This window comes from Rosa rugosa, chromosome 5, assembly GCF_958449725.1.
Source record: "Rosa rugosa chromosome 5, drRosRugo1.1, whole genome shotgun sequence".
NCBI lineage: Eukaryota > Viridiplantae > Streptophyta > Magnoliopsida > Rosales > Rosaceae > Rosa > Rosa rugosa.
The window spans coordinates 15,591,193-15,659,287 of NC_084824.1; the positions used below are offsets into that span (position 1 = coordinate 15,591,193).

Consider the following 68,095-nt stretch of genomic DNA (forward strand, 5'->3'; position numbering starts at 1 on the left):
AGGCCAGAGCAGAATAATACAACAAAGAGTACGAATATAAAGAAGGCAAAACTTAGGTGACACAATACCAATGTGGCAGAGCTTAGCTGAACAAATGGTGAAATACACATCAGATTAATAATCAATTAACTCCATACTTATTTGTCTTATAACCGAACACAGTTTGATCCGGCCACACTATGATTTGTGAATTCATCCCATGAGTTCTCATGTGCAATATGATTCACAATGAGTACGTGTTTGATTGTTAGGTTTCGAACTCACCATAGCTTCAAGAGATTTTCTGTTGTTATCCCCTGCAAAGAACATAAACAACCACTTAGCTAGAAAGGCACCCTAAATATCAAATATAACCAATTGATGTCTGGCCACTCTTAATTATTCATCCATTAGAAAAATGACTCGGATTAAAACCAAGCACTAGTTCGAATCAAGACTTGGAGTTGAAGATAAAATAAAGAAGCATGCATGACAGAAGAGATCGAGAAAGGTACCTCTGAGGTTTGGGAAGCGATTCTTTTTGTGGCCTGAAATTTCCGGCGGAATTCCACTAGTTGAATCAAGTCCTGAAGCTAGATAACAAATATTCAACACACGGTTCAACGATCAAGGTGGTAATGCAGAATGACAAGAATTAATGATGAAAAGGGAATTAAGCAGGAAGTTAATCCGGAGGAGAAGAAGAGGCTAGCTAGCTAGGATTGCATATACCTTCAGTGGCAGTGAAATAAGCCTCACGTGAGACAGCCTGAATAGCTCCGATCCCAGCGGCTTTGACAAAGCTCTCGGCGATGCGGTTGAGGAGAGGGTGGCCGAGGTCGAACATGCCACCCTTGTCGAATCCAGGGAACTCGAACGACGACGGCTTTGATGAAGCCTCGATATGAGTGTTGACGCTACCCAACATCTTCGATCCTTACTGGCCTCTCTGATGAGATGAACAACGTTCAAGTAACAGATATGAGATAGAGAAAGGAATAGAGCTAGCTAGTTATGATTTATGAAAGATGAAGAAGAGGGTGAGTGAGTGTGAGCCTTGGAGCAAGTCAGCGTGGACACGTATCTTACCTACTACCTCTACGTGTCCTTTTTCCAGCTTAACCGCACTGCGCCATTCGTGGCGACTCTTCCGAACTGCTTCTACTGCCACCTGTCTGGTCTGTCTTCTCGGCTTTCAAACCGATCGAACCGCACCGTATCCACAAACTGATTTTCGAACAAAAAAAAACAGAGAGAGAGAGAGAGTTGGTGCAGGTTAATGAAACTGTACAATATAAGAAGATCAAGAGAATATCCAGCAATATATCAGAAATTTTCACAAAATCTATGTATTCTAACATGTATCAATTAGCAAAGAATATATGATTGGTTACTCCGTATTATTGTTCATGAAAAGAACAATTTCTTTCTTTTTTGAGTTGCATTTTAGTAACTTCATAGAGATCATCCCGATCAAGGAAGGGACGTGTTTGGAATTGTCTGGGAGGGAGGGACATAAGCGTTATATCTACAAATATGCAGCTATTCCAGGAAGGAGCCTTTTGCAACTGCAAAGTATAGAACCAACAGGGTGCAATGCAGCTATTCCATCAAAGAACTTTTACCATGATTTAAGAGATTTCAAGCTTCGTATGTGACTGGCACTTCAAATATAATTCTATGAAGTTGAGAAGTCCCTATTAGCTCCCACCTTCAAAGATTATCCTATAGGCTATAGCGCCAACATTAGCTACTACCGTCGAGTATCAAGATTCTAGGATATACTAAAGAGTGGACAAGAACTGTGCAATGTAACCTGAATCATGGATAGTAACATTGGTTATCAATTGATTCCATTCTGTACTTCTCATGCTCATTCAAAAACCAAACACGGCAGGCGACACAAAATTTCAATTCCAAAGAGTACCCAAGTGGAAGAAATCAAATACAAGTTACAATTACTGCACCTGTTTTGGGCTTCAATACACTTGAGGGATACATCCTTCCAAAAGGCTTTTTCCCATAATTATATGGTCAATAACTAATGTACATTAATCTACAAAATGAACTTCACTCCTACATTTCGGAATATTGGCCTCTAACCACTCGCTAACCCCCCCTTCCATCTCTATAGTAACCACAACCACCAAAAACACAACTTGTCAAAGGGGCGAGCACTACATGGTGCACATATTTGTGCCCTTTCTATCACAAAGCCAAAAATGAGCAAAATCAAGCGAGCAACTTGTGAAGAAAAGCAAAGAGAAAATTGGATATAGAAAGTCAATGCTGATGATATGTTTTACATAAGCAAATACTGCAAGCCTCAAAAGGCCAAGTGAAGAGTAGATATGGCCCACATTGTGAGTATGATTTTCTTTTCATCTTTCCGCCCCTGCGATGGCACTATACAGTATTTGCTCCTACCATCGCGATGGAAGCCATAGACCAAATTCATCCTCTTCTGTCAGTTCACTCCTTCTCTTCCAACGTATGTTTGCCTGGGACCACTTTCTAGAGCCAAGCACATTCGCAAGTTGAATAAAGAGCACAAACAAATAACCTCAACGGCTATTATAGTTCCGAAAAATAACTTACGACCCATTTACAGCCATTTCCGGTGAGGATTTCGGTGGTATCAACGGGCAGTCCTCTGCGCCCAACTGTCTATTCTCCAAAGTGCCATGCAAGCAATCAGAGGAGCCTCTAGAACTAGCAGGCTCATTCTCCTTACGATCCTCCTCATCTGAACTGTTGTTATTGGAACAGCTTCTAGAAGCAGCACTATCATTCTCTTGATGCTTCTCATCATCTGAGTTCTTAACCCCATCAGCTGTTCGACTAGAATGCATACTGATTGCAGCTTTCTTATTTGGTAGCCCCGACTGGCTTAGAGTTGTACAAAAAGCAGCAAAAACACTTTCTTTTGGCTTTGGGTTTTTACCCAACCGTTGCCTCTTTGTTAGCTCAGGCTCCCTATCCTTAGAAGCCAATTTCCTCTTCAACTTAAGGGACTCCATTGTTCCTTCATCCTCCTCAGAAGTATCAGGCTGCTTCTTGGGCGGTGGCTTGTAGTCTTCGTCATCCTCATCGTCATCATAGTCTACCAGCCCAACAGACCTTGGACACAAAAATCAACGTGAACATGTGGCCCGTATACAAAAAGTATTCTAAAAATGCAATCCTTCCATCCTCTACACTAGAGCAGGCAATACCTGGATGGAGGTTGGCTTGCAGCAACTCCATTGGATAAAACAGCTTGAGGTTGTGTCTGTACTTTTTGGGTATTTGACATGGATGCAGATGCTGTGTCTTCTTCATCACTAGTAAAAGCTCCACATTTAGCTCTGTTAGTGAAATTTTAGCAGCAAAAACCAGTGTCAATACTCATACAGAAGTTCAACACAAAAGACATACCTGTCCTCATTAAAATAGTCTTCTTCTTCTTTCTCCAAAGCACGCTCATCACCTCGTTTTCTATTGTCCGACACATTAACGGTTCCTTTCGTTCCAAAACTTTCTAGGAACTGCAAAAATAGTCAGATACGACATCTTACAAGTTACAATATATGTTGGAGAAAATCCAGAAGGAGCATAGTACCTGCTCATGTTTAACTTTTAGAGAGTGAACGGACGACAAATACTCAAATTTGACCAACTGAATCCAGAATGAATCAACCAAGTATTTAACCAAAGATTTCAGATTTTCCTGCAGAAAAAGAAAAATACATTTATATGAACCAACACAACGGAATACACATTGAAGTTCCAAAATACTAAGGTCTGAAAAAAATTGGCACCTTCCGGATGTACTCAAAAAGTTCCAAAACAGCTGAGTTTAGCAGGTTATATCGATTGCCATTACCAACAAATGCATCGATAATTGGTTTGAGAAGGTTGTTCCTCACGATATGATTTATCAGATGTTCATCCTGCAGTTCAGAACATTATTATTGTAAATGTTGATCAATAACTCGAGCAAGAGAAAAGATAATGAGTATCCAAGGCAGTAGAGAGGGAGAGAGAGAGAGAGAGTGCAACAATGCTAAAACAAAATTAAACTCACATGACGGGAAAGTATGGTGCGAACAAATCTAACTGCAGCAACAACTAGATATTTTTCCCTTCTTTGTGTAAGCAGCAAAACTTTATCTATAACATTATTTAGAAGAAAGTTACACCTGCAATGACAAAAGCCAAACATTCCACGTTATAAGTCAGCAGTGGACATCAATTCTGAAGTTTGCAGAGAGTCCAAAATATTACTTTATTCTGTATGGATGGTGTAGAACACAAAAGCAAAGCAATTCGCATATGTTTGACAGTACTTCAGGCTTCGCGACAGTCGGAGGTTCTACTCTTTCACCAGAGCATGAAGACGACTGAGCATTCCCTTCAGAAGGACATGACGCTGTTATAACATCAATCAACTGACCCAGATGCTTCTCATAGAAAATCTCGATGATTGTATCCCTCTGTGTACAAAAGTAAGACAAGATAAGACAAACTCAATAACCAAGTGATCCAGGTATAGGCAAAAATAAGAAGCATCGAAAAGAAATTATTCCTTACGTGCAAGTTTTACTGACAAGATTTTTCCAACAATTCAGCAGAAATATAATAAACTACAAATCAACATTCACAATGTTACACCTGCAAAATAAACTTGGGATGTATTGTAGACTCTAAAAAGAAAGTTCCCCTACATAAGCAAACATATAAAGCTTCTACAATTCTGCCACTGAAGTCATCAAAGTAAAATAACCAAAATAGACCCAGAACCAATTGAGTCAGGAAAAGTAACAACCAACATAGATTTGAATGTGGTGAATTTGATTAATGAAATAAACAATTAAAGCACTCCTCCACTGAAAAGTGAAGCAAAATCATTACCCAAAAAGAAAAAACGATGGGTACAGCTATCCAGAAGTTAAGGTTCACAACAAAAAAAATATATTTGATTAATGCAATAACTAGAAACTAGAAAAAGGTTATTTCCCCTAAAATGACTCAAAACCGAAGGCAGAAAGCCTCTAAAATGACTCAAAACCCAAGTCAGAAAGCCTCTCATATACTTCTAATATCACTCATAATGTCTCTGATGGCAATCTTACTTGGGAGGTAAGAATCCATCAAATGGTAAAACAGACAACTATCATTGCAAAATGTCGACAACGAGAATTAAAAAAATGTCTGGAAAAGAGATAAATATACACATGCACATACAATGTATGTCAAGCTCCAACCCACATGAACCTAGAAGTCAATGACGGTAGGATGAATCTTAATCACAAGGGAGCAGTTTGGCATTGGACTAAAGAATGTTTATATAAATAAGAACAAATGAGGAGAAGAATGATGAATCCACAGCATTAGATTGCAAGTTGACTGCAGATGAGGTCACCTAAAGAGTGATTGCCATATAGTGCAGTTCGGTGATGACTCAACTGACCATGCACAATTCATGCATACACACACGAATAAGCAGAACTGTAACTACATATTTCTTGCCCTACTTATGTATATAGTTAAACATTCAAACACAAAAGTACAATAAAACTTTACCTGTGCTCCTGACAATGTGTATGAATCTAGTAGACTACGAAGAATTTCAAGGAACTGGCAGTGCATGTTGTCTCCGAAATCTGTAATCATTCCTTTAACCTGCAAGTAGAAAATTAAATATTAAATTGACAGGGGAACAGAAACATGCTTACTAAAAAAATAATACATATATACAATGTACCATTGATCTTAATATGACTTGTCATGCCATAAAACATCCCATCTATTTAAAATCCACCTTTAAATCATTTGCTAGGTGTGGTAAGGAGTGATACACACATGTTTGTAGTTTTAATGCACAACATTGCATATGACAAATCATTAATTAACAGGTACATACCAAGAGACCTAAAAGTGGAATTCCTTCCTGGCGAACAACATAGGTACGCAGAAGGTTTGGGTCCTGGTTCATGAAAAGATTGAGAATATCTGTCCTGCATCCATCATAATCACTTGTTGTGAGGAAGGCATACAAGGATAAATGAACGGAGAGCAAGAAGAGGCAGACTTATGAAGAAGACAAATACTTAATATCATGATTTACCCAGTTAATACAAGCTTTTTGTCTTGACTCTGCAAAGCATCACTCACAATGTCAAAGATTCCTTCATTCATAAGATCCCTACAAAAAATTTGTGCTTCAACTGTTAGAAACAAAAACATTCCTCGAGCAAATCTTTATATTTTGCTAGACATCGAAAAGATTAACAGCCAAACAAAAGGCAGGGCTATGAAAGATAATGACAGGTCAATAAATACGATTTCAGAACTGCGAACCTAAATAGCCGAAGCTGCTGAACCATCTGCAGGCTCTTGCTTAGACTACAAAACTCATGCAAGAAATATACCTGCATTGTAAAAGAGAAGAAAACACGAGACTTGGTCAGGTACAGATAAGCAATGAACTACAGCCACAGACTCCAAAGCTACTAAACTCAAATGTCAAATGTCATCACCACAATTACGTTGACCACATCAAAATCCTGCCTACTAAATTCGGTAAATTATAATGATATCAAAACAGTAACTACACAAATAGTTTATTGACAAGACAATTAACTATAATTTGATTTCATTCTATGAACATATTGAAAGTTTCATAGAACCAAATGAAAGAGTACTAACAGAATAAAGGATTACCAAATTCTTCTTCGATTCTGCGGAGGTGGATGGTGACCTTAACCTAGCAAACAATTCCTGAATAAAGGTACTGTCGTCCTTTAGCAGAGAAACAACCTATAACAGAACAAGAAAATTAGGCATAACATCACATAGAGATTGATATGTTTAAAGGATGAGTAGTAAACTCTTACGATAGCATTATTTCCATGAATTATTGAATTGAGATTTGCAACTGTGCCCTCATCCAACACTCTAGCCAAGACAACATCCTAGAAGAAGTAGTGCAGGGTAAATATTTCCACCAAAGCCAAAAAAAAAAAAATAATAAACAGAGATAGACAGGATACACATAAAACATCCAAACCTTTAAATAACCAACTTTGTATGTCTGGTGTATCTTTGACAGAACCAAGGAATCTTTAATCGGTATGGCCTACACAAAGTGGGTTAACAAATAGCATTACATATAGGGAAAAGGAAAACCAACTGTCATGTATGTCAAAATGCCTCCAACCACCCCTGCCCTTGCCATCAAATCCCAATAACATGACGGAAGCAAATTTTTACCTCTTTGAAAACAACATGCTCTTTTAGAAAGTTACGGTAATGTTGGACTTGAGGTACTTCAGGATCATCTGCAACCAAAATTTCAAGTAATTCAGCATCATCATTCAAATAGAAGTGAAACCTAATGAACTAAGAACCAATCAACCAACCACGCTACCACTAATTTTCAAAAGGGAAGCTTGTGATAAGAGAACATAAACCAACAACGAAACTCACACTCAAGGGAACCAATTATGTCCATGATTAAATCATCACCAAATATTTTCTCAAAGATCTGAGGACTATTCAGCAGAACTGCAGGTAGAAAACACATCATTAGTAAAAAATAACATAAGAAATTCTTCTATTTAAGTGCAATATTCTGTGGATAAAATTGAGTAAAAAGAATACTTACTGATCCCCCTTACTATTTTGTATAGCATGTGAAGACCATCAACATTTTCCAAGTCTTCACAGATTCTAAACAGGCCCATAAGCTTACGGAAAAAATCTTGCTGGTGCAAATAAAATAAAATAAAACCATCACGAAAAAAAAAAAAAAACGCGGTAAAAACTAAAAAGCAACATTCTAATTATAATATGACTAACAAGCTGTAGTGGAAAGTTACAAAGACACAAATTATACGAATAAAGATGAGTACAGTAGACCTATTTTAACAATTGCTTTCTTAATGAAATGAGAAACCTACAAAGTCATTTGAAGCTTACATCACTTAATATCAGTTCTGTCAGTCGCATCTGATCAGCAATGCCACTCTCAGCCACAGTCTGCAAGACAAAACCAAATGCGTTGTCATCTTTCCCATGTATGATGAAACATAAGAAAGTTTTTAGGGTAAATGAACATCATCTAGTGAGCTATAGAAAATTAATCAAAAATATAAAAACAGCAAAGATAGAAAACAATAATTTAATATACAAAAGAACTGAATAACACCTTAAGGATTAAAGGAAGTGTAGATAGCTCAACTGCAGGCAGTTCCCTCAACTCACTGTTTGCATTGTGAAATGTCTCATCTATAAATACCAATAAAGTTAGAAAATAATCTCCAAATCAATTCTTGTGTGGCATTAAAAGGTGCCATCATGAAAAAAATCCACATTCAATTTTAGTCAGAATAGATGACAGCACAGCAAGTGGTAGACAATGGAAAAGAGGTCAAATAAAATCAAGCAGTGCACACTCTAAAAATGCTACAGCATTTATCCTTCCCGTAACCAATAACAGCATCTTATACATAAAAGCCTATTCAAATAATTTAAAAGCACTGCTTAATAGATACAATCATTCATTCCAAAAGCCACGAACGTCGGTAGCGTTAAAACTTTTACTATCAATTATGGCCAGGCTAGCAAATAGTAGTCCCTTCCTGGCCAAACACAATAGTATTAGTATTAATTAAGCCAATCAGGCTTAGGGTTAAATTTTTGCAAAATCCCAAATTTTGCTCTTCGTTGATTAAATGTTCCAACAATGAAAATACAAATGTTATGGGTATAACATTTATTATACTATTTTAAGTATCCCAAACCAGTATCCACAACTCCTCCATGTTAGAGAAAGCTGAAAGATAACCCACCCTAAAAGTAGGTGAGGAAAACATTCAGTTAAAATAATCAATTTTTGCCAAAAAAAAAAAAACAAAAAATTGACGCACGCGTAAGGCAGGTGACATTGATTCAAACCAAAATTGATGATTATAAATTCATGATTAGCAAGATTATATTCATAAATCATAAGAGGATAAACATCTAGATAGATGCATCTCTTTTGAAGTGATTTTGCATCGCACTTTAACAACTAACCAGTATTTAGCTCTCATCTGACAACATTACGCAATTAATACTGATAAAGCTTTACACAATCACTAAAAGTTTTAAGCATCAGAAAACTTCCATACACAATATTCCTTCCGCAGGCAGCCAAAATGTGATCAATCTATTCTAACCAAAAAAAGAGTAAATGAATCTGGTGTATAACTTTTAGCTCCAAACTTTCATGGACAATAAATTGTGACACGCTTCTGATCTGCTACTAGAATTTGTCAAAAAGAAATTGTGGAACTCTTCTAGAAGTTGCGAAAAAATCTTGCCAGACGCAGTAATGACCAGGAACTTCAATCCCTGTAATTCCTGTATTCCACTAGTGACACTCACTGATCTAAGTACATATCCTCACATTACAAATATGAAATACGAGGTATTCTTTTAAATACACGATTCACATCCAAAAGGGGGCTGGGAATGTGCTCCAAAGCAGAATAAGAGAATATGAATTGCTTGGAGAAGTTTTTATATAGTCAATGAACAAAGCTGCCCGATACCCAATGTCAATGCCAGACAAGAAACAGCTTTAAGACATGATTCACATCCAATAGGGGAAGAGTAATGTGCTCCAAAGCAGAATACAAGAATCTAAATTGCTTAGAGAAGTTTTATATAGTTAATTAACAAAGCTGCCCGAAACTGCATAAAGACCTAGCTGAGGTTAGGTTTTTCAAATGCAAACAACAGCAACAAGGGCAATACATGTTTGAGCAAAATTTATTAGAAAAATACATCCAGTGGAAGATCAGAAGTGTGACACAATCTAGCTGATACTTACTATTGAGAGAATTAAAATGTAGACTCCTTTGCACACTGCATATGTTGTCCCTGAATGGAAAAGCAAATAATTAGAGGTTTCAGAAGATGCAAGACTCAGTACCTGGTTTATTATAAGGAAGAACAAGGGAAAAATAATTCAGATGTTACCATATGTAAGAGCAGCCAGTAGATTCCTGGAAGCTGAGTGCTAATTCCGTAGAATACTCAGGATCCCTCCATGAGATAATTGTATCTGCAAAGAAGATAGTCCAAATTGAAGAATTCAGCATCTATCCTGACCACTTGAGGACACCTTATAATAGGAAAAAAAAATTATAACAAAAAATACCTTCTTGCTTTCTGTAAATATCATCTGAGCTGATACGATGAACAAGTAATGTCTCATTATCGTCTTCATCAATAACAAACAAACCCAGTTCTTCAGACCTCTGTGTTACAACAATTTTGAATTTAATCAAAATGTAAAGCAGTTTCATTCAATCATTTTCATAAATTCATTCATCTCTATAGATTAACACAGACCAAAATCAATCAGATTAACAAACCTCCATATAGTCAATAGTGACATGCCCAGTTCCCTGATCATCCCATTTTCCATCTTCATTCAGACGGTAGACCTTAACACGCTGAGAATTGCAAAACAAAAGAATTAGACAAACATGACACACTACATTAAATTTAAACAAAAAACACCTTGAACAACATTATTTGATTAGCTTGAGTTATACACATTAGCTCTTTGACACTACCCTACAAAGGAAGAACGCTTTCACAATCAAAATTACAGTTGAAGAGGGGACAAAAGACAGCAAATGCAGTGAAATGTTATACCAATAGGATGTGCATAAAATATATATGCTATGAAACAAACGCATATGTGTGTCAAACGCAGAGGTCCTCATAATAGCTATCCAGTTGAGACAAAGTGGATGTGATAAGGAGTGACATAAATACTACAATTCAGGAGGGTACATAACAGGTAGTATAAACTGCATCCTTGTGTCCATATGTTCAATCAAACACATTTACAAAGCTGATTGTCATGGGCATGAACATAACACTGGCAATGAACAATGCCTAAAATTTTTTCTTCATCAAAAATGACTGAAATGATGACATCAACAATGAAAATTTGGAAGCATCTATCCAGAGGAGTTCCTTCTTCTTCTGGGAGAACCCTTTTTGTATTTTGAAATTTAGATTTGGATCAAGTCAGATATACTGTTGTGTAAGGTATGCTAAAGGACATTGTTTGCCACGTAATTTTAGGAGAACATACCACAACTAATTATTTATGCATCACATATGGAACTAAATGTAAAACCATAAAAAAAAAATTTGATCTGTACAGGAGTCTGCATTATCATGTCATAATTATTCCGAGGTTTTCCAAGCCGAAATGTCCATAACATGTTCGTGCCTCAATAAATTCATTAATTCCATAATCATGGAATCTTTATAACCATAAATGAGGTAATTACCAAAACCATTGGATGATATTAGTAGTCAAAATTTTAAAAGCTCACAATCCATATAGAAATATAAAGGCCTGGACAAAATAGAAATTAAATTTAGAAGAAATGACGGAAAAATTACCATAAGACAACTTCAAATTAATTCTATTACTTTCCATCTAATAAACATGATAAATACAATTAGTCGCATTATATTTCAGCAATGCACAGGATGTCACACTAGTTCAAATGGTTATTAGGATTTTCACATTAGCCTCCGACAATAGGTCATCATTACAAGAAATTATAACCGTCCAAAAGCTAGTTTTCTAGCACAGTGAAATACATAGAAAATTTGTACAATCGCGCGTCAGCAACTTGTCGCTTAATGAAGTAATTTGCTATAGAAGACCAATAACTCCACACGAACAAAACGACAACTAAAACAGCATTCTTCCAAATCTTATGGTTGCAGGATAAAGACACCACCAATAACCAAAAACTACCATAAAACTAAACTGCAAGCCACCTTCCACAGGTTAACCAAACCAAAACTAGGCCAGAGCATAGGTATGGATATTGGCATGAAGCTCAAAATGCTCATTAATGAAGGATGTCAAACATAGAGCTCGGGAACTCCCACAAACGGCTACCACTGAAGGACACCTTTCAGTGTCCAATAACATCAAGATTTATATGCAGCTCAGACAAGCTGTGCACACCAAAAGATTTGTGCTCAGGCAATCCCACAAATGACTACCGCTGAAATCGTCCCCTGGGAAAACTGGACAAATATTGTTCTCCTTCAACTTATAAAGGAATATAAACCAATAAACCACTGAGACCCCTCAAGATTTCACTATTTCTAATTACACGAGCAAACCTTTGCCCCTTAGCAGTACCTTTGACAATAGTTTGACTGCAAATCATCCCTCAAAAAGTCAAGTAGCTACATCTACTTATGAAACTCCTACCTCATTACAGATACGACATTTAAAGACTTACGGTCACCTTTTCAATGAACAACATTAAAAGAGCTTTAAAAGTAAACCAAAGTGCGTTAAAAAAAATAAAATAAAAAATATTATATATATTGTTTCAAACTCTCCAATGGAAATGCGCCAGACACTTCACTGCAACACTCTTAGAGCTCCAACCAACTAATACGATTTGTACACCACTTCAAAAACAGTTTGCAGAGCACAGCAAAGATTCCACAGCACATTAGGAACGAAGCAACTTTTCGCACCGAAGGCCTAATGGATTTGAACTCAAAACGCTAACACGCCCCAAATAAAGTTTTGCCAGCTCTGCCCCCAATTTGAAACAGACCACTAGTCCAGTGCACAAAGTTATGCAGAAAGAAAAGAAAAGAAAAAGAAAAAATCTACAATTGAAAACTGAAACGAACCAAGCTCGAGCTCAAAAACAAGCTAATAACAAAAACACCTAATTGAGTGCGATTCTAGGTCAAATTGCTAAGCTTCCTAATTCGCAGAAAGCAAACTCACCTGCATCGAATTGGCGTTGGCCTGTGATTTTTCCGGAGCGCCCATGGTAGCTCCTCCCTATGCGATTCGAATTTGGAGCCAAAATTGGGTGAGAGACTGAATCGGAGCTGAGGATTCGAACCAACAAAAACGTTGAATTAGGGTTTTGAGTTGGGGGCAAAGGAGAAGAGGAAGGGTGATTAGGGTTCCCGGGGATCAGTAGAAAACCCTAACCGCCATTAACGTAGCAGTGCGAACCTTCGAGTTTTCTCTCTCTCTCTGGGTCTCTCAGTCTCTCTCTCTCTCTCTCTCTCTCTCTCTCTCTCTCCGCTTTTTATTCTTCTCTGCGCAAGTGTCTATGCCCCGACCTTCGATAAGAGAGAAGAAAAGTGGGAATACAATTACGCATGTTGGAAAATTGCTCTCTGCCCGTTATGTCCCTGGTTTTCGCGTCGAATTGCGACTCTGCCATTCCACCCCGCACTCACGCGCTTTCCTTTCGCGATCAACTCGCGGGAGAGTACTCACCAACTATTTCTGCCAGCGGGGTCGGTCACCTGCCTGTTACCGAAAGTCCCCGCGCGGTTGGTTCTGATTGGTTGGTTTTAGTAACCCGGCTGTGACGGTATCGCGCCTCTCAGTCTTAGATCATTTTTGGTTGGGATAATTTAGTTGAGATGTGAGGTGGCGCGCTACGATTAGAGAGCCAGAGGGGTTACAATCATAAAATGAGTGAACCTAGAGCTTGCTTTTTATAGAAACAGTTTTTGTTTTAAATTCCATCCCTCCTGTGCTGGGAGATTCTAGGCTTTGAAAGGATTTGAGGTTCGAACTTGGGGAACTGGCAAACTCTTTGAAGCTGAAATTTGGGACTCACTTGACTTTTAGCAAGGATTAATGGTGATTATAATAAAGCCACAGCTGTAGTTATCAACAGAATTCAACATGTGACGATCAACAAGTTGAAAAATTTAATATGATCAAAGCATTTCTAGTGTGATTTGAACAAACACCCCAAATGAATACAATTTCTGTTGACTACTAGAACGAAAATTGAAGAGTCAATTTATGAGCTATATATGAAGAGTCAATATGAGCTATTATGTGTTTGAAAATTAGGGCATAACCACAGTATGTGGTTCAGGGGATGCAATGAATTACCCCATGATAATATTCAAGATGTGGAACTCACACGTCTTGCGTTTGAACACTGAGTTGGTTTAGTGTTATTCATTAAATTATAAACGTGGCCAAGAGAGGGGCTAATGCCCTGTTGGCCATCCGAACCCCTTAGCGGATTAATCTCTGGGTCTAGGAAGCCTTTGAAATACCACGAACAATCCGAAAAGATGCTGTAAAAAAAAAAAAATGGATGTGTTAATGAGATTTCACTACCCACACAATTATCATTAATTTTCTGGTAATGGGTTATAGATAGGCGAATGAAATTCACACTCCTCATTTTACAATCTACACTCCATGTTTCTATTTTAGTATATTAAATTTTGTCTTTTTGCAGTATGGATTGTAAAACATGTGATGTTAAGATACTAAAAAAGAAAACATGGAGTGTGGATTGTAAACTAGAGAGAGTGAATTTCACTCCCCTATTAGATAATGTGATCTTATGACTGGTATGTGCTATATAGCATGTACAGTGAAGGGTTTTTGATTCCAAATTCTTGTTTGTGGTACCTTAGATTTAGGGATTATCATGACTTATGAAGATATTTTGAATTCAATTAAATTCTTCTCAGAACAAGTGTTTAAACCGACCTTAGACTACTATCAAAATTGAACTATTATTTAACTAATCGTGGTGCGGTGGTGCATCAATTTAGTTGAGGGAGATAATACGGTGCTATATATCCTACAGATATAGAAAGCGTTAGTTGTCACCTCATCATGCATATCTAATACATATAATAATGTAATTAGTGCAACTGTTGCTAATCTTTAATGCTTGTAGCCTAGTTAGATTAGTGTAAAAGAAAGAGGAATAAATGAGACGGAGATGTAGATGCTCACTTCCTTTGGTGCAGATGCCCTCAAGTCTTCATTAATGAAACTGTTGAATACAAAGGGGGGATGTAAAGCCTAAACCCCGAACAATTAGCAAAGAGAGAACATCCTGAATAATAACAGGAGCTCCCACTAATCATATGTATTCAAACATGCACCAACTATCAATGGTTGACTGTGATGCCCCGGAAATTTGTTATTATTTTTCGAGAATTTTTCCGAAATTTATTCAATGGTTGTGGGACGATTTCGTGGGTTGTAGATGGAGCGGAAGTGTTTCGGACGAATAATTACTTGAAACGCTTTATTTTCGAGGGATCAAGGAGTTGACTTTTTATTTGTTAAGTTTCTCCGAAAACTTTCTTCACGAAAGTTGTAGAGCACGTCGATACGAGTTTGTGGACATGTGGCTCGTGTAAATCGGACTTCATAGGAGAAAGTTATGGTCAGCGAAAGTTATTTCTATTTTCAGAAATTTAGTATAAATAGGGAATTTCCGGAAATATTTCACAAAAATCGAAAGTTTCCAAATCGGGAAGGATTCCAGAAATTTTCAGAAACCATTCTCTCCCTAGCTTCCGGCAGACCCAACCCAAACCGGAAAACAGACTCGGTCACCGTTTCCTTTTCCGGCGACCCCAAGCCACTGCACCGACCCAGTTCTGTTCGCCTCCTCCTTCTGGTCCTCCCTACGGTGGTCTCCAGCGGCGAATCACACCGAGCACGACTGATCGAGGCTGTGAAGTTTGACGTTTACTGACTCGATCGGTTCTCCGATCTCCGACAACTGCGGGGCTTGAAGCTGGTCTTGTTTTTCTCCTAGCAGCGTTCTCTTTCGATCCTTGAAGGTTTGGTTGATCGATTTCCACTAAATGAGCATCAACTCACGGTAAACAGTGGTTTTTGGCTTGCAGCGGCGATCTGGGCCGAGTTAGGCTTTGCTCCAGGTATTAAAGTTGATCCTTGTTGTGTAAACTCCATTTTGGACAGTTGGATCTTGCTAATTTTGAGTTTGGCACGGCGGCACGTGGGATGCACGTGGAGCCGTCTGTGACGGCGTGTGGTAGAGCATCTGGTGATGTTTGGGGCAGTTTCTTTCACCAATTTTCATCTACTTGTCAATACGAGCGTTTTGATATATGGTTCGTGGCATTTGGAGATAGTATAAGCATGTTAGGGTTTTTTAGCGATTTCGATTCGCTCGGTTTTCGATCCGTGAGGATCTGACTGTTGGATCGACTTGTTGTCTTGACATATTGATCATAAGAGTGTTCTGGATACTTTGGGTGGTTTCGAATGTTTAATCGCTTTGTGTTTCGTGTACTGAGATGAGACAGTATGTGATTAGGTACTTGACCAAGTTGTCTTGGACGAATATTTTGTGATTGTGTTATCTCGGTTCTGTAAGAAGACGCAGTGAAATTCAGAGGCGAGTAATCTCACAATGTTCATTTACGAACGGAATTACCTTATCGTTTTAGGAGTTATTTATTTAACTGCAAACTATAGTTAGTATTAGTGACATTCATGAGTGAATGACTACGTGTGTGTGTGTGTCATATATATATATATATATATATATATATATATATATATATATATATATATATATATATATATATATATATATATATATATATATATATACGTGAAATATATGTGTATCGGTGATTTTGTTGTGATACAAGCAATATGTGTGAGTCGGTTCATTTATTGTTTTAGGGTATAACTTTCGGGAAACAATATATTGTGAAAAGGACTAAATACTGTTTAGTCCTTGAGCTTTTGACTAAAAAACACTTCAGTCCCTGGTCTTTTAATTTCACACGTTTAGTCCTTGTACTTCTCAATTTTGGACCAATAGGTCCTTTCCGTCCAAAACCTCCGTTAAGTAGCTGACGTGGCAACGTTTTCTCTCTAAAATGTCTATTCTACCCTCACTTCCTTTTTTTTATAATTATATATATTTTTTTATTTTTTATTTTTTCCTTCTTCCTCTCTCTCCTCCTTCACCTACTCAATCTTCCTCCCTTCCTCCTCTCTCTTCTTCTTGTCCTCTATACCCACATCGAAGGGACTGATTCATATACAACATATATGTTAGCATAATTGAGAACGATAAGGACATCATATTAATGCAATCTCATCAATAACAACACCATTCACCATTACAAAACCCCCAAAAGCAATCGAAATCGAAAACAACAGACACAAAATACAGTTCAAAGCCTAATTCAATCACAAATTTGAACAACAATACCATTTACCATCATAAAACTCAAATCAGCAACAAGGTTAGATTATCATAAATAAATTTTTGGGTGGATGAGTGCTCTACGGTGGAGCAGCTGTTTTGAGCTCAATTCGAACTGGAAATTGAGGCCGAGAGAGAAGATGATCCATCTGGGGTGAAGATGATCCGATCTGGGGTTTTTTTTTTTTTTGGTCAATCTATTTATCTCTTCTTCTTCCTTCTTCCTTCTTCCTTCTTCCAGCTCCACCCCCCACGCCGTCCTCTGCTCCACCCCCTACGACCTCATCTGTAGCGTTTCCAACACCGGCCTCGTCTTAGATGAGAACACCATATACCCAAATCACAGAGTCTTGGATGAAGACCCATATACCCAAATCACAGAGTTTTAGAAAACAGAGAATCAAAGGCAAGCCATATACCCAAAACATAAACACCATTACCCCACTCTCAAATCGAGACCCAATCCAAAACAACCCAAGTTAAAACCCTTAATCCCTAAATCAACCACAAAAGAATCAAACCTCGAGGGCGTCGTCCTCGTCTTGGATGAGGACACTGGAGAGGTGCAGGTCCTCGGAGGCATCGTCTTGCGTGCGCTGTGGAGTTGGCTTCACGATCCAGTAGGGTGTGGAGGAGAACGAGCGAATCGAGGAGTGGGTGGTTGAGAAGGGACTACGGTTTGAGGTTCGGGTGAGAAGGATTCGGTTGATTACGGTTTAGGGTGAGCGAGATGGTTAGCGTTTTGAAGGAGAAGGGGAAGGTTGCAGCTCTGTCTCGTGTTGAGGGTTCTGGAGAAGAGATAGCTGGAAGAGGGAAGAAGAAGAAGAAGAAGAAGAGATGAACCGATTGACAAAAAACGAAAAAAGAAGAAAAGAAACATAAAAGAGATAAACAGAAGGAAAAAAAAAAGATAAGTGAGGGTAGAATAGACATTTTAGAGGGAAAACGTTGCCACGTCAGCTATTTAACGGAGGTTTTGGACGGAGAGTGACAGAAATGACCTATTGGTCCAAAATTGAGAAGTACAAGGACTAAACGTGTGAAATTAAAATGCCAGGGACTGAAGTGTTTTTTGGTCAAAAGCTCAAGGACTAAACAGTATTTAGTCCTTGTGGAAAATGATATTTTCTATTGTTTTGAAACATGTTTGAGGATTTGGGAGTCACAGGTTGTGATTTCTCTTTTGAGTTTTGGGTAATAATTTCAGGTTCGATGTGACCATTTTAAATGTTTTGATTTGACGACCGGTGGTCTGAGGATTTGGAAGTCATAGGTTGTGATTTCTTCTTTTGAGATTTGGGTAACATTTTGGGTCCAATGTGACTCGTTTGATGTTTTGATCTAAGGGTCAGGTTGGCCTAAGGATTCGGGGTTGCAGGTTGTGACCTCATGCAATATATTGGGAATCACGCCTTTGGCCAGGTAAGTGGTTACAATCAGTTAGAGCTCTAGTCTGTCTGCCATAGTATCTCATGGATCTAAGTAGGTTACTTACAACTCCTGGGTACATATTTTTGTCCAGGTTGGACCAAAGTATCATAGGTTCATTTTATATGATTTTGTCACAGGGTAACTTGTTGTATTGTCATTTTGGGAAAATGTGTTAAGTTTTAGAAGGATTCATTGCGTGAGTTGCTTATTTGAGTTTTATTGTCCAGGTTGGACCGGATTTTCATATTGATTTGTTAGGTTAACATTTTATATGATTTTGTCAAAGTGTGACTTGTATTGTTTCTTTTGGAAAAAGAATATTGGGTTTTTAAGGAATCATGGTGTGTGTTTCTTTTCCTTGAGTTGAAAGGTTTTCTTCGGGATTGGTGTGTGTTGCTTCCTTAAATTGAATCTGTTTGGACCCAAAATGAGCATTTTGGCCTGACAAGGCACGTCTTGGAGAAATTGAGCCAATGTCAGTGGCTCAAGCTATATATTGTCGACAAGTTCGAAATATATATTTAGAGGCTAAATAAAGCCTACTATGGAAGCATGAAAAGTCAACTTTAGCACATTTTCCTACTTCGGCTAGGAGAAACCGAGCTAAACAAGGAAGGAGGGGTGGCAGACTGACCAAATGAACTCGAAATGAGCTGAAACTCTGCAGATCCATTCTAGACAGCCCAAGAATCATTTCTTATGAAGAGTGACAAAGCCCGTTCGGAGTGGAAAACCTTCAAACAAACAGTCCAATTTTCTGCAGAAGCAAAACTTGGAAACTGGACCTGTAAGAGGTCCAACAGCATTTCCGGCCCAACCACATGGAAATAAATTCTCTAATTTTACCACAATAATCTACATTCATGGTGGATCATTTCATATGAAGAAATAGAAGGTTGAATCTGAGTTCTTAGTGGAGATAAAAATTGAGGGATAAGGGAGCAGAAAATGACTTAAACCTAACAAATTTCATTAAGTGTTTAAGTATTCAAAACCTAACATTCCATTAATGTTTAAGTGCTAAAACCTAACCCATTATGAGTTGTTTAAGGCCAAATAGTGTTGCTTGGTAGCCTATAAATAGAGGCTACAACATAGAACAATTCACTCATTCATACATCAAAACATCTCTAAGATGATCTAAGTTCTCTCTAGAGCAAACCTCTCTAAGAGCAACTCCTTTCCTTCTCTTTCTCTTATCGGTGATCACACTCTAAGTTCTAGTCTCCTCAAGAGCTGACTATCAGTGCCACCAAACCCTCTGTCAACGTACTTCGGTCCTAGTCTCCTCAGGAGCCGATTGTAGTACCGCGACCACAACGGTTACGGAACTAGCCAAGCAAGGGTAACGCCCTCGCAACCCAGTGAAGCTAAAGTCACGCTTTAGAAAGTTCTCCCCACTTCCCGGTGATTTTCGCTCTGCTCGATCTACGACGTCGAGTATCGATTTGGTGACGCAGAAGATTAGCAAAAGTCCTCACCACGAGGCATAAAGAATCCCACGACGAGGTTGGTGCTCTCCTCGTCCACAGTCGTTTGAAAGAAGTCAGGTCAAGGGACACCCCCGACGACCGCACCCGACGGTGCTGGCACGCCCGCGCAGAAAAGAGACTGTTGACCAGCTGCAACAAAATTGGAGCCAAACATTTTGGCACGCCCAGTGGGACATCAGATACAGCATACGGCCAGATATTCACCATTGGGAAGTCAGACGATAACCCTTACCAAAGGGTTTACGTCAACTGCCTGAAACACAAGACCTCCCGTTACAGCCCGCACTCTCGTGTAGACTGTCGTGGTCTTTCTGAAGAACAAGTAACTCAAAGATTTTCTCTCAACTTGCAATCACCAGACATGTCAACTGAGCAGGGAGGAAGTCAGCCGCCCGCTACTGAGGACAAGAATTCTGTTACTAGCAAGGTGGCCAATGTCCCCGTTACCACAGTAGTTGCTGCGGTTAGCGAAACAATTGAGAGCGATGAGTTCACCCCCCTCGTCATCCCAGAGGATGCTAGCATCGATGAACGACTCCGCATCCTTACGGTCAACAGCGACAACTATAGGAGGCACCTGGCCACGTCAATTGCGAGGACTGAGCAGCGGCTTCGCGATTACGATCGACGAATGAACGAGAATGCCCAGAAGGCTGAGGAGCATGCACAAAATCTTGCCAATGAAGCCAGGATTCACGCAGATAAGATTGCTGACACGAATCTCACGCAATATAAGGAGCTTCTGAGTGCTGTTAACACCTTTAACACACAAAGCAAAGATACTGCAGCTGACATCGCGGCAGTGTGCAAAAAGGGGTCCAATCTCGCGACCCAAGTTGCCATGCAGCAAGCCGAATTGGGACATGCCAAGGAGGTTCTGAATAAAGCATTGGGAGATCCCAACGCCATCCTCGGTTCCCTTGACCAACTCTCTGCATCCGGCAAGTACATTCCGCCTAATGCCCGCGAGAAGGCTAGCAGCAGTATTGTCACACCCTCTGCAGCTGCCACCGCAATGTCTACCAAAACCAAGGACAAAGCGTTGTTGATTGGTGGCAAAGACACAGCAACACCATCGACTGGGCAAAAGAGCAAAACTCTAAAATTCGGTGACGGTACCCTGGCTGATCCTGTTGTTTTTGCTCAGTATGATAGTGATGGGGCAGAGAATGTCTACCAAGAGCTCCCAGGGAATTATTATGGGATTGATAAGACGGGCACTCCAATCAAAATCACTGCTTTGGCCAAGGATGTGTCCGCACCAGCGATTACTCTTCAACAGCCCAGTATTCCCCGGGTCGTTCGCCTGGAAGATGGAACAGCAACTACTAGCCACGCGGTGCCTCATGTGCAAACGGCCCATCAGACAGTGGCTGCACCTCCTCCTCCTGGCCCAGGTTATGTGCGACGAGAAGAGGTAGAGGAGATGATTAGGGCCGCGAACCAGAGGCCTAACTTGGAGGAGGCCTATCACGGGCCTTTCCCACCGCACATTATGAACTCACCTTATCCTAGGGGATATAAGAACATCACGTTCTCTACTTTCTCGGGAGAGGAAGTCGAAAGTGCCGCGGCCCATTTGGTCAGGTTTCGAGTACAGTGTGGCCAGTACCAGAACGATGACAACCTGAAGTGTAATATCTTCGCCACTTCTTTGCCAGGGTCTGCCTTCACCTGGTTCACTAAGCTACAACCAGGATCTGTCGCGAGTTGGCCCGCGATGGAAAAGTTGTTTAAAGAAACCTTCGGGACTATCGAGCCGGAAGTAGATCTGGCTTCACTTACTCAGATGGCTCAGCAGCCAACTGAATCCGCTGTTGCATACCTTCAGCGTTTCCAGATCCAAAAAGGGAAGCTGAACGTGATTCTTCCGGAGAAAGAGCTGGTAAAGTTGGCAATCAAAGGCTTAGAGCCTCGCCAACGCAAGAAGCAGCATGGAAGCATGTTCAATTCTATGGGGGAACTGATCACAGAAGTAGGAAGCTTTGAGCATTTGCTTAGAGAAATGGACGCTGTGAAGAACTCCTCCAAAGGGACATATATTCCGGGGAAACGGAGGACTGTGGCAGCAGTGAACCACTACTCAGGTTCCTTTGATCCTTACTATAGGTGTGAGGAATCCGGACTGGCAGAAGCTGAAGAGTCCGAAGAGGACGAGGTAGCAGCGCTTGAGCTCACTGGGAAAAAGGCGTCAACGCTAAAGCAGCTGAAGCTGTGTAAAGAGCCAATGAAACTCAAGTCGGTGGTCTTCACCAAACCTGAATTCGCAAGTTACACTTATGATGCGAATAAAGCTCATGAGATCTTAGAAGAGATGATCACTGCGAAGATGGTGAAGACCGACTTCGGACCATTCCCCAAACCGGAGCAATTAAGGGGGAAAAAATACTGTAAGCTCCACAATTTGTGGAATCAAAACACAGCCGACTGTGTCAGGTTGAAAGATCAGATTCAGATCTGGTTGAATAATGGTAGCTTACAGGTAGAAGCGCCAGCAACAGCTGCGGCGCTGGTAGATTTGGATCCTTTCCCAGACACTGGAATCAACATGGTTGACGTAATTTGGGACATAAAGGATCAACAGAGGCTGAGCCCAAATCGTACCACTGGGGGCTTAGAAAAGGTGATGGAGCAGTCCGTGAAGCGGAGATCAAAGCCGGCTCCACCTGTCGTGCTATGTTCAAGGTGCAAGGAGGAATGTGATATCCAGGCGTTGCACGAAGAGGAAGGACATACCGTTCGCTTTGGTACTTTACCACCAATAAAGTTACCAGCACATTCTAGAAGCTTCCAACCAGGTAGTCCTAGAATGCACGCTGGGTCAGGAACTTCTTCTCCAAGGGACTCTAATTTGTTCAAGAAATTGAAGGTTGGGAGGGAAGAAGAAAGAGCAAACGAGCGGTCAGACGTTATGACTAGACCGTATATTCCTCCGGTGCCGACGTCCACTATCAAAGAAGGGAGATGGTATACCCAGAAGAAGGGCAAGGCAGTGGAAATGAGCTCTTCAAGGAAGAGAAAACTCCAGCGGAGGTTTGGAGAAGCAAAGCGAACCTTGGAAGCGCTGGATCAGGGGTTGATTAAACCATCGCAGTTGTTGAGATCTCCAGAAGAATACCAGAGACAGGTGGAGGCACTGACCTCCAAAAGGTTCATCGCCCCGCGGGTTCTCCAGCGGCTTCCTAAGATGTCGCAACGAGCTTCAAACACCAGCGCTCGCCAGAAGGAAAGTCAGGAGAAGTCCCTAGCTCCCGCGAAGCGAGAATCACCACCAACCCGCAAACCTAGCGTTTGGCGGAGAATATCTCTCGAAGGAAGAGATAGCGAGCCTTCAATATTTGACAGGCTGGGGAGCAAAGACAATCGGTCCGCGACTGTGCAGTGGAGGCCTAAGAAAGTTCAAGCTCTCCCAAAGGAAGTGCCAGCGGCGAAACAAATTTCAGAGTCGCTGAACCAGGTTCCCATAGTACAGGAGCACGAACAAGCCAAGGCGGTAATTCCCGCAGAAGAATCATGGGATGCTTTCATAGCTAAACTGTTCAACACCGAAATCCCAGCGGATGAACCCAAGCTCAATCTTGATGATGACATGGACGAAACAGAAATGGTGGATACCTATTGCAATATGGTTTATGTGCTCCCTGCTAAGTATGCCTTACCAGTTGCTGCACAGGAATGCGTAGAAGCTGACGCGATTGGAGAACAACAGTTGCAGATCACTTCAGCCGCAACAACGCAGTTGAAAGAAGCAGTGTTCCTTGAGACTGAAGATGCTAACAGCAAGGGTTTCTTCATGAGCTTCACAAGACCCACACCCGCCATGGTGCAACACATGCGACCTTTGTATATCACAGCAGAAATGAATGGGACTAAGGTCAGTAAGATAATGGTTGATACCGGCGCGGCTGTGAATGTCATTACTACCAGAACCATGCATCTACTAGGGATCAAGAAAGAGAAGATCCAATCCACTTCCCTTACGCTAAAGAACTTCGCGGGGACTGTGACCAAAACATTGGGTTTGATTTTCCTACGAGTCAAGGTGGGTCCAGCAGAAGGGGTTTACGCTTTCTTTGTTACAGATTGCTATGCGGCATATAGCGCAATTATGGGCCGCGACTGGATCCACAGGAGTTATTGTGTCCCATCTACCCTTCATCAGGAGCTGATCATATGGGACAGAGTCGCGGACAAGGCAGAAATTGTTAAAGCAGACCCGCGACCTTTTTCGGTATCCGCCAACTACTTGGACGCAAGGTATTACCTAGAACCAATCTCTCCTTTACAAGTCGTTGGTATTGATGATAAGGGCCGCCCCACAGGGGTGACGACCTCTGAATTGGCACAATGGGGGCTCGCGGTCGCAAAAAACGACCTCGAAAGGCCTGGATATGCGGTGCCATCTCCAAGTGCTAATTAATGGATCACGAACTCATGGAGGAAGAGGTGGAGGCCGTTCATTCCTTGTATGAGAGGCTATCCTCATACTTGTTGGAAAAAGAGGCCTATGATCGAGTCGCGACTTTAGAAATTGTTAATGAAGAGTTCACGGACCAAGAAGAGGAGGAAGAAGAGATTCAGCTTGCTCCAGCGGCATTGGATGACACACCTCCGAAGGTTAGGGACCCTACTGAAAAGGTCAATCTGGGAACAACTGATGAGCCTATAGAAGTGGCTATCAGCACTTACTTAGAGCCTAGCGAAAAACAGAGGCTCGTCGAATTATTGCTGGAATTCAAGGACTGCTTCGCGGAAAAATACGAGGACATGCCAGGCCTATCACCAGACTTGGTATGCCACCAACTACCAACGCTGCCTGATAAGAGGCCTGTGAAGCAAGAGCCGCGAAGAATGAACTCGGAGACCCAAGTTCTGGTCAAAGAGGAAGTCGAAAAGATGTACAAGTCGGGCATTATCAGGGTAGCTAAGTACAATAAGTGGCTGTCCAATATAGTGCCTGTTCGCAAGAAGAATGGCAAGATAAGGATCTGCGTAGATTACAGAGACCTTAATTTGGCTACACCTAAAGACGTCTACCCCATGCCTGTTGCGGACATGTTGGTAGATGCAGTTGCAGGGCATGAACTGTTGTCTTTCATGGATGGTACAGCGGGATATCACCAGATTCCGGTCACGGAAGAAGATAGACACAAGACCGCATTCCGCTGCCCTGGGTTTACAGGAGTTTTTGAATATGTGGTCATGCCTTTTGGACTGAAGAATGCAGGAGCAACATATCAGAGAGCCATGAACCTGATCTTCCACGACATACTTGGGAAGATCTTAGAGGTTTACATTGATGACGTTGTCGTGAAGTCTAAGAAAAGTGGAGATCACTTCACAGATCTCAGAAAAGTTTTCAAGCGCATGCAGCTACACAAGCTCAAGATGAATCCCGCCAAGTGCGTTTTTGGAGTTCAGGCAGGAGATTTCCTGGGATTCATTGTCCATCAAAGAGGCATTGAGGTCCCTGAGGATAAAGCAAACGCGGTCATCAATGCATCTCCCCCGCGAACGAAGAAAGAGTTACAGCGACTACTGGGTAGGATCAACTTTTTGCGACGATTCATTTCTAACTCTTCAGGCAAAATCCATCCGTTTTCACCACTATTGAAGTTGCAAGGACAGAATGAGTTTGTGTGGGAACCTAAACATCAAGAGGCTTTCGACAAAATCAAGGCCTATCTGGTGAGCCCGCCAGTGCTTGTTCCTCCTAGAGCGGGATTTCCATTAAAGTTGTATGTTTCAGCAGCTGAGGCTTCTATTGGCAGCCTCCTCGCTCAGGATGATGCAAATGGTGTTGAACATGCCATCTTTTACCTCAGTAGGACACTCACAGATTGCGAAACAAGGTACACTCCAATGGAAAAGCTGTGTCTTACATTATACTTCTCAGCATGCAAGTTGCGGCATTACATGTTGTCCTTTACTACTTGCATCATTGCTCAAACCGATCTAGTCAAATATATGCTATCGCGACCTATCTTGAGAGGCCGTATTGGCAAGTGGGTGCTCGCCTTATCAGAATTCTCACTACAGTATGTCCCACAGAAAGCAGTAAAGGGGCAAGCCATCGCGGACTTTCTGGCACATCACCCTATGCTGGATGTCCCCGCGGTTAGAGATTTAGAGGTCGCTGCCACAACTTTAGATCGCCCAGATTTGGCGTGCGTACCAGAGTACGCTATACTGCATCAAGACACAGTCTCACTCCAGCCCTGGGTGTTATATTTTGACGGGTCAAGAACAGATACGCTAGCAGGAGCAGGGGTTGTCTTGGAAAACCCGGCCGGCGATCGATTTTCCTACTCTTTCCAGTTGGAGTTCCAGTGTACCAATAACCAAGCAGAGTATGAGGCCCTCATTATAGGCCTAGAAGTACTACTGGAAATGGGAATCGGAGATGTACAAATACTTGGCGATTCTCTCTTGGTTATCAATCAGTTGTGTAACGAGTTCAGATGCAATAGCTTCACGTTGGTTCCTTATTGGAACAGGGCATTAGACATGTTGGACCAGTTTGATAACATACATCTTGAGCACATTCCTCGCGAGCGAAATTTTGCAGCGAACGAGTTGGCCCAACTGGCAACAGGGGTAACATTGAGATATGGCGTGCGGGAGAGAATCCTTAAAGTCGAGCGTCGCACGCTTCCTTCTTGGATGGCGAGAAGAGATCCTCCAGATCATACCTCAGTCGCGACCTTGGAATCCATTGACGTGGATTGGCGCATCCCTTTGATCAATTATCTCAAGCATCCTGATCAGGCCACGGATAGAAGGATTCGCTATCTTGCCCTCAACTACTTCCTCAGAGGTGATGAACTTCGCAGACGAGGAGAAGATAGCGTGGATTTCAGATGTGTTTATGGCCACGAAGCGAAACAACTCATGCTCGAAGTTCATTCTGGCATTTGTGGCGCCCACCAAGCAGGTCCAAAGATGCGATGGTTGCTCAGACGACATGGATATTTTTGGCCCAGTATCTTGAAGGATTGTATCGCGTTCGCTAAAGGTTGTTTGGACTGCCAAGCTCATGGGCCGGTCCAGCATGTTCCTAATATTCCAATGCAGCCCATTATACAGCCTTGGCCCGCAAGAGGATGGGCGTTGGATTTAATTGGGATGATTCACCCACATTCATCACTTCAACACAAGTTCATCATCGTCGCAACTGATTTCTTTACAAAGTGGGTTGAAGCAGAACCTTTGAAGGAAGCATCTGGTGGCACGTTGCGACAATTCCTATTCAGAAACATCATCTGCAGATTTGGGATCCCAGAAGTTTTTGTTTCGGACCGGGGGGCAGCTTTCATGGGTGGTGAAGTTGATAAACTGGCAAGAGAATGGGGAATACAGTTCATCCATTCCAGTCTATATTATGCTCAGTCTAACGGTCAAGCAGAGGCCAGCAACAAGATCATTATCAATTTGCTGAAGAAAATGTTGGAAGTTAATCCACGATAGTGGCATGAGACACTTTATGAAACTCTTTGGGCCTACCGCACCTCTAAGCGGAATCCCACCGCAACAACACCTTATGCTTTGATGTTTGGCCATGATGCGGTTCTGCCGTTGGAAGTCAACGTCCAATCATTACGAGTTCAAGAGCAACATCATCTCATTGGAGAAGACTACGTTCAGGCTATGTGGCAGGAACATGAAGACCTTAGCGAAAAGCGCTTGGAGGCTTTAGATAATTTGGTCATGGAAAAGCAACGAGTCGCTCGCGCCTATGACAAGCGGCCGCGGGGAAGGAGTTACAGCGAAGGAGAGTTGGTTTGGAAAGCAGTTCTCCCGCTTGGCGAAAAATTAGATGGTCGCGGCAAATGGACTCCAAGATGGGAAGGCCCGTACATCATCTATAAAATCTTAGAGAAAGGAGCTTTTCATCTGAAGGACCTGGATGGAGATGTCCATCATAACCCTATCAATGGGAGATACTTGAAGAAATACTTTCCTAATGTCTGGGACTCGGAGGAGTCATAGACAGTTTATTCGCATAAGACATGGGGGACAATTCTAGTGTTCCTACACTCGTAAAGCCCATTCATGAAGGCCTGTTTTTGAGGCCCATAATCATTTCTTCACTATGCCTAGCAACACTAGGGGGGCAACAATATACAATATTAAGCCCATTTAGCCTACAAAAAAAAAAAAAAAAAAAAAAAAAAAAAATAGAAAAAGAAAAATACAAAAAGAGTTTCAAATTTGTGTGTCGCGGAGGATGCAAAAGTTGTGTTCTTGCCTAAACAGTGGCTTGAACTTTCTGATATACTTAGAGGGCATTGGTTTTGGCCTGGGCACATATACAAGAGGCATTTAATATGCCTAATATGGAATCAGTCAAGTAATTTCAGTCAAGCCAATAAAAGTGGCTTTTGGAGCAACAACATTATAAGAGCAGTGCTGATTCAAGACCTCTTCAGTCAAGACAGAGACCTTTGACTTCGAGGTCTGGGGGGCAATGTTTGGACCCAAAATGAGCATTTTGGCCTGACAAGGCACGTCTTGGAGAAATTGAGCCAATGTCAGTGGCTCAAGCTATATATTGTCGACAAGTTCGAAATATATATTTAGAGGCTAAATAAAGCCTACTATGGAAGCATGAAAAGTCAACTTTAGCACATTTTCCTACTTCGGCTAGGAGAAACCGAGCTAAACAAGGAAGGAGGGGTGGCAGACTGACCAAATGAACTCGAAATGAGCTGAAACTCTGCAGATCCATTCTAGACAGCCCAAGAATCATTTCTTATGAAGAGTGCCAAAGCCCGTTCGGAGTGGAAAACCTTCAAACAAACAGTCCAATTTTCTGCAGAAGCAAAACTTGGAAACTGGACCTGTAAGAGGTCCAGCAGCATTTCCGGCCCAACCACATGGAAATAAATTCTCTAATTTTACCACAATAATCTACATTCATGGTGGATCATTTCATATGAAGAAATAGAAGGTTGAATCTGAGTTCTTAGTGGAGATAAAAATTGAGGGATAAGGGAGCAGAAAATGACTTAAACCTAACAAATTTCATTAAGTGTTTAAGTATTCAAAACCTAACATTCCATTAATGTTTAAGTGCTAAAACCTAACCCATTATGAGTTGTTTAAGGCCAAATAGTGTTGCTTGGTAGCCTATAAATAGAGGCTACAACATAGAACAATTCACTCATTCATACATCAAAACATCTCTAAGATGATCTAAGTTCTCTCTAGAGCAAACCTCTCTAAGAGCAACTCCTTTCCTTCTCTTTCTCTTATCGGTGATCACACTCTAAGTCCTAGTCTCCTCAAGAGCTGACTATCAGTGCCACCAAACCCTCTGTCAACGTACTTCGGTCCTAGTCTCCTCAGGAGCCGATTGTAGTACCGCGACCACAACGGTTACGGAACTAGCCAAGCAAGGGTAACGCCCTCGCAACCCAGCGAAGCTAAAGTCACGCTTTAGCAAGTTCTCCCCACTTCCCGGTGATTTTCGCTCTGCTCGATCTACGACGTCGAGTATCGATTTGGTGACGCAGAAGATTAGCAAAAGTCCTCACCACGAGGCATAAAGAATCCCACGACGAGGTTGGTGCTCTCCTCGTCCACAGTCGTTTGAAAGAAGTCAGGTCAAGGGACACCCCCGACGACCGCACCCGACGGTGCTGGCACGCCCGCGCAGAAAAGAGACTGTTGACCAGCTGCAACAAAATTGGAGCCAAACAGAATCAGTGGATTCCTTATGCTTTTGGTGTGAGTTATTTTCTTCGAGTTGAAAGGTTTTCCTCGTTATTCGTGTGAGTTGTGTGGTTTTGTCTTTGAGTTTACTCATACAAGCTTTCAAAAGCTTACTGGGTTTGTTGTGTGGCAACCCGGTGCATTATTCGATGGTGTAGGGGTTAATCCTGTAGGTCAGGGTAATCGCGGGTGAAGCTGAGTTCTAGTAGCAGATGTACGGGTAGGAAGCTATTTTTGTGGCTTTACTGTTGTTAAGACTTCCGTTGTGTAGTGAGCTCTGAGGAGCATTTACTTATTATTTTGTTGTTGTAACTTAACTCGTAAACCTGTGTAATGTAATATATGACTCTACAGAGTGAGTCTGTATTGACATTGTGTATTCAGGGCATCAGTTTGTACTTGGTTAAAAAAGAAAAAGTTTTTCAGGTATTTTGTATTGATGACTGAACTATTCACGTCTAGTATAATTGTGAGATTATTTTGATTTTTAATTGTTTTAAAAATCGAGGTGTGACATTGACAAACTAGATATATGGGCAACTCCATTTGCTTCACAACAGTGACATACCGGAAAGATAAAGCTCATACAAAGCCATTGAACAATTAAATCTGCTTTCCCACTATGTTGTGGACCAGAACATACTCCGGCGACACTTTGTTTCATCCTACCACTAGGAGATTAGGATCATTTGATAAGGACTCGTCTCCTCTCTAGAATAGACAAGGCACTTTGAGTGCACCTACAAGCATTCAGCCTGACTCTCCTTACAACAACTATATAAGGACTTACTGGAATCAAACACTTAATAACTAAGAAATAAACTAAACAACTAAAACAAAATTTTGAGTAAGACTAGCCTAAACAACGACCAGTCAAACAAAAATGACCCACTGACCTAAAATGGTCCATCAGCAATGCCCAGTCCCAGACTAAACTAGCTAGCATCCCTCTCATAAGCCCAGCTCAAGCGAGCGCCTACACCATCAAGCCACCACCCCCATCACTCCTTCATTGATGTCAGGCCTCCATCGCCACCAATTTGTTGTCATCGTTGGACCTCCTGCGACAAACACCATCCACCTCTACGATCCTAGATCTTCCTACTTCCATCCAGATCGCAACACCAATCCTGATATCAGGCCACTTATTTCCACCATTCTCCTCATCCATGGTGTTGCTGCCCACTATCCTACCATAGCGTTTAGGATCCTCCCGACACCGATCACACCTCTCAACCACAGACCGGCATCTGGTGCAATCACCTCCTCCACATGAGCATTACGAGGAACAAGACCTGTCCACCCAGATCTGGGAGTCGCATACATGCCCAACGACACCACAGCCTGTCCGGCCGCACGCATTGTGCACCGGCGAGGCCAGCTAGAAGCGCCAATGCTGAGGCGCAATCGAACATGCGCCTACTACTACCAACGACGTTTTCTAGTTTTCTCTCTCTAGGGTATTTTCTCTCTTTTCACTTCGCCTTTTCAACTACTACACTATGGTTTTGAGAAAACCAATTTGTCAACATAACCATGCAAACATTGGTGATGTTGTTTGGTGATATTAAGCTCAAAGTTGGCAAACATTCACACCCAATTTCTTGGGATGATGTTTGCATGTAGTTCACACATTAGAGAGGAAGGGGGCTGGGAGGACAATAACCAATTTCAAGAGAAAGCAACAACATACATCATGACACAAAAAGGCTAAAAATTCTCTGTTTATATAATGTTAAATGTGGTAGAACTTAGACTCTCTCTCTAAAAAAACCCTAACCTATCTACGTTGCGCTTGGCTCTCTTTACAGGTTCGTCACCTTGTCCTACGGCACGCCCTCGTGGTGACATCATTAGACAAGCTTTTGATGGTGTAAGGATCGATATGGGACGGTCCTTAAGTAGACCTTGCTAGAGTGGAGACTGGGTGTTGCCGGAATCGGGTTTGGTTTGGTGGGTTCCAGATAGGAAGGTGGGAAAGACGGGCGGTGGTTCATAGGTTAGCGGAGGATGTCGTGGTCTCCAAGGCAAGACCTTACAGCCCATCGTTTCTCGAATTTGTCGGAAGGGACAGATCTGGTTGGCCGGATTAGATTGGAGGCAGCCATGGGGGCTGGTCGAGGTTGTTTTAGCTTGGGTGGTCATGGTTGCACATTGGTTTCTAGCTGCCCCATTTCAAAGATTGGTTGGTCGGGTCAGGTTTTCGAAAAGCAGAGGTAGGGGTAAGGATGGTAGTGGGAATCCTAGTGAGCCGCTGGTACGGTGGCAACTTTAGTTCTCGGCTTGGGCTTAGGCTAAGAATTGAGTGGGCCTGGCCTTTTGTTCTAGGCCCAATGTATTTTACTTTTTACTTATGTTGTTTTTTACTATTAATTAGATATGGCTTTATGTCAGCAATAAGTCCCTACGATTTTGTGGTAGGACGACGTAGACTATGTCCCAGACTGCACACCTTGTGTGCCTGGTTTGTCCTAGTTAAGCGGCAAGTTCCTTACTTCATCAAATTGTCGCAATGTTCTAGTAGCAGGATGAAACTCAGTGTTACCGGATTCTTTTTGCGGTGACAACATAATGGGAAAACTGATCTTATTAGTATATTATGGCTTCAAGTAAGTATATACTTTCTGGTATGTCACCACATTTGTAAAACAAATGAAGTAGTCATATGTGCACTTTTTGCTAATTGGTGCTTGTTATGATATACTTTTTGTAGAGACTTTCATTATTAAATCGAGACGTTTCTCCTTATGCTTATTGTAATATGAGGTTCAAGTATCATGTGCCCCCTCCCCTCCTCAATGTATTCTGTAGTTTCATTAATGATCAATGCTTAAGTGCAGCCGTATTGACCCTCTTTAAAAAAAAAAAACTAAAATTTTCACCATAGCAGTTACATGATATGATGGGTTATATAGAACAAACATTTTAGAGTTATGTTAATCAAATCCAACTTCAACAATGACAACCACCCTCTTTTGCAACATTTTCCAAAACTATTAAACCATGTGGGGCGGCTCACAAATACATTAACAACAGAAACACACAAATTTTAATCATATAAGGACTGAATTCAATATATTACCATGAGCTTTTACATGAAAATCATTTAGTATTTTAATTTTATTAACAGTGTCCCTATGCTTACCAATTTAATCAGTCTAATCCAACCATTGGCCAATTCATCAATTTTGACAACTAATTGATGACGTAGCTCAAATGTGACCTACTTTTTTTTATGACATGGCGATGACTTGGAATGCACACTCAACTCGACTGTTGATGTTGCATTACTGGACCTAGCTTGATGATGTAGCGTGTTTTTTGATTTGCGGAGTGGGTCTACTTTTGCTTAACAAAAATATGAAGTCTACGACCAAATGTCAGATTGAGACACTAATCCCTACTAAAAGACAACTAAAAATAAACTTGAAACCATAGCTTAAAATAATACAGATTTATTTCAATTAACTGATAACCTAAAACAAACTTATAATTTTCTCAAAAAAATAAAAAAAAGTTAGAAATTAAAGTAGCTATGCAAACGTGACCCGCATTCAACCTCCATAAATCAAACGACAACCTCCCAATAAGTTTGTCAAAGACAACTATAGAAGAATAAAGAGAGCCTCCACAAACCAAAAAATCAAAACCATGAACTACATCAAACATTCTCAAACCCGAAGGGCAACATTGATTTTCACCCCAAATCACACCATAAAAATCTTTCATAACTTTTACTTCTTTAATTTTACCGAGATCTCTATTCTTAAAAAAAAAAAAAAAAAAAAAAATTACTGAGATCTCTTCTTCGATTAAAATTTTCACCGAGAATTACCAGTAACATTACCACATAGATGATTTATAACTTCTACCTCCTTAAAACTTCTCCGATTAGATTTTCACCGAGAATTACCAGTAACGACATTTCCAACCACAAGCATAACAATAGGCGCCATGCGCATTTTAGCATCGGGGACAAGTCGGACAACTAACAAAATCAATATAGCTGTAAAATAGAAAGAAAACCAGAAAGAACAGGGACTAGTTTATCCGCCGCGCTTTGAAATCTCCGTCCCTTTCTCTACTAACTCTCAACTCCTCAGTCCTCTACGGACTATTCGAGGCTCTCCTTTACTCCCATTCCCATATTAACCACCCTTCCCAATCCCCCTCTCATTCTCATTTCCTAGATCCCCCTCTCTTTCTTTTTCTCTCTCGCTCTCAAAAATGCAGGCCTCGCTTTCTCTCCCTACTCTCTCCCCCACCATTCCCAGATCAAACTACGTCGTTCAGTCCACGCTGCCTCTCGCTCCCTCCAAGCCGATCAATCTCCGCTTCTGCGGTCTCCGGCGAGAGGCCTTCGGGTTCTCCTCGCTCGGCCAGTCCGACTCGCACCGCGTCCGGCTCGCGGCGGCGTCGCGGTCCAAGAAGGTTTCGGCGGCCTTGTCTGGTAATGGAAGCGCTCCGAAGTCGTTCGACTACGACTTGCTCATCATCGGAGCCGGCGTCGGCGGCCACGGCGCTGCTCTCCACGCCGTCGAGAAGGTACGGTTTTCTGACAGTGACACTCGTTTGGATTTTGCTGAGAGATTGTGGCTCTGAGCTTGGGATTTAGCTCAGTTGTTACTGATTAGTTGCTGTTATTAGCTTAAACCTGATCGTAGTAGCTTGGATCGTGTGTGATTTTGCTTGAATAGACTGTATTAGCTAGAAATGGTTAATTTCTGTCTGCTTCTGCCTCTGTGAGCTTTGTATTCGATCAAATACAGTCACAGTGTGCATGCAAGAATCACATTAGTTACTAAACATTTGTAGTTTGATGCCGTAGAATTTGATAAGAAATTGTGGCTCTGAGGTTGGGAATCAGCTGGATTATCACTGATCAGTTGCTTTTCTAGCTTAAACCCTAACCTAGTAACTGTATTAGCTAGCAATGATTACTTCTTTCTGGCTTATGCTGCTACTGTAAGTTGTTGTTCGATCAAATGCACTCACAACGTGCATTCACAAATTCATTAGCTATGAAATCTTTGTAGTTTGATACCGTATAATCTATACATACTGTGTATTACATGCATGAAATCGATACATATATTACATGTATAATTGTCACTTAGTAACTATCGTGGTTATCAGTTGACTGCACACTGACAATAACATCATACTTTTGTCGGAATTATTGATCTATGATCTGCCTGCTCTTACTTTGGTTAGTAACAGTTAGTATCTTGACGATCCTCTTTTGCTAACTATGGTTCTTAATGAAACAATTGCAGGGTCTGAAAACCGCCATCGTAGAGGGAGATGTGGTGGGTGGAACATGTGTTAATAGAGGATGTGTTCCATCTAAAGCTCTTCTTGCAGTGAGTGGTCGGATGCGGGAGCTTCAAAATGAACATCACCTTAAGGCTTTGGGTTTGCAGGTAAAACACGAAATGCATGTAGTAATGTATTTGTTAGTTGTGACAGCCTATGTGTCTTACCGTTCTTCTTTGTGCCTTGCAACAGGTTTCAGCAGCTGGTTATGACAGACAGGGAGTGGCTGATCATGCAAACAATCTTGCATCAAAAATCCGTTCTAGTTTGACCAATTCAATGAAGTCGCTTGGAGTGGACATATTAACAGGTTTTGGTACAATCCTGGTAAGTCATACGCAACATGAACAAAAGTTGTGGTCCTCAGTTGAACAATAAATCTAGTTTTGATCCAATGCTGAGCTTGTTAGAACATGGTTGTCATTAATTCGATCTACAATATTGTAAGTGCTGGAATCGTCATAATTATTCTGACATTTATTCTAATGAAACAATTCAGGGCCCTCAAAAGGTGAAAGTTGGAGCATCGGACAAAGTAGTAACTGCAAAAAATATAATCATTGCCACTGGTTCTGTTCCTTTTGTTCCTAAGGGCATTGAAGTCGATGGTAAGAATATACTTTCCCTTCCCATGTATACAATGGTTGATCAAAGCCTGTTTGGTTTTAGAAGGCATGTAAATTGATTGATTTGAGACCCTTGGTTACCATGTTTAAGGGATAGATAGTGACTGTGTAATGCACATGCAGGGAAGACTGTGATTACGAGTGACCATGCACTCAAATTGGAGTCTGTTCCTGATTGGATTGCTATCGTTGGAAGTGGTTACATTGGCCTTGAGTTCAGTGATGTGTATACAGCACTTGGAAGTGAGGTAGTTCTTTCGTTATTTTTCACTTTCATATTGTGAACTTTTACTTAGTCTGTGCAAAAGAAAGGAGCACATCTACCGTTTGAGGCAAATGATTTATTTTTAATGGTGACTTTGGGCCTTGTAACAATAAAAACCTTGATAAATGTACCACATCTTCCTTACTGTCGTCTATATTTTTACCACTGCTCTCTAAGAAATGAGGCACACCTTCCGGTTGAGACAAAGGTTACAATGAAATTTGATTTAGGCCTTGCAGTAAATACAGACCTTGACCAGGTCAATCTGTAACTTTTCTCTGAGTCTTCCAGCACAATTTTATTTGTTTTAATTTTACGGATTGTCTTCTGTACGGCATACCTAACTTTTATTTACTTTAAATTTCTTAGATATAGTTTTGTATGATTTGGCAGTTCTTATCTCAACAGGCATTCAAGTTGACTAAGCTATTCTACAGGTTACTTTTATTGAAGCTTTGGATCAGCTTATGCCTGGTTTTGATCCTGAGATTGGGAAGTTAGCCCAAAGGGTTCTAATAAATCCACGAAGGATTGACTATCAAACTGGAGTATTTGCAAGCAAGGTAACCGGTTGTCTTTTCTTCTGAATATTTTCCTCTTTATTGTTGTATCAAATTTTCATGTCTTCTTTGTTTTGTTATAGATCACCCCAGCAAAGGATGGGAAACCAGTCATCATTGAACTAATTGACGCAAAGACTAAGGAACCGAGAGATACTCTAGAGGTAACTAATAGTGTTTGAACTGATGTGATATATACCTTCATCATGATCGTATATTCATCTGTTAGACCGTTACAGGGCTAATGTACTAGTCTACTCGTAACCTAGTTTTGAAGTGAGGTATATGTTTAGAATTCCAAATTGATACCTGAGTGTTTTGCTTTTAGATCCTGTTGACATGCTATTCACATTCGTAGGCATAAAAGGTTATTTGTAAGACAATTATTATGGGCCCTGACTTTATTCCTCTCCCAGGTAGATGCAGCATTAATTGCCACCGGAAGAGCCCCATTCACACACGGTCTTGGATTGGAGAATGTATGGCATCTTCACTTACTACTTTTGTGGTTTTAAGTTATATTTTTCTCAGAAAAATTGCAGCAATAATCTTTGAAATTGCTGTTCTGCAGATTGATGTAGCAACACAACGTGGTTTTATTCCTGTTGATGAGCGCATGAGAGTAATAGATGCAAATGGCAAATTGGTAGGTTGTGGATTCATTTTTTTTTTTGGCCTAATGTTGTGAGTTCCTTATGAGCGCAGACCCTATCAATTGTTTCTAATTTGAATTTTGGATATCAGGTTCCTCACCTGTTTTGCATTGGTGATGCCAACGGCAAGATGATGCTTGCTCATGCAGCAAGTGCACAAGGCATTTCAGGTTGGTATAGTGTAGCCAACTTTGTTTTTCCTATGGTTCTCTCTCTCTCTCTCAAAACTCAAATTAATTCTCTTCATAAATTTTCCTTCAGTGGTTGAACAAGTCACAGGAAGAGACCACGTGCTCAACCATTTGAGCATCCCCGCGGCTTGCTTCACCCATCCTGAAATCAGTATGGTTGGATTGACAGAGGTAAGTACTTTCTGTAGTGCCATGTGTATTGTAAAACATCTATCAAAATTTTGTGTTTGTTGCGAGCTTTTGATATTGTACCTGGATTTACTCTCCTTTTTAGTTTCTCCAGGATTAGTTGTGAAATAAGAGATCTGGTAGGTTTCTATAAAGTTTGATAGTTTTAACTAAACATAACTATTTGCAGCCCCAAGCAAGGGAGATGGCTAAGAAGGAGGGATTTGAAGTAAATATTGCCAAGACAAGCTTCAAGGCCAACACAAAGGCCCTAGCAGAAAATGAAGGAGAGGGACTTGCTAAGGTGATTTTCTGTCTTATGGCTGGCGTGGTCAATGAATTGTCCTTTTTGGTTGTTATCTATTTTGATTATTAACAATCTTGGTACTGCTTTGTTTTCGTGCAGTTGATATACAGACCAGATAACGGAGAGATCCTTGGCGTTCATATCTTTGGATTGCATGCTGCAGACCTCATTCACGAGGCATCCAATGCAATAGCATTGGGAACACGCATTCAAGTAATCAACTGTCCTCAAGCTACTGTGTTAATGCACATACCTTCGTTTGTAGACTTTTCTTTGGAATAATGTTCCTCAAACAGCTAAGTTGTTGAGTTTGTATATATTTTACTTACCGTCTCTTCGTTTGTAGACTTTTCTTTGGAATAATGTTCCTCAAACAGCTAAGTTGTTGAGTTTGTATATATTTTACTTACCGTCTCTTTGATTTTGCAGGATCTCAAACTTGCTGTCCATGCACATCCTACCTTGTCTGAAGTGCTTGATGAACTTTTCAAGTCAGCAAAGGTGAGTTGCTCACATTCAGTTTTCACCTCAAGCTGCGTATCTGCAGTATGTCTTTACCCACATATCTTTTTAATTCTTGGGGCAGGTTAAAGAGCATGTTTCTAGCCCTCAAGCAGTCGCAGTCTAAGGTTCTCAATACTCGGTATAAATTTTGAAGATATTTGCTTGTAATAGGAAGTTTCAAAAAGTCAAATTACATGGAAAATTACAAGGAAGGACAGAAGAGATCAGCACCCAGAGAAAAGAGGGGACTTGTGGGAATCAACTGTCGTTGAGATTCGTAGTTTTGTTAAAGGGCTTGAAGAGATACTTATATGTTTAATGGTTATAACATGGAGGCTTTATGAGTTAATTGCCATAAACATAGGGAATTTATTCAAGGGGTTTTGACCCAATGCACAAAATTGGCCAATGTATTTCTACTTACGCCACGGACATATTTTTATTTCCACTCACCCCATTTAAGTGCAAAATAACTGTTTTGGGCTTAACTTATTTATAAAATTACAAATCATGCCACTCAATTCAATCTCTCTCTCTCTCTCTCTGTGAGGAATTGAGGAGAGAGAAACTGGATTTGAGGTTTTCCCTCTCCTCTCCCGCGGCACTTACAAATAAAGCCCGTATATATAGGTGCCTATATTTGTGGTCAAGTAGGTAAGGGAAAAAGTGTACCATTCACTCGTACATTCTTCTTCATATATTCAAAAGCCTACACGCTATAAATCTCAGCTTACACTAAGAAAATTACCTTGAATTTCTCTTCGTCAATGTACTGAATTGTGATACTCAAGAAAGAATTTTAACTTGGTGTGAAAGAAACTATAGTAGTGTAGACTTACGCTCGCTAAAAACTAGCAAGCCTAGAACCTACAGGCAACATAAGTGCATAACTCTTCTTACGAAAATAGAGAATCATTGTAAATAACAACAGTGTAAAATAAAAACTTAAAAATACAGCCTAACATGACCCAATGGAGAGTACCAGGCCAAGGCCAAGGCCTAACAAGGCTGACCAGGCCAAAACACCATCCCACCACTTGCAACATGAAACACGGCATCACGACCCTCGTCGCTATAATTCCAGAAACATCGGCATCTCCCATATGACGCCACTAGCCAAAGTCACACTACCCATCAGAAAACCCGACCGGAGTAGGGTTATTACCGCCAAAGCCGCCCTCAGGAAGTCGACACCACCTCGTGAAATTGCCACCATCGCAATCGCCCTTGCCGCCAGTGAAATCGGATGCGCCTACCAACCACTGCCATCCCTGCCCGTCCAGCAAACCCAAAGAGCCACAGACAATGCCTGGAAATAGCAACCATCCGGCAACAACACCGTGAATTTAACGCAGGCCACCGCCAGACGAGCTTTAGCTTGATACGCTAGAAGGAAGCGGTTAGGGTCAAAAAGGACTGCACGGCTAAGGAGAAGAATTTTCGTTCATTTTACCATACAGAAGCTTGTTTCTGTAGTTTAGACTACAATTATTCATAAAAAGAGGCTTTATAATAGTGCAGGCTGTTTTGATTGGTTTTGAAAATCCCAATTTGCATTTTTCTTTTGCCAACATAAAGGCCTCTGGATCTAAAGCTCAAATGAGCTGGGAAATCAAGGCAAACAGAATGTTTTCTTAGCTGCTTCCATACCCAACAGAGGTACAGCTCTCTGTTGTCAATAAACGATAATGGCTTCAAAAGAAAAATGTATTACCACATCCGTCTAAACTCTAAAGCCATGAACAAAATTCTCATCATAATATCCACCTTCCTACAACTGTGGGGCATGCAATACAATGTCTCAGAGTAAAAGAATTATGAAAATGACATCACTCAAGACTTCAGAATCACTACTCTACCACAACCCAGAGGATCTCAAATGCAAGCTATCATAGATTAGCCAAGACAATGGACTTGACAACTTGCAAGAATGACTAACAATAACAACACAAACCCCAGACGCGCTACAACCAAACTCAGATAGCATCAAATAACCTAGCTGAACAACCTACATAACAAGGCGACATTCCTGCGCATTCTACACCATATCAATCTGTCTACACAATCAAAAATCACTACCCCCCCCCCCCCCATTCATATTCATAAGCATCCGCTACTACAATTTAAAATCACTCAATCGGAATCAACAAAAACACCAACCATCAAGAGCAGAAGAATTAACCAAAAAGCTTATAACATCTTTAGCATAAAAAGGAGTTCCAGCTCCTACATAAATCCCAGTACAGTAACATCAAACTACCACGTTACTAACATCAACGTTTTTCCGAAAACAACATGAAAACAAAAATAATAATAAACCCCTAATCAGAATAAAACCCGAAGAGCTTCATGCAGGTCCCGCTCTTACTCCTCGGCCGACTCTTCGGTCTTGGTGTTGTTGTGCTTCCTGGCGTACCTCTGGTTCCTCAGAAACTTGGGATCCATCTGAACCCACAAAAATAAATAAATCCAAGAATCAAAAAATTGAGCCAAAATTACAAAAATTGAAGAATTGGGAAGAGAAGAAAGAAAGCTTACCCCCTTGGTGGAGGTGTGGCGGTGCCTCTGGGGCTTCTTGATGCCATTCCTGTGGGCCTTGCGGGACTGGTTGTGAGCTGTGTGATTCTTTGACTTGGCCATTTCTGCGATCCAAAAGAAAACAATTAGAACTAGAAATGGAACAGAGAATTAGAGAGAGAGAGAGAGAGAGGGAGGCGGGACAAACCGAGAAGAGAGTGAGAGCTTCGATCTGCGCTAGGGTTCTTCTTCTCTTTGGCGGAGCAAAACGAGAAGGTGGGACTTTATATTTGAGTGAAACCCTAGTTACCGGTACGTAATGTCTAAAGTACCCTTTTACCGACTTGAGAGATTGGGCTGGGTTCGGCTCGGTTCAAAGGTCTCGGTCCAGTCTTGAACGCTCCATTGTTTTCTAAAAGATTTTACATAAAATTGATGTGGGGTATTTGCAATAGTTTTGATTTTTTTTTATTTTTTTTAAATTTTGAATATTTGAAAGAAATTGGTCCAGTCTTTTATCAATAGATTAATCTTGCCTTATTTGGGTGTGTGTGTTTGGTGGGGTGGTAAGGCTTTGGTCTCATATATAAGAGGTCAGGAGTTCGAGCCCCATCAAGGGTGGGAATGGGGTGGGGTTTTTTTTTTTAAAAAAAAAAAAAAAAAAAAAAAAAAATCTTGCCTTATTTTACATAAGGCAAGATTAAGAGCTTGTCCGGTAACATTTTTAAAAATGATTTTTCAAAAACCGATTTTGAAAATGAAAACGAGAAAACAAGATTGGATTTTTGAGATCCGAAAATGTGTCCGGTAGTTTATTCTAAAAACAATTTAAAGACCTTCATATAATAGAAAAAAATATGCAAGAGCGACGTGAGAATATAGAAGAAGAGAGCACGTTCTTTTTTTCTTTGTTTTGGAAAATATATCTCCGTGTTTTCTAAAATATGAGAATGAAAAGGTGAAAACGTCTATTTGTCGTTTTCCTGTTTTACGAGTAAAATAAAAAATTATTTTCAATTTTTATTTTCTGCATTTTTGAAAACAGACCAACGAACGCATTTTCAAGCAATTTTCATTTTATAAAATGAAAAAGATGACTTGAAAACGTTACCGAACGCCACCTAATCTGGTTTTGCCTTTTTCTGCTATGTTTTAGGTAGCTTCTTTCAGCCAACATATATAAATCAAGGTAAACAAGAAAAACTCAGTTTAGACAAGTGTCTAAGCTGGCCTATATGTGGCTTCGCCCCTGCATATAACCTACTTTAAATGTGAGTGCATATAACACTTGTGTATCTCACTTTAGTCATTTTCATATATTTTTTTTTTTTGATGGACAGATATCCATCTCCTCCCAACTAACTTCTTCTAACCTAATAAGCATTAGTTTGACATAAAGTCTAACAAAATAATTGATAAAAGACTGAAACAAAAATGGAGGAAAAGTTTAAAATTGGATAACCCAAAAATCATACCATGCTATATCAATTTACATATGAACATTTATTTCTTGCAAATAAGATTAATATACAATGCATCTCAACCACGGTCCAACAACAATTAGTACTCATTCAAAGTTTGGGACTTTATATATGGACAACAAATGAATCGGAGTATTTCTTCCCAATACCATAGTTTTACATTTCTAATATTTTTGCCAGCCAAATAATGACCGGAGCAAATTTCCGTTTAGCATTTACTGTCCCTTCCCCAAATGGTCAAAAGTCAAAAACGACAGACTACAGAGAGCGAGAGAGAGGAGAAGAAAAAAAAAAGTGTATTATTATTATTATTACTATATAGACAAAAATGGATCACATTCTTGTTCTCTCTCGGTTCCAGTTGTAACGCTCCCTCCCTCGCTCTACCGGCACACCAAAAACGACAAAAGCAGCCTCACCCGATTCGATCGCCGCGATTTTGATTCGGCACTCTTCTTCTCCGATCTAAAATGTTCTTGTTCGACTGGTTCTACGGCGTCCTCGCATCTCTGGGCCTCTGGCAGAAGGAGGCCAAGATTCTCTTCCTCGGCCTCGACAATGCCGGAAAGACCACGCTGCTTCATATGTTGAAGGATGAGGTGAGTTTTTTTTTTTTTTTTTTTTTTTTTTCTATTTGGTGATGGTTTAATTGTGATTTGATTTTGTGGTTTGCAGAGACTAGTGCAGCACCAGCCGACGCAGCATCCGACGTCGGAGGAATTGAGCATTGGGAAGATTAAGTTCAAGGCTTTCGATTTGGGGGGACACCAGATCGCTCGTAGAGTCTGGAAGGATTACTATGCCAAGGTCTTCTTTTGCTTCCCTCCTTCACTATTCGATTTGTTGAACTCGTTTGTTTTCGATTTTGGATGGATCATTATAGTTTTTGAGCTGAAATGTGATCTGTTATTGCTTGCTATGAGTTTCTGCATAAAGTCTGATATGTGAATTGTGAGCTCTTGCTTTACTTGACTCTGCTGTTTTTCGTGTTGAAATGGTACAAGAGCTGTAGTTTATCGCATTTTGGAGGTGATTTTGTTCTGTATTTTGATGTATTTCTGTTGGATTTGTGAAAACTGATTGTTTCGATATTTGATGGATTGGACTTCGGAGCTGAAAACTTTAGCGTGCACCATGAGGGCATAAGATGCTGGTTTGGAATGGATTTCAGTGTAACTTTCTTCTGTATTTTGGCGTTTCTGTCTTTATTTTCCATCTTATTTGGGGCATTTGACCTTTGTTTGCATAAATTTTTACCCTACCATTGGTTTGGACTTTTATAGATGGGAAAGCCAAAAGCATGTATGAATGCTCAAATTCACTGCTTAGTGATATTGGTTTAATATGCTATCGCTAAGGCCTTTTTCCAATTCTTCTTCCTTTTGGACTCTCAATCAATCTTTGATTTGTTAAACTAGGTGTCTCAAAGTTTGATGGATTGCAACTTTCAGCTCAAGTATGATCTGCACATTGGTTGCCATGGGCTTCATGATTATACTATAATGATAGCCACCTCTAATATGTGAATCACAATTTTACACTTTTGCCTGGTGCGTTACTTATTTTGATTTAAGAACCTCTGTAGTTTATAACGGTTGCATGGAATCCAACCTAGTAACTGGTCGTTTAAACTTTCTTTATCTCTATGTTTATGTTTGAGCTTCGTTGAAGAGTTTGGGTTTGATATTCCAGTAAGGACTAACTATTCCATGTTTTGTTGATATGGAGTTAAGCATCTGACTTTTGGTTCCTTATACTCATACTTTTTCTAGCTCAACTATTAGGTTGGTGTTCGGTAGATTTAATCGATTTGTTTTAGGGTGATTGCCTTCGTTATCCCAGATAAGATTTCGTTGCATTTCTCTGATTTATGGGAAGCAGATGTTAGAGTGGAGGTTTTGTTCAGAGCATGATAATCAGTTTTCCAGGGGTTGTTACTAGTGTCTTTACATACATGATGTGCTTTCTATAGAAGGCCGCAAGGATTCATAAATGGGGCCAGGCTAGAGTTGATGGCCTATTCTCTCGTTACAGAACTGGGGTGCAAAGAAAATTGAAATATCTTTCCAAGACAATTGTTTTATAATTTTCAGAAAAGAACAAATTGTCTGGTTCAATTTGGATACCTGCACATGTATTTGGTAGTCTCTTTCCTTTCTTTCCCTAATACTTTTCATGAGTTTTTTCTTTCTTCTTCTTCTTTTTTTGGTGTGTGTGTAATTTGTGTTAAAGTAACTTTTAGACCTACTCCATGCTTCCTAGTGGATTAGTCGCTCATAGAGAAAAGTGCAAAAGAGAAGACTTTCTTAAGAGGTTGCTTCATAAGATTTTATTGGTTAAAGTAGAGGACCTCTTCATAAGGATTAAGTGCTGTGTAATTACCAATTTTCCTCCTTTTTGAGTGTCTTCATTACTCTAGGTGGAGTCTATACCGACTGATTTTCTGATTGCATAAGCGTTTTTTCCAGCAAGAAGATCTACTTGGTATGAAGTCCTGTGGTTGTGTTAAGTTCATGTATCTTGTTTGTTCTGTGGCCTCTGTGGTCCATATTGTTCGCATCAGTTCTTGTTTATAATTTTAGATTTCTGGGTAGTATCATGCCAAAGTAAGTAAATGCTGCATATTTACTGGTTTGGCTGTTGTGAACAGGTGGATGCAGTAGTTTACTTGGTTGATGCATATGATAAAGATCGGTTTGCAGAGTCAAAGAAGGAGCTGGATGCACTCCTTTCAGATGAAAGCCTGGCAACTGTTCCATTTCTTGTTCTGGGCAACAAGATTGACATCCCCTATGCTGCTTCAGAAGATGAGCTGCGCTATCATCTGGGACTGAGCAATTTCACAACTGGCAAGGGAAAAGTGAATCTTGCTGATTCTAGTGTTCGGCCCCTTGAGGTCTTCATGTGCAGTATCGTGCGCAAGATGGGGTATGGAGATGGCTTCAAATGGGTCTCCCAATATATCAAATAGAAAGTAGAGTAAGTAGGGAGATAACATTTTGGTTCAGTATTTGTGTGGTATTTTCCCTGCCAATTTGTAGTGTCTGACCACAATTATAATGGAAGAGGAATTTGTTGTTTGATTTTGATCACAATTGAAGGATTGACAACTATCATAGTATGTGATTTGTTTTGCAATGTTCATCTCAGAAATTTGTTATTCTAGAACACAGTGGAGTGTGCTTATTTTTCTGATAAATTCTCTTTCAATGATTGCTTTCGGATTCTGAATAGTTTCATGTTCTTTCTATTTTGCAGTTTTTGTTTAGAAATCAGTTTTTCCTTCTCATGACGCAGTAGATTGTTGTCTTTCTATTGGCATGCAGAACTTATGATCTCTCTTCCATTCTATCCCAAATTTCCAATGGCACATACATTTGATGAGCATGCTCCATGTTCTCAATTGTACTTCTTTTTTTATTATTATAATTTTTTATCTAGTAGTTGGTGTGTCAAATTTTTTATGTACAGTGGTGTTTACTTTATCAGTAACTTACTAAATAAATTATGTTCAATCATCTGTGGATTTACATCTTGAGGGTGTTTGAATTCAACCTAAAAATAATTTTATCCGCAATTGAATTTACACTCAACGGTGGTTGAGCATAGTTTTTTTTTGTCAGTTCCTGATCAGGTGAACATGCTTGTTTCATATATAGTGGTGTTCATCTGATCAGTAACTGACTAAATGATATTAGCTAAACTAGACAATCCCTCTTTAAATTATGTGCATGAATAGTTTGATCAAATATGTACACCAACGTAACCTAAATCCTTTTTCAAGGTCTAAACCATAACCTAAATCCAAATTTAACAATCAACAGAAAGTGTAGATCTGTTTTGCTACAATGATTCCGTGGAGACTATTATTATCCACATCCATGTCGTCTAATGTGTGGGATTGAACCACCAAATCCATCTCGGTATCTAACTATATAGAAATTTAACCGAGTACAAATTAAAATGTAGTCTATTGACAAATATGAGCATGAATCGAGTTTGTTTAGGTCATAATTAATTAATTATAAATATTTTTCAACTATCAACTTAACAGACACGAATTAATAAAATTCCAACTTTAAATTAGGCGGGCCGTCATAGTGTGGTGTAGGTGTCGACCATCACGGCGTTTATGACGGCCCCCCAATTCGACACCTGTACATCTAAGGACGCCAGTTTTCTAATTCGATGGCTAGCAAGTAGCAACGTAGCACACAAAGACACAAAGCTAATGACGCGTACCAGCCACTGAAATTCCTCCACGTAGGATCCCCACTCTTCCAACCTGCAATTCCCCGTCACCCCTCCCTCTCCACCGGCTCCACGTCAGCAAACTGTTCCTCCCCAAACCCCTTACACTCTACCTGCCAAACCAGTCTCCCACTCCAGCTTCCCCTGTATATAAATCCCCAGAAAATCTTTCAAAATTTCAACCCGTAAAGGATTCTCCGTCATTTTCTTTCAGACTTGAAATTGAAATTGAAATTGAAATTGAATTTCTCACAGAGAAGGAGAAGAAGAAGAAGAATGTTTATGGTGGATTGGTTCTACGGTGTTCTGGCATCCCTAGGACTGTGGCAGAAGGAAGCTAAGATCTTGTTCTTGGGGCTCGATAATGCCGGGAAGACCACCTTGCTTCACATGCTCAAAGATGAGGTAGTCCTTCTTCTTCTTTCTCCTTTTTGTTTTGGTTTGAATTTTGTGAAACGACTTCGTTTCGGCTTTGGATTGAAGTTAGGGTTTGCTTGATTGATTTGCAGAGATTAGTTCAGCACCAACCGACTCAGTACCCGACCTCCGAGGAGTTGAGTATAGGGAAGATTAAGTTCAAGGCTTTTGATTTGGGTGGCCATCAGATCGCTCGCAGAGTCTGGAAGGATTATTACGCCAAGGTTTTTTAATTTTACTTAAAAAAAAACTAGTCTAAATTTCAATTTTTTGTTGCTTCTGATTTGGTAATTTAGTGTTTGATTTGATTCGTGCTTTGAAATAGTGGCTGCTTGTTGTAGATATCTGATAAACTATGAAAATTTTAGAATTCATGGATTATGGGTTTGTGTAAATGTAATGGATTGGAATACTAGAGGATTCTATAGATTCGAGTTTTCGTTGGTGATAGCTACTTGATGAATATTCAATCCCAACTATGGTTTTGTAGTCATATTCATGGTTGTGACATATTAGTGAACTTCGTGTTATTTAATTGCTAGTGCTTGAATTTTGTAGTTAATGGTTGCAGTCAAGCATTTGGTTGATGTGCTTTTAATAATGTAAATGTATAGTTATTGCTAAATTGATTATGGAACGTCAGCGTCCAAACCTAGAACAACTTTCTTTTTTTTTTTGTTCTTTTTTTTTTTTTTTGAAACGGGGCTTGGTCAAGATATATGCTTTATTTGTCTTTATGCTCATCACATGACTGATGGATATATGTGGTTTTTGGGTTGTGTAGGTAGATGCTGTTGTCTACCTGGTTGATGCTTTTGACAAGGAGAGATTTGCAGAGTCTAAGAAGGAGCTCGACGCTCTTCTCTCCGATGAGTCACTGGCCACTGTCCCGTTTCTTATCTTGGGAAACAAGATTGACATACCCTATGCTGCCTCAGAGGATGAGCTGCGTTATCATATGGGCCTGACCAACTTCACAACTGGGAAGGGGAAGGTCAATCTGGCGGATTCCAATGTCCGTCCACTGGAGGTGTTTATGTGCAGTATTGTCCGCAAGATGGGCTATGGCGAAGGATTCAAGTGGGTTTCTCAATACATCAAGTAGGCAAATGAATGGACAAGCAGCTGTGCTGCAGAGAATTGAGATGGTAGTTTTCCTACCACTGATACACTCTTCAGTAATTCAATGTTTTGCTATTTCTAAGCTATGTGCTCATGTAAAGGATAGGTTACCTTAATGTAGCTTTATGCTCTTCAATTTTAGGGTGCTTTTTCCTTCTTCTTTTTTGGGTTCAGGTTGCATAAGTTGTGCTAGTGAGAAGTTAGTTTGCTCACTTATGTAATTTGCAGTATTAGATTGTATACTCTACCTCATGACTTTGTTGTCTTATGCAATGGAAAATATGAATTCTACGTGGGAAGTTGTTAGTGTCTATTTGAGAAAGCGCACCTGGTTTTAAAATTCTCCAGTTGTCCCTCCTGACCTTAATTCCCATAACATCCATTTCCAGATGTGGTAAGCTTGAATTGAAGATTGAAATCTCTGTGAGTCAACTTGAATAGTATGAGTTGGCTTAGCCAAGTGCTGTATCCTTAACCTTTTTGTGTTGGGTATAGAGGTGAGCACTTCTGTAAACTAGGACTTGAGCAACCTCCAAGGGCATAAAGAGTGACCCACTTCTCATTGGGTTTCAATGCGCTAATGCAGATCCTTCATTATGCATTAGAACTTCTGGTAAATACCAAAGTCCATCTACGAATGCTCAAGACATTCTCACGAGGCAGTAATGCAGCAGAGTAACCCTGGTATAACTCCATGTCTTCCTTACCATCAAGTCAAGTTGTTAAAGCTAGTACACATAGCAGTCATTGATTCTGTGTTACGAAAAATTCAGTTAGCTGTGCAATTAGTTAGTTGTCATGCAGAAACCTTTATATATATATATATCCACAATCCACTTCAGATACACAATCACATAGCCTCTACTTTCCCGTCCTTTTTTCTGCACCATTTATCTTTATCTTCTATAATTGTTCATCTCATAGCTGATTACAACAATTGACGCTCAAATTTGACAAACATAACCACAATACCAAAAGCTTGATTATTTCCATCTGTGTTAATCATACTCGTACATATTTTGCTGTAACTTGGTTTTATACAGTTATATGTTAGACTTGAGCATGAACTCAATGGTAAGCACAATAAGAAAAATAAGCCAAGCTTAAACAATGATAAGTTGGCTCGTAAAACTAGCGTATCATTAGGAACTTGCGTATCTTAAAAGAGAATTTTAAACAGCAAACAGTGATTCGAAAAGTTGGGAGATTTGGTTTGTTACTGATAAGCTGCCTATCAATAGGCTCGGAATTGGGCGTCTCTTTCCTTTCCTAATCAAACTGAAAAGTTAGTATCTTTCCTAAATTATCCAACATTCCTACTTAAAGAGGAAATAACTTAGTAGAATGCTCCTGATGGTCAAATGAAACTTTTACCCATCCATAGATATATCTTAGATCTAACTCATCCAAGTCAAGATTTTACTGAAAAAGCGAAAAATTGTGGCCAGTGGGTAGGTATGCATTGCAAAGGTGAAAGCAGTATAAAAATAGTGGAGGTTCGGAGAGCGCAGAAAAGACTGTTAAAGTTTCTGGTCAGGATGATTACGCCATCATGTCATCTTGCTCAAATCAGCCCATATGAATAGTGCTTTTGAGCATGCATGAAATCAATCCCAACTCAATTCTCAGGGTTTTTCTCTTATGTTTGCCCACATAACTTGGTCGATTTTGGGGCAGGTTAAGGGTCATCCTGTTTATTAATCATTCACTTTTTCCTAGGCCCGCCATACCGGCTAAACTAAAGATGCTACGGTTGTTTCAAAGATACACCAGATAGACAATCAGAGATACAATGGCTGCCCAAGGTTTGAATGCTTCACCTCGATCTCTCTCTTATTTTCCTCTTCTGGGATTGGTGGTAACATTAACTACTTCGGAGTACTTCTTTTAGGATAATGGAGAGATACTTTCTTAGTTTGTTTAAGTTCCTTGCTATATAATCCTTTCGTGTTTGAGATTTTCTTTTTTGTATTGACTGAGTAAACTTGTCCCAGATACTGAAAGCTAAATGGCTTTTGCTTCTGAGTATTCTCATGGTGCTAATGAATGGAGCCATTGCCAGCGGCCAGAGATCATGAAGTAGTCTGCCCAATCTCCTCGGCAGTGATATTGTATTAGACTTAGAAGTTAGAATGTTGGAAGTTGCTGCGCTGAGAGGGCATATATTCTACTTAATAGGCGCATGAGGCTCCTAGATAATAAGGGGCAACAACAGTATCGAGTCCTTAAATTTGTTTCTGTACTAAGCCAGATGCTCTTTTAAAGATTGTGACATGTATTTGATGAGTTCAATCTCACTCTCAGTGTGCATTGTTTTCCCTTTCTAAGTTTATTTCCTGATTTCCTGAATGCTACATCAGTCTTAAATTTCACAGAAGGGTGACCTTACAACAAATGTCAACAAAAAGTATATAGGTTGGAGTTAAAGCTAAACAAGTACTACACTAGATATCTGGGTGAAGTGAGAAGCAGGACTTGATTGTTATTGGTATAGCTTCGTATAAAGATCGAAGTCAATCTGGAGGCAATTGAAGATTTCTTATATGTCATTATGTCAAACTTTTTATCAAAGGCTTTCAGCCTTTCACAAAAACACAGTGATCACAAGGTGGAAGAGTACGTAGGTGCTAAACGCAAACTGATCCCCAGGTGGGGACTAGTATTACTGATTTGATTGGATACTGATCAGAGATAGAGAAAGATAACTGCATTGATTGAAAATATTATCCACAATTTTCTTGAGCTAGAAAATAATCTATACCAACAACCTAAATAAAATTTTATCAAAAAAGAAAACAGAAATAGCATTAAAAATTGAACATATCCAACTTGTTATTGGTTTCTTGCGTCTCAAGGTGTTTAGTATCCTAGTCGAACAAGTCTATTGGTCAACCTTCAATTGGTTTTGTATAAACTCTCTTTGTATTCACAAACTCTTCAAATTTCTATCAGACTTCCGAGAACTTTAATTCTTGTCGATCAATCCTCGCGTATACTCTTAGGTTTTGAGCTTGTTGATCCATACCAGCTCCCAAATAAACATGTTTCTTGTGGATTGGTTCTATGGAATTCTTGAATCGTTGGGGCTATGGCATAAAGACGCTAGGATCTGTTTCTTAGGTCTTGATAATGCTGGAAAGACCACTTTGCTTCACATGCTCAGATTTGGGGTACGTACTTCTTCTCTCTATCTTCATCAATCTCTAGTTTTCTGGGTCTTTTCTTTTGTTCTGTTCTGAATTGTTCTCTCTATTTTCATATCGATCATGTTGGGTTTTGAAGTTAGGCTTGTTCACTTGCAGAGCTTGAAGCAAAGCGAACCAACTCAGCAACCAACCTCGGATGATTTTTCAATAGGGAGTGTCCACTTCACTGCCTTTGATTTGGGTGGGCATCAGACCGCTCGCAGAGTCTGGAAGGATTACTATGCCCAGGTTTGTAAATTTACTCGAATATTAGTTGTTGCATATTATACTTTGAATTAATGTGCATGTGTTCATATATAGATATTAATTCTTCTTTCATCTCTCTGTTTAGCTGGATGCTGTAGTCTACGTAATTGATGCTTATGACAGGGAAAGATTTGCAGAGTCGAGAAGGGAGCTCGATTCTCTTCTCTCTGAAGAGTCTCTGGCAACAGTGCCGTTTCTTATATTGGGAAACAAGGTCGACTTGCCTTATGCTGCCTCAGAGGAGGAGCTGCGTGCTTCTCTCGGCCTGACCAACTTCACAACTGGCAAGGGTAAGGTCAAGATGTACCATTCCAATGTCCGCCCCATGGAGGTGTTCATGTGCAGCATTGCCCGCAAGATGGGTTATGGAGAAGGATTCAAGTGGCTTGCTCAGTATATCGAGTAGGCAAAAGTATAACAAGCATAGGAAGTATTCAACCTAGGAGCGTAGGGGATCATCTAAAGTTAACAGGTCGTCTTATATTCAAACCTAATGTTATGTTCTAGATAGAGTAGTAGTGTTCGTTCAAATGTTCCGTATCTATGTATTGTTATCCATATTGCAGAACTAAGAAATCTCTAGTCTGACCAATCCATCTCTCTTCGTATTGTAATGTAAAGGAGATCAAAGTGTAGGGTGATGAAGCAACAGCCTGACTCCGTAATATTAAAAACAAGAACAGTACTAACATTACCAAGAACATTGAAAACCAAGAACCAGTATTAAAGTACTGACCCTGTAATGAACTGTGACCGACCAAACAATTTTAAGACCGTCTGAAAGGGTCAAAATACTCGAAGCTAAACATCCTAGCATTTACAACATGTACATGCTACACATAGTACAGAACTCCAACACAGATGTTATCATTTGCTTCAAAACTTCTTCAACTATCCACGCATGTTATTGTCAGGGTCGAAAATATCTTCATATTCCAGCTGCAGAAGATAAAAATTTGTTTGGTTAATATATCTTTAGGATAGTAAAAAAGGTCCAACTAAATCACTCACCTTTGCTTCAGTATGAGCCAACTTCATCCTACTATATTCTTGCTGTGCTTTTTTGGAGCGGAACATGGCCTGAACCCGCACAATGGATCTCTCAACACGCTCTTCAGCTTGTTTTCGGCTGTTTCGATAGAAGTCCTCTTCTGTATCACTTTCCTGCTTCTCATCTCCATCAGCTTCAATGGGATCAACCTGAAGCCCCCGAAGCCCTTTTCTCTTTAAGCGCCACCGCAGAACAGCTTTCTCAAGCACTCCGACTCCCCATAGAATTTTGCGGTACTGCTTCCGCGTTTGGAAGGCTCGAAAAGCAGCCTGCACAAAAAGAAAATTGCAATCAACAATTTTTTCCTACACTTCAAGGATATATGTTTCGTTCACAGGTCAGACAACAGATTATGACACCAAAAATTAGAGGGAGGGGGGGGGGGGGGGGGGTGAAATTTAGTTGCAAGTTCAATATTCTAACCATGTCTATAAAACAACTACTATACTCGATGGAAGTTGCAGTTTAACCAATTAAATATTATGTAACCTTGTGGTTCAGACTAGCTGTGTTAGCTTGCAATGTGCCAGCAAGGTAGGGGAAGAGGGCTTACTTGAATTTTGACAGCTTGACGGCGCATATTAAGGAACTCTTGACGTATCTTCCATGTACGGAACCTATATTGAATACGGACAGCAGCTGCCATCTTTTTTCGTGTATCATAGTGGCGAAATGCATGTTGAATCTTCAATGCTGCAATTATACTGCGTGCTTCATCCTCAGGAATGTAAGATTCAACTGCTTTAGTCTTTAATTTTAGTGCGTTTTCCCTGAAGGCAGCTTGTATTCGTGCTGCTGCATCAGCAGCTGTCCTATAGGCTGTTAAAGTATCCTTCAGATACAGGTCTTCCTCACTGAGATTCTCAGAGTGCTCATAACAGTTTGTGTTAGTTTGGAGGGAACCACTAACATTTCCAGCTATACTCATGTCCTCAAATTGTCTTAGCAAAGCCTTTTCTGAAAGATAAGCTGCTAAGCCATCATAACCCTTCATAAATGCAAGATCAGCAGCAGTGCAACCACCAGGGTTTTCTGAAGTGGGATCTGTGACCAAGTTTGGCTTTGCCCCTGCAGATAATAGAACTGCAACCATTTTCTCCCTGCAAAACGAGTGTTTTAGAATTATCAGACGTAAAAGATATACTTCGAATCTCATCACAGAATGCATGCAAGATCATGATATTTGCACATAAACTATCTTCAATTGCGTGTATTTCAAACAACACGCACAAATTCAGTAAGGCCAGGATAAGTATTGTTGGCATAAAGCCAAGATAAGACAACAACAAAAGAAAGAAAGAATAAAGCATACCTTCCATGATATGCTGCCCAATGAAGGGCTGTCCATCCACGTCTATCACGAAAGTCTAATGACAAGCCAGACCATGAAAACAATCGAACAGCCCAGGTATAATCTAGAATAGCACATAAGTGGATTACTCCTTGACCATGACCATCATATTCTTTGGTTTTAGAGCTGTCAAGAACTTTCTCCAACAGCCAATCTTTTAGTCTGTTCTTCAAAATAAGTTCAAACAAACTATCCTTTGCCAGTGGTAAAGGAGTATTGTTGACTTCAATTGACTTGATCAAATATTGCCAGCTATTTGATATGTGAGAAGTTCTATGGGAAAACTTCTTGGCTTCTTTGAGGGTATGTGGTGATACTTTACTAGATGCAATGTTCAAGCTTTTAGATGATGAGAAAAGCAAATGAGCAAGCCGCATCTGTAATTGGAACTCTTCCGATTTGTTCTCTCCTGAAGGAACTACTAAGTTACTCATTACAGGAGATCGATATTCAAAATTTTGTACTTGGCTGATGGGTTTATGACCATCAAGACTAATGAAAAGGTTCACACATCTGGGCACATGTGGTGGTATGAAACATCGATATACCCCAACCTGAACAATTTCAGCAGGAATACATACATCGCCACAGATACAAAGTAGATTGGACTTCGCAAGATCCAAAAACTCTTGATGAAAGAAGCCAGTGATCAGAATCTGCAAAAAGAATAGTTAGAGGCCAGGCAATTGATACTGAATACAATCTGATTTCTCAACTATCTAAAAGGTGTGCAAAGTTTAAGTATTTAGTTTATTTTGTTTTAAATTGCTTCGATGTTTTAATATTCTGTTGTGTCACTGTTGAAGTGTCAAAAGAATCCTCTATGCTTGATACTGTTATGTTTTTAATATTTCTGTTCTGCCACTTCCATTCTTCAATATAAGTTATTGTCTACCCCACTTAGGGTTACTGAGATTTCAGTATAAGAGCTCATTAACGGCCATGAAACCTATGCCAGTTGAACTCATTTGTTATTATAGGAAAAACAAAAGGTACATCAATAGCACAATGACCACCATGCAATATGGGGTATAAAACAGAGGGAATACCTTTGTTTTCTCATTTGAGAAAGCCCATGCAGGTGAAACATCGGTTATGATAAATATTTGCTCAGGAACAGAAGATTGAATATGTTCCATTGCTGGAGAAGCAAATGAACTCTGAGAAGCTGGAAATGAGGATTCAAGCACTGGGTCATCCACTGAACCCAGAGAGTTGGTCATAATCTGGTTTATCCACCTCCCAAAACTGTCCTGACTACGCAATCCATCATTACCCAAAATGTCCGAGGAATCACAGGGGCCCTTGACAACAGAATCCATTCTCTGTGCATTTGAATTCACCTCACCCTCCAGTGTCTGAACATAATTACTGTCTGGAAGATTGAAATGAATGTTTCCTGTCCTCACACTTGGATCGAGTAAATTGCCAAAAGAAGAAACTTCAGCTGGTAAACCACTGGTTCCCTGCAAAGGCAGTTCATTAGAGTGGCTAAAGCACAATTTACAAGACTATCAAAACCAATGCACAGACAAACACACCTATATATGGAGGCAATCAGATGAGGCCTAAATTTAGAAGTTGCATCTCAACCATCATATCTGATCTGGTGATTATATTTGCAACCCCTTAAATTAGGTCCTTATTAGATCACCACTGTCTATGGGGGGATGTAGACTTGTGTGTGTGTGTGTGTGTGTGTGGCTAGAGAGAGAGAGACAGAGAGAGAGAGAGAGAGTTTTGTTGTTAGAACTTAGATGGTCAATTAGTAATAAATCAGCCAACCATAATTATTGATTGGTCTTCACTGAGACTATCTGAAAAATATTACTATATATGATATTAATCCAGATTATGAAATAGATTCATCACTCAAAGTAGAAAAACTTCACTATCACAAACATGGAAAATATATAGCTGATTTTATTTTTCAACAAGTCGGAGAATAAAAATACAAGATTTATACCATAAAAATGGCAGGTAATAACAGGTATCTCATTGTGGAGAAATGGTGCTTTATGTAAAAGACTTGCGGCAAACGGATGAAAGACATAAGAAGAAGAAAAAAAACACATTTAGAAATTGAATGTCAGAACTTACACCACTTATGGCGCCATTTCCCACAAGTTGATTCTGCTGGTCAAAGCCTGAAACTTTGTCTGGTACCCAGAACCCCCACCAAAAGAAAAAAAGAAGAGAGAATAATCGTTAATGCTTTCCTCATTCTGGTTCTAGCAAAAACTATTATCTAGTCACTTACCTCCTTTGGAATCATATGTAACCAAAAGTTCATCCCATTCAAGTGTATTGATATCATGGAGCCTTTGTTCATGATTATTAACATTCAAACCAATACCAGGCTCTGTTAATCATCAAAGAATCAAGGGTAAAAATCTTGTAGTATCCCATTTTCAAGAATAAAAATAGGAAAATAAGTAACAATCTTTACTATACTAGAAAAACAAATTATAATAGTGAAGTGCTGAAAAGGTAAATTTATTTCTTCTAACTTGCTACTCGAAATTCCATTAATGGTTTGCTGAAATAAAACAGAGTAACAATTCCAAAACAAAAATACTATGCAAGTCAACTTGCAGAAAATTCATCTATAGTCACCTAAAAGTTCATTTGCACCACCATAATATGAATTGTTAGCCCCGGAGTCAAGTTCTTCTGATAGACGCCAAGGAGCAGATGGGTCTGAGACAGAACTAGAATTTGAATTGGAATTCACAGGTGTGGCTGGAGAACCCTGCAACTGTATTATAAACCAACAACACCCAATATAAGGTCAGAAGCTAGCTGATTACTGAAAAGAATGGCACAAAGCATTTATTTTAGAGATTGCTAGGTTCTGCCACTTATGCATGAAGGTGTACCACGTTCTCACTTTTTTATCATTAAAAAAGTAAAAAATAAAAATAAAAGACAGGCATCTCCTATGGCAATTTGTCAGAAGCATTAGTCCATAAAGTTCCTTACTGGAATGGATGAAACTCTTGCTAGTGTACAGTGTCTAAAAAAGTTATAATAAACTGCTTATGTTACGATTAAGTTAATTGTTTTAAAACAAGTGTAAACTCAAAATTGCTAAAAAATAAGAAAATAGTAGAGTTAATTATTCATGCCCTGATTAAATTTCTCAAAACTTTGTTCATCTAGAAGTATCAATGAAAGTAAAGAATAGTTGATGAGCTAAAACAACCACCTCTTGAGTTTCACGGTAATGAACAAGGACTATGTGTTCTAGACTCCTGCAATAAGATTAACAACAAAACTGTTGGTCAGAATACTGTATGAGAGAGAGAGAGAGAGAGAGAGAGCTGACTTTTAAAGAGAAAATGGTACAAAATTTAATAATGAATCCATGAAAAGTGTAATTATTACATACTTATCAAGCAGCCAATAACACCTCCGGACAAAGGTTGGGCTATCCTCGCCATGGGCATAGTATACATGAATCCTTTCTTCATTACCAACCTGAACCATAAAAAGAAATGACAAAAATATGTAGAAGTTATATACAACAATAATCATTCTGTGGAAAACTAAGCTACGTTTCTCGAGATTCTGATACTGTGTCATTCAATACTTATAGGATAAAAAAGCAACTACCAGCAACAAACACCTTTTCCTTACACAGTGTCACTGTGTCAGTCTATCACTTTTGCCTCTCAAGTCTCAATCAAAAAGACCACATGGGAAACAATCAAGATGGTGCAACAGATTAACTAGTAAAACAATAGTTGCAGTAACTTAAATATCCAGAGATATGAAGGATGGTGCAAAAGAATTTCAACCAAGCTTTGATCAATGCAAGTGCGGAGTCAATAAAATCTGTTGCATTTTTGAAGCATGGTGTCCTTTTTGGAAAATTCCATGAATAATTAATCGACTTTGATGGGAATATTCAAGTTATTCAGGGCCATCTGTTTTATTAAGTTAGAAGCAATTAGTATTCTATGAATTATAACTCTAGCAAAGAACAAACACAGGAGAAGTTTATTGTTGTCATGACGAACCTAAGAAAACAAGGCTAGAGCTGCAGGTAAAACACTACCAATACCAAAAAAATATGTTCTTTTTTATTTTGGATACCCAGAAATCCACCAAACCCTTCAAGGACCCAGGATCGAAACGGGGGCCTCCTACCCAACCCTGCAATTTTTAGGAGGCAGGAACTCTGGCAAATAGCCAGGTAGGTACAATGACGGGATCCAAACTCCAGACCACATGGGAGCAAACCATGGGCCTGATGAATACTACTAACCCCTAGATGGTAATTCCAAAAGATATGTTGATGGCACGAATGAGGAGAAAAGGCAAAATAAAGAAAAAACTCACTTTCAAGTGTTCATGAGCTTCTTTGACTGTCTTCCCATCTTTTTTCTTTTTCCAGTTATGACCATCTTTCCTGAAGTTTCTAAGCATCTTACGGTCAAACAATACAATGGTGCCACCTGTTACATTAAAAAAATAGCAAACAACAGCTTCAGTATTACATGATTTTCTGTCAAAGTTAACACCGGAAGAAGTAGATTGTGCACGCAAAGTTGCCACAAGAAATTTGTTTCTCTCTTACTAATTGATATAACTTCAACTCATGATAATGATTGTGTATTGACCAATAAAAGTGCCACATCTGCCTGCCCTCAATGCAAATCTAAATACTTATAAATGCATTTCATCTCAAGATATACATGTAGATGGTGTACTAATAATTCACCCAGCTTCACCACAGAGAGTTGATACTTTTAATCATACTTAAAATAAAAAAAATAAAATAAAAAGGCACTTGGATTTGAACTAATCTGTTGAAACATTTTCAAGGAGATATGGGAAGGCTACTACTAACATAGTTGTAAGTTTCATCATGATGAATGAATGATATTAGGAGGCGTTGGTCAAATATCAGAATGAATTTGGGGTTGGAAACTGGAACACTATAGTTAACCATAAAATATAACCAGGGTACAACTAAATGTAACAGAAACTTTACTTTGGGGCAAGTTCACTGGCTTGACATGGATGGTGAAATACTTGTAATTATAGAGTATTGCATGAATTTCGTTTGGGCGGAGCCATCGTCCTTTGGCTTCCTCCATAATAGTGTCAACATCCAAATCTGTGCACAGAACAAGAAACCGATTACAAGAAAAAAAAGCCACAGAACTTACACCCTGATTCATAATGTAATCAATATCATCATAAGAAGCCATGAATTCTGATAAAGAATCCTAACACATAGTTAGCGCTGCAACAAGAACCAATAGAGGCATGCAAAAAAAACACAAGAATTCAAAACACCCAAAACCAACTCTAATCAAGTCATCAGAACAGCATCACCATAATATCTTATCTATCACATTCTACCAACACGATACACCTTTCCTACCTACACAACTAATTTTTTATAGCATCCATACAAACGAATTTCACTGAAGGCACTTCAAAATCCAATCTTCCTTGCTCTTGCTTCCATTTGAACACTTAAAAAAAAAAAAAAAAAAATCACTAAAGTAAAACCGATCATCCATCACTGAAACCAATCATTTTCCAAAATATAATACCAAATTCCACACACGCACAGAACAAAGTACCAATCTTTATTCTTCAAAAGAAAAAGACTTCCATCCGTACCTTGCATTGTATGAAATCCATGAATCTCAGAACCCACGAGCGGTTTGTCCATCTCCTCAAAAGTTCAAAACTTTTCCCAGCGATTCTCTCACTCAAACCCCAAACCCATAAACACCTTCACCCAAAATCCAAACTTTATATATGGGCATGAATCATATTTCATATTGGAAAAGATCGCAATCAAATACAGACATCAAAGGGGTTCTGAAACTAGAAATTACCTGATGAAAAACGGAGGTTTAGATAGAGAAACTGAGAGAGAGAGAGAGAGCTCTGACAGTGTAGCCTCAACACCTCTATGATTGTCCACCAAACGAAGCCAGGGAAATGACTCAAATGAGTAGGAGCTTGACTCAATAAACAATTGCAAAGGAGAAGTCTTGAATTTTACCGACCAATAAAGGCCGAGACTTTTTGCCTTTTGCTTATTTTAACATCTTATTATGTTATTAAATAGAGGGGCGATGTTCACGACAGGGCAGATCGGGTTGGTCAACGCCGAGGCTCCGTGCTCTCTACCGCGTCACAGGATATCAATCCTACGGTTTCGGATAATGACCGTCCGATGTGGCGGATAATAACCTATCAGTGTGTCTCTGAAACACGTGTGTATGTGGTCCGAAACAACAAATGTTCATATGGCGTTACTTTGTGTTGTATTGAATTCTCGAGTGGTTTTATTCAGACTTCCTAAATTGTTATATGAACCTCTTAATTTTTTGGTAATTTATAAAATCTTATTATACCCTTTATATAAAAATAAAACAGTGAATCCTTTGCTGAGAAGATATAGAGAGAGGGGAATGGGCAAAGGAGAGGGGACGTAGATATGTTTGAGTCTTTAATTAATAAGATACATGGAAGTATGGCTGTCAATTCCGACACGACCCGATAACAAGACTCGAAACCCACACGAAATCAAGCGAGTTGAACCCACACGATTAAAAAGCGGGTCAACCCGTTATGACCCATTTAAATGTTTAATAAACTCGTCAACACGAAGTGAACTCGTATAACCCGATTATGTTGTACTTCTTCTTGAAATTTTGGACGTTGGGAGTATTTGATTTCAGGATTGGACAATTTGAAATATTTTGCTTCATCAATATTGGATTTAATTATTTATGAATTATATACAATTATCTATATTCTTCGTCTTGTGGGGTTCTTAGTGAATTTAATCAATTTATGCATTTTTTTTAGTTAAATTGGTCGTACTTGTAACCTTTAAATGAGTCATTTTGTCCAACACGACATAACTTATTTATTAAATGGGTTAAGCGGGTTGGAAATGGGTAACCCGTTTAATAAGTAGGTCGGGTTTGGGTTTAAATATTTAACACGATTATTAAATGGTTTGGGTTTGGGTTTGTATCTTGTGACACGATAAATACATTGACCCGACACGAACCCAAACCCGACACTACCCATTGACAGCCCTACATGGAAGGAAGGATAAAGATAGCAGAAGCATAATACTTATGACGGGAGGTGGTGTTGCTCATCTAATTGATAAAGAACTTACTATTGCAATACATTCACATAATGAATATCCATTGAATTTTCACTTTGAAGCTAGCATGTTTTTCATGTTTTGGTTTAATTATGTCACCAATAATAATGTTTGATGATAATTTTAATTTGACCCAAGTCTTTCTACGATATAAATGGTTGATTAGATCAATAGTTGTGCATGTTTAATCTAATCATGCATGGTTTTTCTTCTAGCAAAGAAGGCAAAAGTTTCAATATTTTAATGTTTCGATGAGTTGTGAACAAATGCAATTCAAATTTTCATTTGATTTCTACTTGATTGTAGGTCCAGAGCAATTGAATTTTCAAAGGGTTTCTCATCCCATTTGTTCGCATCGATCTTCTTCCAAAATGAAACAGAAGAAGATAGGGATGAAAAAGATAAAATAAAAAGGAGGTGTAAATAGTAATTAAAAGGGATAAAATTGGAAGATTTGGGAAAATAAAAATCAATAGAGGTCCAAATATCAATTAAGGAGGTCTGAATATGTAATACCCCGAAAAATCCAAATTAAATTCCGTGGATTTTTAGAAATGATTTCACGATAGTGGGAGCAAGTACGAGGCTCGGAGAAGTTGTGGAATTAGTTCGAACGATTAATTTTCGAAAAAACGAACGTTATTTAGGGGCTCGCGAAAGTTGACTTTTTATACGTTCAAAATTTGGGAAAACTTTCTTCATGAAAGTTGTAGAGTTCGTCGATACGATCGCGTGCATATGCGGAACGCAAAAATCGGAGTTCGTATGAATTAGTTATGATTTTTTGAAAAAGTTTCCAATTTAGTATAAAGCTTCCATTTTTGGAAATTTCCAAAAATAAAAACTGATTTTTCCAAAATTGGAAAATCGGCTGCGATTTTAGTTCCCCGCCGAAAATCGCCTCCAAAACTTCGATCGACGATTTCTTCCTCCTCCGGCCATCGATCCTCACCAAACTTCTTCCATTGGCTTCGTATGGTCCTTGCGCACCTGTCTGTGGCAGCCTTTCACGGCGGCGCGGCCTGTAGCGGCGGCGGCAAGCCCGGTCCGATTTAAGCTCGATTTTGGTCAACGCCGGTTTTCTCCTAGCTCCGGCCACCAAAACTTCCGATCCTTGGCTCCATGAACTCCCCTCAACCTGCTGATCATCATACTAGGAGGATTGCACCTAGAGTGACCGGTTTCACGTTCGTCGGAGCTCGGTAAGTTTTCAATCCGAAACGAAAATCTTTCGATCGGTATATCTCGAGCTGTAGTGCATCGTTTTGATTGATTCTTTTTCCAGTGGGTTCCCCTTGATGTTATTAACAACTCTCTAGAAGGCATCGAGGCCTGAAATTGAAGCTTTGACGTCGAAATCGAGCCTTGCCGGATTCTGCAAAATTCTGGAATTTTTCCGACCACCAAAGCTTTCGATCGGTATATCTCGAGCTACAGACCATATTTTTCTGTGATTCTTGAACCAGTGAGTTCTTCTTGAGTTTCTTAACAACTCTTCAGAAGGAATCGAAGCCTTAAATTGACGTTTTTACGTCGAATTGGAGCTCGCCGTTTTCTGCAGTTTCTCGCCGGTTTCTGGAAAATTCCGGCCACCTTCATACTGTTCAAGGTAATTTTCGACCCCTTCCGGTCATTTTCAGACTTCGTGCTAGTTATGAAAGTTGTTAAGCATGATGAGAGGAAGAAGAGCAGCCCGGCCCCGACACCATTGGTGGTGGTTGGCGGCGGCTCTGCCACTAACTCCGGCGGCCCTTTCCGGCCACCTCCGGGGATCAAAAATATGGTTTCTGTACATTTTCAGATTCTATATTTCAATACGATCATTTTGATATATTATAAGCAATTTTTGGATATCGTATGATGAAGTTATGAATTTTTAAGTTTCGATCGATTTCGATCGTTAGATTTGTGATATGTGATGTTAGGACCGTCAGATGGACTTGTAGTTTTGATATGATGATCTTATGACTGTCCCAGTGGCTTTGTGTGGTCATGGGCGAAGATCCGACCGTTGGATCTTCGTATAATTGAGAAATGGTGATTCGGAAGGCGATTCGTGAGAATCCGACCGTCAGATTTTCATATAATTTTGTGGAGATGTTTGTAAGGATGATTCGAGAAGATCTGACCGTTGGATCTTCATTATAATTTTGGAGGATGATCCTAAGGGCGATCCGTGAGGATCTGACCGTTGGATCATCATTAAATTAAGATTCGACCGTCGGATCATCATATAATTAGAATCCGACCGTTGGATTTCAGTATATGTGTGGTTTATGAGTAATTTACTAAGTCAAGATAGTATCTGATTAGGTGATTGACGAATCGAGTTGGTGGACGATTCAGATGGATATGTGGCTTTTAGAAGACGCAGCTGGAATTGGAGGTGAGTAAACCTCACGTGGTTCATATTACGAACCCAATATATTTAATTGCTTTATTTTGCAATCATATGAACTATTGTTGGTGTATTAGACATTCCTGTGTGAATGTCTGTATATATATTATTACGTGAAATAATATGTATTGTTGGAGTTGTGTTGAGTTTATTGTTGAGAAACAATATATTGTGAGGGGTATTGAGTTTATTGTTGAGAAACAATATATTGTGAGGGGTATTGAGTTTATTGTTGTGAAACAATATATTGAGAGAGATGTTGAGTTTTATTGTTGAGGAACAATAAATTGTTGTGATCTGTGGAGATCAATAGGTCACGGGGTGACCATGGCATACTATCAGCGAACCACGCTCTCGCGCCGGGTAGGTGGAAACGATCAGTTAGAGCTCTAGTCTGTCTGCCAAATATTGAGTGACCTTATGGGGGAAATTGAGAGTAACTCATAAGTGTCTATATATATATATATGAGAGTGAGAAAGTAACGTGGGTTTGTGGTGGTCTTGTAATTTAATAAATCAACAGTTCTTTCTTGTTTACTCATACTAGCTGTCAAAAGCTTACCGGGTTTTGTGTTGTTGCAACTCCCGGTACACTATTCAAATTGTGTAGCGGGTAATCCTACAGGACAGGAGAACCAGGACGGTGATCGTGCGGTTAAAGCAATTGTTAGAGTTTTACAGCAATTGTAAGTTGTGAGGTGTGTTATGCTCATTTGAGCTTTACAATATTGCTTGTGAGAGTGGATTGTAATAATGAACTCGAAGTTTCGAGATTTGGATTTTGTAATTGTAATTATTCATGTTTCGGATTTGAATTTATTATTCAAAATTCGGGGCGTGACAGAATAGAACCACCCAATCGAATATAATCTCTTAATTATTATAGTTCACGGCTTGAGCTAACCCCGTCTATCGGGTGATTTATCTTAATCCATGAGGCCGTATCTATATATCTATATCTATCTATCTATAATATAAAGCGAATCGCTCCAGATTCACCTTAATATGGATTGTCCAAAACACTCTTTTAGTTTAAAAATAAAAATTCATAATGAAATCATCTAAATAGTTGTTTTAGTAAAATAGAAAGAAAAAAAAAACATAAAACATAAATAAAAAATTTAAGGGAGATTCTATTCATACCTCCAAAATTAGCATTTGGACCTCCTCACTTAATAGACCTCAAATTTACTTTTACAAATAACCAAATGGTATCTACATCTCCTTAATTTTTTCAAAATGCCCACCGTTCAATAAAATCAATAAAAGCTTCTTCTTCTTTTTTTCCAGGTTCTATTCATATCTCCAAAATCTGTAATTGGACCACCTTTAATTTTTAAATATTTCACAATTCTATTTTACCTTTGATACACTGAAGTTGAGTAAAAAGAATTGAGAAAATTGAGTAAAGTGCCTGCATTCATTTGTTACTCCTCCCATATCCTTCTATTATATATCAATTGAATGTGTTTGATTTGTCAAATGAATATGGAACATTTAGTAAATATCAAAGACGACAACATAGATGATTAGATCCTTTTTTTTTATATCTTGATATATATCTCAAATTATTCCTCATCAATAATCAAATTATTTGACGTAATACAAGACCATAATCTCGAATACATGGATACAAGACCATTATTTGATGTAACAATGAACTCATTAAACTATGACAACAGTAGCATACAAGACTATTTTCTATGGAGAGTTTCTATTAGAACCTCTTAATCTACTTACTAGACCTCCCTCATTTTTTAATTATTCAATGACATATTTATCCTTATGCAAAAAGACTGTTACAGACAACAAATTAATAAGAAAAATATAATAATGGAAACACATTTATAGTACTTTAATTATTCATTTCCATTTTAGTTCTCATTTCATATTTCTCATTTTCTTTGTTTATAAAAGCTATTGAAGAAGAAAAAATAAAGAGAAAATGCAGAATGAACAAATTTAATATTGCAACCTATCTAAAATCCAGCATGCAACCATAAAAACTAATCTTTGAAAATCCATAATTAAGCATGAAATAGTAGGCTTGAAAAACCCCTGATAAATTTATGTTAATTAGTTACACTATCTTTTTTCAATAAATTCTCAGATTTTTTTTTTTGAACAATATCAAGTTTCTTTAACAAATAATTATGGGAGCATTAAAACTCATCTTTAATGCTCCAAAACATTTTCTTTTATGAGTAAGGTTAAGTTAGGTATTTAAAAGAGGTTTAATTAGTAAATTTTACTCTTTAAAAAGCAAATAGGAGGTGTAAAAAGATGAGAGGTCAAATGAGCAAATATAGAGGGTCCCGATAGAAAAACTCTTTCCTGGGTTCGAGTCACCATGGGGGTAGGAGTGAAATCCTTTGATCATCTTTAAAAAAGTAAAAAAAAAATGATTATAGAAAAAATATGAGAACCAAACAAAAAAACAGATTATGTTACTCCTACTCGCATTTCTAGAAGGAAAGAGCCATGAGGACTCTTCATTTCCCTCCCTGCAGCATCCACTGCTAATCTTCATCAATACTAAAATTATTATGATAACTTAGAGCATCTTTAGCAATGCTAGCCATTTTAGAGTTAAATTTTAGCCAAAGTAGCTAAAAAGTCATTTTAGCTAGCCACTTTAGAAATACGTCTGTATCAGTGCTCTCTATTTTAGGTAGTTTTGAATTTTTATAATTTTTCAAATGAAGATTAATTAAATAGTTTAAATATATTTATAAATTACATAAAATAACTTAAAATGAATGTTTTGAATTATAGAGAGTCTCATCTCGCTATCTATATTTAGGAGCGAGATAGCTAAAAGTTATAATGGAGAGCCACTTAGGAGTCTGGTGCAGCTGCTAAAATAGATAAAAAGCTAAACATCCTCTCCAAAATAGCTAAGGAGTCAAAATAGAGAGTCTGCTAAAGATGCTCTTATCGACTTCGACATAGTCTTCACCTTCTTCAACAACTCTTGGTCTAATGGGAGCTGCTTGAACCCAGCCCTCACATTCCTGACTGACACTTTTGATATATCTCAGGCCTTTAAACTATTTCCAGTCCCTCACACGCCACTACATATTCATTATGTCTTTATCATGTCCTACTCTTTCGAAAAACAAATGTTGCCGATCCTCAAAAGGAATGGTGGCCTCAAAGACATCAAAAAATGAATCGAAGTGGAAGAGTGCCTGTTTGAATTGTGTGAGAAAGAATGGTGAATAGTATGCAAGTCTTTTTCAATAATTCGATCTCAGAGTTAAAAGTTTCAATAATTTACCTCCTTGTGCATTTGTAAGTCTTTTTCTCTAGCATTATTGTTTTTTCTTTGTAACTCCTTGATGGGGCTCTATTCCTTCATTGTTTCTTCCATGACCGATATAATCCTTTAAGTATAATTTTATGCTAGAAAATATGATGTCAAAGCCCTTCACCAATGTATATTTAGGGGTTTACGTTGGAGGAGAAAGTTTTCTCCAAGTTTAAGACTATTACAGTTCATAGAGGTAAAAAAAGACTTTTTATTTTCTTTATTTCTTTTGTGTCTTTATTGGTAATTTATCATGAGTTGACAAAATCAATTATTACTTGGAAAAAAGAGAGAGATCCAAATGTTAATTTTAGAGGTATATATGAATAGAAGCTCCCAAAATTTAAATAAGTAGATGACAATTTAAGATTTTTCACTAATCATACGTGCATCCCATGTGTATAAGGTTAGTATTAATAGTGATCGGATTATTTTCTCTCATTTTTCTTTATGTATATCATATACACGTGTGCTATGAATTTATTGCCCGTGGTACCGGCGTGATCCACGGCTGCATGGTAGTCCCCGTGGGCTTTGAATTGTGAAAGGGTATTGATGACTTATTACGTAGACACCAGACAGTACAACGTGCCGACGATCCGATGGCGCCGTCGTGTCTCTTCTTTTGACCATGAAATCTGAAAACGAAGAAGAGAAGTGGATGATCAGGTCGTCGTTCCCACCTTAAAAACGAGGGCTGAGTCTAACCAACTCTCGAGCTGTTTCTTTCACACTGACCGACGTCGTATTAAGGGCAGCATCAACCCCATTCATGGTGATGGTCCTGTGTACTAGGTTTAGGTTAGATCTCGTTGTCTGCTTGTCACAACCATACTACGTAGTGGGTTCATCAGGTACGAAGTTCACTGGCGACGAGCAGTGATGAAAAGTAAGCTAAACGTGATGACCCTAGCCTTCTTCGATCACGGACACTGATCAGATTCTCTGTTCGGAATCACTCACTTTCAGAGAATAGGAAAGAAGAGACATGGATGGATTATTGGAATCAAATACCATTTCACACCTGTAATTAGGGACCCATATTCAGATGGACTTTCTTCACCATCATGTCTATCTCTCTGTGTTTCTTCTGGCCATTGGTCACCGGCCAACACAATCGGTCATTGAGCTAGTCCATGACATGATGATATTAATTGGCCGGCTTTCCATTGCTTTAAACATGCAACACAAAAAGGCCAAAACACAATGATTAAGAGGGAGAGCCCATCTCAGTTTTCATAAAATTACATAGTTAATTAGCATGACGACAGTCATGACACAAACTGATGGGGAGTGACTGTGTA

At 39.4% G+C, this 68,095-nt stretch overlaps 8 protein-coding genes and 1 long non-coding RNA gene across 18 annotated transcripts in view; 5 read left to right on the plus strand and 4 right to left on the minus strand.

Moving 5' to 3' along the window:
* Positions 1-1,202, minus strand: part of LOC133710751 (outer envelope pore protein 16-2, chloroplastic) — a 1,976-nt gene extending 774 nt beyond the window's left edge. Inside the window, exons 1-4 of one of the 2 annotated variants that reach the window (XM_062136889.1) lie at positions 1,069-1,202; positions 712-928; positions 495-572; positions 265-296 (exon numbers count right to left, since the gene is read on the minus strand). In XM_062136889.1, coding sequence (XP_061992873.1) covers positions 265-296; positions 495-572; positions 712-907 — 306 coding nt within the window. In that variant the 5' untranslated portion in view covers positions 908-928; positions 1,069-1,202. Of the gene's footprint in view, positions 1-264; positions 297-494; positions 573-711; positions 1,005-1,068 lie in introns of those variants that run through there. The other variant, XM_062136888.1, reaches the window with a different exon arrangement.
* A 685-nt stretch (positions 1,203-1,887) lies between these two features.
* LOC133710750 (uncharacterized) lies at positions 1,888-13,167 on the minus strand. Of its 4 annotated transcripts, XM_062136886.1 has the most exons (24): positions 12,806-13,163; positions 10,386-10,466; positions 10,169-10,268; positions 9,988-10,072; positions 9,839-9,888; positions 8,171-8,250; positions 7,942-8,001; positions 7,628-7,727; positions 7,450-7,527; positions 7,234-7,301; positions 7,031-7,099; positions 6,858-6,935; positions 6,685-6,780; positions 6,322-6,392; positions 6,089-6,166; positions 5,885-5,978; positions 5,545-5,643; positions 4,246-4,454; positions 4,046-4,160; positions 3,780-3,911; positions 3,581-3,688; positions 3,397-3,506; positions 3,195-3,302; positions 1,888-3,099 (listed from the first exon to the last, which is right to left on the minus strand). In XM_062136886.1, exons 1-24 carry the CDS (start codon positions 12,848-12,850, stop codon positions 2,574-2,576), a joined length of 2,640 nt encoding a protein of 879 aa, XP_061992870.1. In that variant the 5' UTR covers positions 12,851-13,163; the 3' UTR covers positions 1,888-2,573. The 4 variants fall into 4 exon arrangements, 2 of the variants coding, with proteins under 2 accessions (XP_061992870.1, XP_061992871.1); XM_062136887.1 differs by lacking the exons at positions 1,888-3,099; positions 3,195-3,302; positions 3,397-3,506; ... (1 more) ...; positions 3,780-3,911; positions 4,046-4,160 and adding an exon at positions 4,552-4,604 and having other exon boundaries at positions 4,269-4,454; positions 12,806-13,167; XR_009846841.1 differs by lacking the exons at positions 1,888-3,099; positions 3,195-3,302; positions 3,397-3,506; ... (1 more) ...; positions 3,780-3,911; positions 4,046-4,160 and adding an exon at positions 4,552-4,632 and having other exon boundaries at positions 4,414-4,454; positions 12,806-13,167.
* A 20,540-nt stretch (positions 13,168-33,707) lies between these two features.
* LOC133710406 (dihydrolipoyl dehydrogenase 2, chloroplastic) lies at positions 33,708-38,711 on the plus strand. Of its 2 annotated transcripts, none has more exons than XM_062136475.1 (15): positions 33,708-34,243; positions 34,975-35,121; positions 35,207-35,341; positions 35,514-35,622; positions 35,764-35,888; positions 36,343-36,468; positions 36,549-36,629; positions 36,882-36,944; positions 37,037-37,111; positions 37,210-37,288; positions 37,380-37,480; positions 37,668-37,781; positions 37,884-37,997; positions 38,214-38,285; positions 38,460-38,711. In XM_062136475.1, exons 1-15 carry the CDS (start codon positions 33,926-33,928, stop codon positions 38,673-38,675), a joined length of 1,875 nt encoding a protein of 624 aa, XP_061992459.1. In that variant the 5' UTR covers positions 33,708-33,925; the 3' UTR covers positions 38,676-38,711. The 2 variants fall into 2 exon arrangements, with proteins under 2 accessions (XP_061992459.1, XP_061992458.1); XM_062136474.1 differs by having other exon boundaries at positions 33,711-34,243; positions 38,371-38,711.
* A 1,754-nt stretch (positions 38,712-40,465) lies between these two features.
* On the minus strand, positions 40,466-41,127 carry LOC133710721 (large ribosomal subunit protein eL29z-like). The gene is made up of 3 exons (XM_062136857.1): positions 41,014-41,127; positions 40,827-40,930; positions 40,466-40,733 (listed from the first exon to the last, which is right to left on the minus strand). Exons 2-3 carry the CDS (start codon positions 40,926-40,928, stop codon positions 40,653-40,655), a joined length of 183 nt encoding a protein of 60 aa, XP_061992841.1. The 5' UTR covers positions 40,929-40,930; positions 41,014-41,127; the 3' UTR covers positions 40,466-40,652.
* Positions 41,128-42,615: 1,488 nt separating this feature from the next.
* On the plus strand, positions 42,616-45,519 carry LOC133708522 (GTP-binding protein SAR1A-like). Of its 2 annotated transcripts, XM_062133985.1 has the most exons (5): positions 42,616-42,885; positions 42,962-43,093; positions 43,705-43,787; positions 43,818-43,836; positions 44,937-45,519. In XM_062133985.1, exons 1-5 carry the CDS (start codon positions 42,757-42,759, stop codon positions 45,255-45,257), a joined length of 684 nt encoding a protein of 227 aa, XP_061989969.1. In that variant the 5' UTR covers positions 42,616-42,756; the 3' UTR covers positions 45,258-45,519. The 2 variants fall into 2 exon arrangements, with proteins under 2 accessions (XP_061989969.1, XP_061989970.1); XM_062133986.1 differs by lacking the exons at positions 43,705-43,787; positions 43,818-43,836 and having other exon boundaries at positions 42,617-42,885.
* Positions 45,520-46,671: 1,152 nt separating this feature from the next.
* On the plus strand, positions 46,672-48,375 carry LOC133708523 (GTP-binding protein SAR1A). The gene is made up of 3 exons (XM_062133987.1): positions 46,672-46,942; positions 47,047-47,178; positions 47,739-48,375. The coding sequence occupies exons 1-3, from the start codon at positions 46,814-46,816 to the stop codon at positions 48,057-48,059; spliced, it is 582 nt and encodes a 193-aa protein (XP_061989971.1). The 5' UTR covers positions 46,672-46,813; the 3' UTR covers positions 48,060-48,375.
* Positions 48,376-51,081: 2,706 nt separating this feature from the next.
* Positions 51,082-52,033, plus strand: LOC133708307 (GTP-binding protein SAR1A-like). Its single transcript, XM_062133780.1, has 3 exons — positions 51,082-51,246; positions 51,379-51,510; positions 51,614-52,033. Exons 1-3 carry the CDS (start codon positions 51,118-51,120, stop codon positions 51,932-51,934), a joined length of 582 nt encoding a protein of 193 aa, XP_061989764.1. The 5' UTR covers positions 51,082-51,117; the 3' UTR covers positions 51,935-52,033.
* Positions 52,034-52,169: 136 nt separating this feature from the next.
* LOC133708306 (calmodulin-binding transcription activator 5) lies at positions 52,170-59,999 on the minus strand. Of its 3 annotated transcripts, XM_062133779.1 has the most exons (15): positions 59,792-59,999; positions 59,571-59,685; positions 58,930-59,055; positions 58,275-58,390; positions 57,322-57,410; positions 57,139-57,184; positions 56,547-56,688; positions 56,191-56,292; positions 56,031-56,089; positions 55,138-55,396; positions 54,980-55,071; positions 53,892-54,586; positions 53,133-53,679; positions 52,540-52,848; positions 52,170-52,467 (listed from the first exon to the last, which is right to left on the minus strand). In XM_062133779.1, the coding sequence occupies exons 2-15, from the start codon at positions 59,620-59,622 to the stop codon at positions 52,420-52,422; spliced, it is 2,682 nt and encodes an 893-aa protein (XP_061989763.1). In that variant the 5' UTR covers positions 59,623-59,685; positions 59,792-59,999; the 3' UTR covers positions 52,170-52,419. The 3 variants fall into 3 exon arrangements, with proteins under 3 accessions (XP_061989763.1, XP_061989761.1, XP_061989762.1); XM_062133777.1 differs by having other exon boundaries at positions 54,980-55,396; XM_062133778.1 differs by having other exon boundaries at positions 54,980-55,396; positions 59,571-59,673; positions 59,790-59,999.
* Positions 60,000-61,952: 1,953 nt separating this feature from the next.
* Positions 61,953-64,226, plus strand: LOC133713094 (uncharacterized). 2 transcript variants are annotated; one of them, XR_009847774.1, is made up of 4 exons: positions 61,953-62,285; positions 62,369-62,692; positions 63,061-63,469; positions 64,092-64,226. It is a non-coding gene; the product is annotated as an uncharacterized LOC133713094 (long non-coding RNA). The 2 variants fall into 2 exon arrangements; XR_009847775.1 differs by having other exon boundaries at positions 63,397-63,469.
* The last annotated feature ends 3,869 nt before the right edge of the window (positions 64,227-68,095 follow it).

Bases quoted from the DNA above. Each gene is read 5' to 3' on its own strand.
- LOC133710750 (XM_062136886.1), bottom strand. From the start codon at position 12,850: ATGGGCGCTCCGGAAAAATCACAGGCCAACGCCAATTCGATGCAG. The intron at 7,728-7,941 runs GTAAGCTTCAAA...TATTTGCACCAG, and splicing joins CAGAACTGATATTAAGTGAT to CAAGATTTTTTCCGTAAGCT. The intron at 6,393-6,684 runs GTAATCCTTTAT...TTTACAATGCAG, and splicing joins CAGAATCGAAGAAGAATTTG to GTATATTTCTTGCATGAGTT.
- LOC133710406 (XM_062136475.1), top strand. From the start codon at position 33,926: ATGCAGGCCTCGCTTTCTCTCCCTACTCTCTCCCCCACCATTCCCAGA. The intron at 34,244-34,974 runs GTACGGTTTTCT...AAACAATTGCAG, and splicing joins CTCTCCACGCCGTCGAGAAG to GGTCTGAAAACCGCCATCGT. The intron at 36,945-37,036 runs GTATGGCATCTT...GCTGTTCTGCAG, and splicing joins ACGGTCTTGGATTGGAGAAT to ATTGATGTAGCAACACAACG.
- LOC133710721 (XM_062136857.1), bottom strand. From the start codon at position 40,928: ATGGCCAAGTCAAAGAATCACACAGCTCACAACCAGTCCCGCAAGGCC. The intron at 40,734-40,826 runs GTAAGCTTTCTT...TTGTGGGTTCAG, and splicing joins GCCACACCTCCACCAAGGGG to ATGGATCCCAAGTTTCTGAG.
- LOC133708522 (XM_062133985.1), top strand. From the start codon at position 42,757: ATGTTCTTGTTCGACTGGTTCTACGGCGTCCTCGCATCTCTGGGCCTC. The intron at 42,886-42,961 runs GTGAGTTTTTTT...TGTGGTTTGCAG, and splicing joins TTCATATGTTGAAGGATGAG to AGACTAGTGCAGCACCAGCC. The intron at 43,094-43,704 runs GTCTTCTTTTGC...TTGTTAAACTAG, and splicing joins GGAAGGATTACTATGCCAAG to GTGTCTCAAAGTTTGATGGA.
- LOC133708523 (XM_062133987.1), top strand. From the start codon at position 46,814: ATGTTTATGGTGGATTGGTTCTACGGTGTTCTGGCATCCCTAGGACTG. The intron at 46,943-47,046 runs GTAGTCCTTCTT...ATTGATTTGCAG, and splicing joins TTCACATGCTCAAAGATGAG to AGATTAGTTCAGCACCAACC. The intron at 47,179-47,738 runs GTTTTTTAATTT...TGGGTTGTGTAG, and splicing joins GGAAGGATTATTACGCCAAG to GTAGATGCTGTTGTCTACCT.
- LOC133708307 (XM_062133780.1), top strand. From the start codon at position 51,118: ATGTTTCTTGTGGATTGGTTCTATGGAATTCTTGAATCGTTGGGGCTA. The intron at 51,247-51,378 runs GTACGTACTTCT...GTTCACTTGCAG, and splicing joins TTCACATGCTCAGATTTGGG to AGCTTGAAGCAAAGCGAACC. The intron at 51,511-51,613 runs GTTTGTAAATTT...CTCTCTGTTTAG, and splicing joins GGAAGGATTACTATGCCCAG to CTGGATGCTGTAGTCTACGT.
- LOC133708306 (XM_062133777.1), bottom strand. From the start codon at position 59,622: ATGGACAAACCGCTCGTGGGTTCTGAGATTCATGGATTTCATACAATG. The intron at 57,411-58,274 runs GTGAGTTTTTTC...TTTATGGTTCAG, and splicing joins AAGCTCATGAACACTTGAAA to GTTGGTAATGAAGAAAGGAT. The intron at 53,680-53,891 runs GTATGCTTTATT...CTCGTTTTGCAG, and splicing joins TGGGCAGCATATCATGGAAG to GGAGAAAATGGTTGCAGTTC.